Source organism: Schistocerca nitens, chromosome 6, assembly GCF_023898315.1.
Source record: "Schistocerca nitens isolate TAMUIC-IGC-003100 chromosome 6, iqSchNite1.1, whole genome shotgun sequence".
Lineage (NCBI taxonomy): Eukaryota > Metazoa > Arthropoda > Insecta > Orthoptera > Acrididae > Schistocerca > Schistocerca nitens.
In genome coordinates, this window is record NC_064619.1 from 556,293,396 (window position 1) to 556,365,484 (window position 72,089).

Sequence of the window (72,089 nt, forward strand, 5' to 3'; positions counted from 1 at the left end):
GTGGAAAGACTCATTTTCTGGCTTTAAAGTTGATCCAAAGGACAGACATACTAGCACTCCGACGACAGACACTAACTGCCGCACAAATGCAAACGAGAGACAGACCAGCAACTGGTGACGCGAGACTGACCCAGACTCACTCCGCCTGACCGACTGACTAAACTCGGCGAGACTGACAGACTGCCCTGGCTGACCAACTGCCTCCGACTGACTGACCGACGAGCTGATAGCGCCCCTTAAATGCACGTGAGCAGGCAACATTTCCTTTTTCACACCAGAGGGAGACACCAAAGCTGCGATTGCCACAGCGGCGCCACTGCCAGAAACGGGGAGCGACTGCTTTACACTACGCGCTGCGGCGCGCTTTTCAAAACAGCAATTTTTACTACCGCTCAGCTCACATACTGTCACATAGGACAACACTAGACGCAATTCCTCATCAGTAACATTACCACATCCAAAATATCATACCGACCCCGTGAACATGCGGCACCATACCAGAAAAAAAGAAGAAGATAGGAGGAGAAGGAGATAAACAATATCTTTCACAGGGAAAACTATTTTTAATAGTGGACGAAACTTCGTTACATATTTGAGACGGTCTCTTTTTCAAAATTACGACAGCTGTGAAACCTTAAACACATGTACACTGATGGAAAAAGAAATCCCTACATCAAGAAATAACTAAGGTAAAGTGATGACGTTTCTGCAATACATTTGTCTAAGTAAAATATTTAAGTGATTAATTGCGGGAGATTACAGGTTAATATGCACGCGAGAGAAGTTATTGCAAATGTAAAATGCTGGTATGTTAATAACCGGTGTTACCACCAGAATGTTGAATGCAAGCATGCAGACGTGCAAGCGTTGTGTCGTACGAGTGTTGGACGTCAACTTGTGGAATGGTGTTCCATACTTGTGAAACTTGGTTGGTCAATACAGGGAAAGTTATTGTTGATTGTGGAAAACACTGGAGTTGACGTCTGAAGATGTTAGGTGCGTGCTCCATTAGGAACAGATCTGGTGGTCGACCAGGCCAAGTGAACATGTCGACACTCTGTAGAGCATGTTGGGTCACAACTGCGCTGTGTGGACGAGCGTTATCCTCTTGGAAAACATCCACTCGAACCGTGTTTGTGAGTGGCAGTGCAGTAGGTCGAATCACCAGAATGACGTACAAATTGGCAGTCCGGGTGTGTGGGGTAGTCACGAGAACGCTCTTACAGTGATTCCAAATCGCACCCGAGATCAGAACACCAAGTGTAGGTCCGTTGTGTCTACACCACAGACAAGTTGCCGGCCAGGGTGGCCGAGCGGTTCTAGGCGCTATAGTCTCGAACCGCGCGACCGCTACGGTCGTAGGTTCGAATCCTGCCTCGGGCATGGATGTGTGTGATGTCCTTAGGCTAGTTAGGTTTAAGTAGTTCTAAGTTCTAGGGGACTGATGACCTCGGGAGTTAAGTCCCATAGTGCTCAGAACCATTTGAACCACAGACAAGTTGCTTGCAGGCGCTCACCTGACCTCTTCCTAACCAACGCATGGCCATCACTGTCACCGAGGCAGAACCACCTTACATCAGAAAACACAACTGACCTCCACTCCACCCTCCAATCAGCACTCGCTTGACACCACTGAAGTCGGAAACGGCAGTGGTTTTGGGTCAGTGAAGCGCACTCTACACGGAGTCTGGTTCGGAGCTGTCCTTAAGGTAATTTGTAACAGTACGTTATTTCAGTGTGGTGCCAGCTGCCGCTCAAACTGCTAGTGCAGATGCAGTACGGTGCGCCAGAGCCATACGCCAAACACTATTGTCTTCCCTCTCGGTAGTGCCACGTGGCTGTCCGGAGACCAGTCTTCTTGCCATCCTACATTTCCGTTATCACTGCTGCCAGCAATCATGTATAGTGGCAAAATTCCTGCCAATATTTCTGCAATATCGTGGACGCAACATTCAGCTTCTCGAAGCCCTCTTACATGACCAAACTCAGTGAGCTGCTGAAACGGCGCCTTCGTCATCTTAAAGGCTTTCTAGACCAACATCGGCTCAGTACGTCTACTCTCAAAGGTAACTAATGCTCACGATCCTTACAGCGTGTATTTAAGGCAAACCTGATGAGCATCCTCAGTGGCACAACAAGAGTGCAACTGGGGCGAAATCTGAATAGACGTCTTCTTTCAGATGTAGAAATACGCCTACCAACTTTCGTTTGTCTCGCACAAGTCACTTTTTCCTGCTGAGATTTGTTTCCGTCACGATTCAACGGGCAAAGTCAGTTTTAATACGAGGGCTATTCCGAAAGTAAGGTCCGATAGGTCGCGAAATGGAAACCACGGTAAAAATCAAAAATGTTTTATTTGCAACAGTTAGATACACCTTGCAGCTACTTATCTCCATAGTCGCCGACCCGACTTAGACGTGTATCGTAGCGTTGTACCAACTTTCCCATACCCTCGCTATAGAAGGCAGCCGCCAGTGCTCTCCGCCAATTCTCTACGCTGGCCTACGGCTCGTTGTCTTGTGCCGAAATGTTGTCTTCATAACCAGCGGTTCATGTGACCTGAGCTGAAACTCAGAGGGAGACAATTACGGGCTGTATTGTGGGTAATCTCACATTTCCATTTGAAAACGATGCAGGAGCATCTTCATTGCCCCTGCAGAATGCGGCTGAGAATTGTCTTGAAGACGAAACAGCACGACAGTTATGTAATGTTAGTTGCATAGCTTCAGGGGAAATTTCTCACCAGGCCCCCGTACTTGGCGGCAGACACTATTTTCTAGACATCTTTACGCACTCACTGCGAGCTCAGAAATGAGAAGAGCGACGTGATGCTAACTGGGGTTATACTAGAGACACTACCCAACACATCTGTGCAAAGCTTTATCGGATTTTCATAGTCGTTTCCATTTCGTGACCGATCGGACCTTACTTTCGGAATAGCCCTCGTAATTATGGGTAATACCCCGCATCGGTATAAAATTCACTACTGGACATTAAAATTGCTACACCATGAAGATGATGTGTTACAGACGAGCAATTTAACCGATAGGAAGAAGATACTGACATATGATAATGATTAGCTTTTCAGAGCATTCACACAAGGTTGGCGCCGGTGGCGACACCTACAACGTGCTGACATGAGGAAAGTTTCCAACCCATTTCTCATACACATACAGCAGTTGACCGCCGTTGCCTGGTGAAACGTTGTTGTGATCCTCGTGTAAGGAGGAGAAATGCGTACCATCACGTTTCCGACTTCGATAAAGGTCGGATTGTAGCCGATCGCCATTGCGATTTATCGTATAGCGACATTGCTGCTCGCGTTGGTCGAGATCGAATGACTGTTAGCAGAATATGGAATCGGTGGGTTCAGGAGGGTAATACGGAACGCCGCGCTGGATCCTAACAGCCTCGTGTCACTAGCAGTCGAGATGACAGGCATCTTATCCGCACGGCTGTAACGGATCGTGCAGCCAAGTCTCGATCCCTGAGTCAACAGATGATGACGTTTGCAAGATAACAACCATCTGCACGAACAGTTCGCCGGCGTTCGCAGCAGCATGGACTATCAGCTCGGAGACCATGGCTGCGGTCACCCTTGACGCTGCATCACAGACAGGAGCGCCTGCGATTGTGTACGCAGCGACGAACCTGGGTGGACGAATGGTAAAACGTCATTTTTTCGGCTGAATCCAGCTTCTTTTTACAGTGGTCGCACCCATGTTTGGCGACATCGTGGTGAACGCACATTGGAAGCGTGTATTCGTCATCGCCACACTGGCGTATCAGCCGGCGTGATGGTATTGGGTGCCATTGGTTACACGTCCGGTCACCTCTTGCTCGCATTGACGGCAGTTTGAAGAGTGGACGTTACATTTCAGACCCGTGGCTGTACCCTTTATTCGATCCCTGCGAAATCCTAAATTTTAGCAGGATAATGCACGACCACATGTTGCTGGTCCTGTACGGCCTTTCTTGATACAGAAAATGTTCGACTGCTGCCCTGGCCAGCACATTCTCCAGATCTCTCACCAATTGAAAGCTTCTGGTCAATGGTGGCCGAGCAACTGGCTCGTCACAATACGCCAGTCGCTAATCTTGATAAACTGTGGTATCGTGTTGAAGCTGCATGGCCTACTCTCATACCTGTACACGCCATCCAAGCTCTGTTTGATTCAATGCCCAGGCCTATCAAGGACGTTATTACGGTCAGAGGTGGTTGTTCTGGGGACTGATTTCTCAGGATCTATGCACCCAAATTGCGTGAAAATGTAATCACAAGTGAATTCTAGTATAATACATTTGTCCAATGAATATCCGTTTATCATCTGCATTTCTTCTTGGTGTAGCAATTTCAATGGCCAGTAGTGTACTAAAATAACTAAACCACCGACGTTACGCTAGTCTTTGCAGCAATTCTCTTCAGGGCGACCAACTGGCGACTTGTCAGTCGCCTTGAAACGTACCGCCGTAAAGACCATACAAACGTAGATGGTTTAGTTGTTTTAGTGACGACGCAGGCTAATATTCAGAACGGTTTTATTCAAAATGTGCACATATAGTTTACAATCTACAGCTAGAAAACTGCAGAATGTGCGTTTAAACTGCAGACGCCCACTACGGTACCGTGCGTAGTGTTGCCAGGCCGCTGTCTCGACGTATTGGCAATCCATTCCCGTCACCGGCTGTTGCCGGCAGTTGGGAAACTGCTGTTCGGATAACAAAAGGCCCGTCTGCGACACGCAAGCGCTCGTTCTCCTACCCTGCCTGAAGCACGCAGCTGTCGGCGTGCTAAACGTTTCTCCACCGGCGGGTCGCCGCGTCCCGGGGCTCATTATTTTTGTATCGCGCGTCAGGATATCGCCCGGTGAGATATTATGCAGGCGCGACCGACCACGCGAGCTGCTCCTGAGGGCCGTGGGCGTAGGCGAGCATTTCATTCCGCCGCCGCCGGCCGGCCTGCGAGGGGGGAAAATCACTGGCCGCACGCAATGTGGCGCTCATGTTTATATCAAGATTAGCGCTCCGCCGCGTCGTTAAAATTGTATCAGCGGCAGTTTCCCCTCCTTTCGTCCTGCCGCCGCTACCGTTCCACTTTTTTGGTGCTATATGGGACGGAACAAAAACAATGGCCGTGGAAGACACAGCTCGTAAATGTGAAAGCCACCATGCACTTGCCAACGTGTGTGTGTGTGTGTGTGTGTGTGTGTGTGTGTGTGTGTGTGTGTGTGTGTGAGTGTGTGCGTGTGTGCGTGTCTGTGTCTGTGTCTGTGTGCGTAGGTGTAGGTGTGGGTGCTGGCTGCTGGAAGGGCGGTTAGCTCTCTGAAAAAGAGGGAGAGAAAGAGAAAGAGAGATAGAGAGGAGATGAGAGGGAATGAGAGAGGAAGTGGGCAAAGGCAGGGAGTGGGAGGGAGGGACAGAGGAACAGCAGAAAGAGAGAGTAAACATAGTATGAGCCTGATGGAAGGGCGAAGACGTGGCAAAAATCGTTCTTGTTGTATGACCTCCGTGCCGTCTGTCCATGGAGAGACTCCGTGTTCGATTCTTCGTCACTGCCTCAGATGAGGATCTCATTGGAACCATACGCAGATAAGTCACTGCCGTAGTACGTCAACTTAAAAGGAAGAAGTCGCCGTAGTTGATTTTAGATCTGTGTTGGGCAGTGAGGAGCTGTAAGAAAGCGCGAAGGTATGGGTAGATATATCCTGAGCTGGTGAAGTTTGGTACACCGACATTGTTGGAGATTCTAAGGAGGCTGTTTGGAAGATTATTAAATAGGTGAGTTGCTCCATCGTAGTGGAAAACGTGTTACATCAGACTGGTGAATAAGAAAGTGTCACGCAGTGATTCAAATAATTATAGGGAATCGGCAGTCATCCCTTTCACTGGACGACTGTACTAGAAAGCACTGAAAGACTTGATTGAGAAAGAAACAAGTCACAAGCAGCAAGATGAGTGAGCAGGATTTCGAGCAGGAAGATCGGTAATGGACAACAACTTCACAATGAAACTAAAATGTCAAAAACGCATAAAGGTTGGACTGGCATTGAAGAACCTAGAGAAAACATACTAAAATGTATCCACCAATAAACCGGGGAAAAGGTGAAAGACATGAAGTCAGTTGAGAGACTGCTAAGAGCTGTTATGAAATCACGTGAAAATAACGTAACGAGAGTAAGGATTGGCAATAGTTGGACAGAAGAATTCGAGGTGAATAAGGGTCTGTGGCAGGGATGTGGGCCATTACCGACTCTCTTTAAACTATATTCAGGAGCAATCCTGCAGATTCGGGGTTGAAAATGCCAGGTCATGCGAGTGAGAGTTGAGGACAGCAAGATATTTATCCTGTATTTTGCAGACGACCAGATTACTAGCAGAAGATGAAAATGATCTCAGTTACGTAATAAGAAAACTTAAAGAGGAGTACAATAAGGCTGACCTGAAGATGAACATTAAGAAGTCTCAGTACTTGGCTGTTGGGACAAAAAAGTAAATAATTTGAAGGTAGATGGAGAAGTAATTCTAGTTGTGGCCAAAGCAACATATCTTGTGGTATTATTTAATAAACAGGACACAACCAATGCTGAAAACACTAGTAGGGTTAACAAGGAAAATCTTTAACAAGGGAAATGAATTCTGTTCTGTGAAACAAAAAGATAAGAAGAAGAACGAAGAAGCGAGTGTAGTTTTGTATGGAACAGAAGCCTGGGACGTTAGCAAAATAGTAATAAACTGCTTACAACTGAGATGAGTTACTTAAGATGAAGCTCAAGCTGTACTAAGATGGACTGAATAAGGTACAACTTAATCCCACAAAGGATGAAATAAATGGGTATGTCTGTGATGTCATCCAACAGAAAGAGCTAATGTGTTTTACGCATGTGTGTAGGATGAATGAAAGCAAGATACCATGTAGTACAGTACTACGATTGACACCATTCTAGGACGGAAAAGAGGTCGCCCACGGCGCAACCGGCAAAATGACGTATAGGAGGCAATATAAGCAAGGAATACGAAATCGAGAAAAGTTAAGACAGAAGAAGATGGCAACTGAGGGCGGAGAAGCGGCGCCTGCCGTAGATAATCTTCAAGAAGAAGGAGTTAGGCAGTGAAGTGCGCGGAACGAAAAAAAGGATGAGAGAGTGATGTTTAGTACCTTCTGGGTCGCGAGATCGTGAGACCCGAAGTAGTAGCTTAGTTAAACACAGACCGCAGAATGAAACGGGCTTCGTCGCATAACTGATCGAAGTAGCACTCCTTGATGCGACTGAGAAAAATACAGGAAAATGAAAGAAGGTTGTCAAACGCGAATTCTTCTCTAACAGGCTTATCTAGCTATTCTCGGGTGAAAACTTCTATTACTAATTAAGTTTTTCGTTTCTACATTACTTTTATGCGTGCTTCTACAGGCATGTGTCCGATTTTTAGCGCTCTGCGTTGCAGTTGAAAGATTGTAACTCTAATTTGCTTTGCTGAATAGCGTAAGATTGTGACTTGAATTTGGTATGCTGAAATCGGGTGCTAATTAGACCATGAAAGCGGTTTAAAACTGTGAGCTGTCTTGGGAGGTTAACCGTGCGTTTACTGGGCCACTGTTTCATCAGATATTTAGTCTAGGTTTACCACATTACCAATCAGACTATCATTGATTATAATCTTTTACAGTCATACAACAACCGGTAATATATCTATATATATATAAAAAAAAGGGAGAATTTAAATAAAAAGAAAGAAATCAGTTTATATTTGCAAATTTATTTTAAAGATTGTTCATTGAAATTTCAGCATAATATACGTGAGTTACTACTTAGCTGGTGCCTTGTAAAAATGTGAGATTGTAATCTTACGGAACACATAAAATATGGAGCCAAGATTGGGAGACTGGGTACAACACTGCATTCATAAAACAACACACAAACAACATTGAAACACATGCAACAGAAAGTTAACCACAACCAATAGATTCAAATTTTCAGTTAAAGAAATTACTTTCGTAGCACAATCCTGTCCGTCTTGTAATTACCCTTCACGTGGTCAACTTGGTTTACAGAAAGCGTATAACTCCGCAATAATTTAGATAATAAAAATAAATTAGATCAAAAAGCAAATTACAAAACAAAAACCTCGAACTGGTTACTAACGTCTTACTATTAACCTGATGGGTCAAACAGTTATATAAGCACGTGGTACTGGTCTCACAAAGTACACGCCACGTGGGTTGAACATAAAGAAAAGTTGGTATATTCAAAATCTTTTCAAGACGATACGTTATAATCACACAAGCATTTGCATATAAGATTGATCTTACTTAGAGTTACTGACCAACACGTGGTTCCACTTTACTCACAAAGTAGTAACAAAGCAACTACCGCCAAATAATCTGAACTGGACACGAGAATCACACTCCGCTGCAATTAAAGATAACCTTAGCTATTTTAAAGCTAACCCGAAATAAAAATGATTAAATTCTCAGTTAACCTCAACTTAACAAATCCATTGTCCTATGGATTTAACAGACACGCGCTTGGCCGGAGATCTTACCACTTCAGACGCTCGCTACCGCCAGACTGCTACTGCTGGACTGCCCTGCGCTACTACTGGACTCCGACTTCTTACTCTCCAGCTGCCCGACTCCCACTGAACTACTCAGCGTGCTCCCGAGAGTCGCTCACAAAAACAAACGGAAGGCGCCAGAGGGGCAGCTTCCTATACCAACATGACAGGGGACGGACCGGACCATACTAAGAATGGAAACCTCTCTGCTTTTAGGAAGCGTAGTTACCTGTTTCAACGTTGGTCCTACTGTTCTCTAGCAGACAGCCTTGTCTGCTACCCTCAAGCATGCAGCTACAAACACATTTGATCATTCATCCTCTCACACAGAAGGGAAGGGGGATGACAGTATCTTATCATACACAGTATATAAAAGAAAGCGGATGTAGGTTCCGTATGAGACTGTGTGACATGAATTACATATAAGAATTACATATAAACTGTGCTTTAAAGTGTAGTAGTGTGAGAGATCGTTCTTGTTTACGTGTAAAAGTAACACGTTCCACTACTCAGTCTCCTCCCAGATAGTCAGAAACGCCACAGTAAATTTAGAAGAGGAATTTATTCCTTAAAAGACAACAAATTTGAGAAATTAAACATGAAAGGAATCCAACAGAGACCTTTCACAGTGACATAAATATTTTCTCGTTTTACATTTTTTCATATATCTACATTCACCATGTGCACTTTGTGTATTTTGTTTTGATCTGGCTGAGTATGCATGCGCTTTGTTTGTGTCTGTGACTGTGGCAGGCCCCCTTCGTCTCTCTCTCTCTCTCTCTCTCTCTCTCTCTATCTCTCTGTGCGTGTGTGTATAAAGTTAATTATTACGCTGTTTACCTGTTTAAATTGTTCATTACTACAATGGAGCGGTTGTTCTGCCTTCTGTAAAACATAAACTGCTAACTGTGGAGTTAGCATGTCATAAGCAGTGGCCACCTCTCAAATAACGGAGCCTGGAAGCGAAACGTATGTTCACCAATATCCCCTCCACCTGCTTAATTTCAAAGGGCCTGTATTCCTTCTCATTGGTTCTGGATAAATCCGTCAAAAAATTTTCTTCACATTTCAAAAACTGTCTAAAACTTTTCTTTCGTGAGTGAGGTTCATCACCTTCCTGAGTGCCTACGTACACTGAGTTAACGAAAAAGTATAAGGAAAAACCAACGTTTAACTTCTTGTCGACGACAGGGTCATTAGCTAAGGAGCTTAAACTCGGATTGGGGAAGAACGGAGAAGGAAATCAACCCTGTCCTTTCCATCCATATTCAGAGATAATGTAAGTTAGAGTATCAGTACAAGGAGCGAGTCAATGGATTAAGCGATTTAAACGTCTGGTATTTGAATTAATTAAAATTTCACATAATATTGTAAAATTATTTTGCTGGTTTGGAATGGATACTGAGTCAGGCCGTGTTCATAAATTGCGATTGTTGTTTATAGTTTTGTAATTATTTTATTTTGTACGTATATGTCCCGCTACGCTCTAAGAGGAATAATTGGTACTCTAAATTTATTCGTCCTCCAGGAATTAGCGTCTGTAAAAAGACGAAAGTAAGTAAAGTACCCATTACTGTGTCAAACAAATTAATTTATTCACATCTTAAGATTTTTTATGAAATTTTTCAAAAGATAGCTCAATATGTAGTGATACTTTGTAATAGCTACATGTGAAGTTAGTCCTTACCTCTTGCATGTGTGTGCTGCATTGTCTGCATACCTCCTTGTGCTCCTTGCTGGAAGATATTTTTCAGTTGCATGTAAATGCACATCATCATCCGTACTAAAGGGTGTGTATCTGTAGTAATATTGAATGATAACAACACACTTACTGTTTCGTCAACTGCTCACCATCCGAAAGATATAAAATTCATCACAAGTTTTACTAGATATTGTACAACTCAGCTACATCCTACCCTGCATCCATAGCAGACTACTCAGCTGTAATGGGAGCTGCAGACTGGTTTGATCAGCGATGGGTCACATACGCCTTTGGCAGTCGGTCACTCAAATGAGTACATCATCTTTCTCATTTTCTTTTGGACATTGCAATAGTAAACAGTTTCATAATGTGCCACTGTAATACGGAGGGAAATGTGAAAACTTTCTTTTCATCTTTCAACTAGGAGAAATATAAAGAGAAGAAACGTGAGTTTGTGGACTTGTCCGATTCATATCCAATCAAAATAAATCCAACAAATTTACGGGACCAAATAAAACAAATGAAGCCCACGCCTGCTACAGTAGTACAAGTTTATATGCCAACTAGCTCTGCAGATGACGAAGAAATTGAAGAAATGTATGATGAGATAAAAGAAATTATTCAGGTAGGGAAGGGAGACGAAAATTTAATAGTAATGGGTGACTGGAATTCGGTAGTAGGAAAAGGGAGAGAAGGAAACGTAGTAGGTGAATACGGATTGGGGGGAAGAAATGAAGGAGGAAGCCGTCTGGTAGAATTTTGCACAGAGCATAACTTAATCATAGCTAACACTTGGTTCAAGAATCATAAAAGAAGGTTGTACACATGGAAGAAGCCTGGAGATAATGACAGGTTTCAGATAGATTATATAATGGTAAGACAAAGATTTAGGAACCTGGTTTTAAATTGTAAGACATTTCCAGGGGCAGATGTGGACTCTGACCACAATCTATTGGTTATGAACTGTAGATTAAAACTGAAGAAAGTGCAAAAAGGTTGGAATTTAAGGAGATGGTACCTGAATAAACTGACTAAATCAGAGGTTGTACAGAGTTTCAGGGAGAGAATAAGGGAACAATTGACAGGAATGGGGGAAACAAATACAGTAGAAGAAGAATGGGTAGCTTTGAGGGATGAAGTAGTGAAGGCAGCGGAGGATCAAGTAGGTAAAAAGACGAGGGCTAGTAGAAATCCTTGTTTAACAGAACAAATATTGAATTTAATTGATGAAAGCAGAAAATATAAAAACGCAGTAAATGAAGCAGGCAAAAAGGAATACAAAAGTCTCAAAAACGAGATCGACAGGAAGTGCAAAATGGCTAAGCAGGGATGGATAGAGGACAAATGTAAGGATGTAGAGGCTTATCTCACTAGGGATAAGATAGATATTGCCTACAGAAAAATTAAAGAGACCTTTGGAGAAAAGAGAACCACTTGTATGAATATCAAGAGCTCAGATGGAAACCCAGTTCTAAGCAAAGAAGGGAAAGCAGAAAGGTGGAAGGAGTATATAGAGGGCCTATACAAGAGCGATGTACTTGAGGACAATATTATGGAAATGGAAGAGGATGTAGATGAAGATGAAATCGGAGATATGATACTGCGTGAAGAGTTTGACAGAGCACTGAAATATCTGAGTCGAAACAAGGCCCCTGGAGTAGACAACATTCCATTAGAACTACTGACAGCCTTAAGAGAGCCAGTCCTGACAAAACTCTACCATCTGGTGAGCAAGATGTATGAGACAGGCGAAATACCCTCAGACTTCAAGAAGAATATAATAATTCCAATCCCAAAGAAAGCAGGTGTTGACAGATGTGAAAATTACCGAACTATCAGTTTAATAAGCCACAGCTGCAAAATACTAACACGAATTCTTTACAGACGAATGGAAAAACTAGTAGAAGCCGACCTCGGGAAGATCAGTTTGGTTTCCGTAGAAATATTGGAACACGTGAGGCAAAACTGACCCTACGACTTATCTTAGAAAATAGATTTATGAAAGGAAAACATACCTTTCTAGCATTTGTAGATTTAGAGAAAGCTTTTGACAATGTTGACTGGAATACTCTCTTTCAAATTCTGAAGGTGGCAGGGGTAAAATACATGGAGCGAAATGCTATTTAGAACTTGTACAGAAACCAGATGGCAGTTATAAGAGTCGAGAGGCATGAATGGGAAGCAGTGGTTGGGAAGGGAGTGAGACAGGGTTGTAGCCTGTACCCGATGTTATTCAATCTGTATATTGAGCAAGCAGTGAAGGAAACAAAAGAAAAATTCGGAGTAGGTATTAAAATCCATGGAGAAGAAATAAGAACTCTGAGGTTCGCCGATGACATTGTAATTCTGTCAGAGACAGCAAAGGACTTGGAAGAGCAGTTGAACGGAATGGATAGTGTCTTGAAAGGAGTATATAAGATGAACATCAACAAAAGCAAAACGAGGATCATGGAATGTAGTCGAATTAAGTCGGGTGATGCTGAGGGAATTAGATTAGGAAATGAGACACTTACGGTAGTAAAGGAGTTTTGCTATTTGGGGAACAAAATAACTGATGATGGTCGAAGTAGAGAGGATATAAAATGTAGACTGGCAATGGCAAGGAAAGCGTTTCTGAAGAACAGAAATTTGTTAGCATCGAGTATAGATTTAAGTGTCAGGAAATCGTTTCTGAAAGTATTTGTTTGGAGTGTACCCATGTATGGAAGTGAAACATGGACAATAAATAGCTTGGACAAGAAGAGAATAGAAGCTTTCGAAATGTGGTGCTACAGAAGAATGCTGAAGATTAGATGGGTAGATAACATAAATAATGAGGAGGTATTGAATAGGATTGGGGAGAAGAGGAGTTTGTGGCACAACGTGACTAGAAGAAGGGTTCGGTTGGTAGGACACATTCTGAGACATCAAGGGATCACTAATTTAGTATTGGAGGGCAGCGTGGAAGGTAAGAATCGTAGAGGGGGACCAAGAGATTACTACACTAAACAGATTCAGAAGGATGTAGGTTGCAGTAGGTACTAAATGGTACAAATGGCTCTGAGCACTATGGGACTTATCATCTGTGGTCATCAGTCCCCTAGAATTTAGAACTACTTAAACCTAACTAACATAAAGACATCACACACATCCATGCCCGAGGCATGATTCGAACCTGCGACCGTAGCAGTCGCGCTGTTCCGGACTGAGCGCCTAGAACCACTCAGCCACCGCGGCCGGCGCAGTAGGTACTGGGAGATGAAGAAGCTTGCACAGGACAGAGTAGCATGGAGAGCTGCATCAAACCAGTCTCAGGACTGAAGACCACAACAAGAACAACATGCCAATATTTAGGCACAAATATTAATACAAGGCACAAGTAGAAATTTTTTACGTACACCGACCTTCGGGCTGTGGTACAGCAACGATGCCACGGCCTAGGTGCAAGTTCTTAAGTTGGCACTACGACAGTCCCTCTAACCGGTGCTGTGGAGGTCTACGAGATCCGCTATAGATTCTGCCCGTTTGATCAAGAGCAGACGGCCAGGACACTTCGCTTCAGCGTCGCGCCTACGTACTAAGTTATGTATGCCTCTGTAAATATTCATGCACCAGTAAACCACTTTTACGCACTCGCAGTACCGACGTGTTTTACCTCACCTTCTCATACTCGCTTCCTTCATTCGGCCAAAATTTCAGTTTTCAGGAGCAGACCCTCAAACCGCCTTCCAGGCGGGATAGAAAACGGGCAAAACCACTAAACGAATTTAAAAGTGTTTTGACAAGAAATATGTGCACAGTTATATGTTTCCAACAAAAGATGTAGAAAAGATAATACCTTTACCAAACTTACCTATGCCACACAGGAAAAAAAAAATGTAAAGCCACTAAACCACAAGGCACACAATGTGCAACTGAAAGAACTAAGAAATATTTTACCCATTATGCGTCACACAATGAGCCTGCTGGCACAAGACAGGTGACGCCCTTAACGCTAGATTGCAGCACCAGACAAAAATGGGGCTTCCACTCCCCCGTGAACTCAGGAAAATCGATTTATATGTGGGTCACATAAGACGGTTACTCGGTTACAAAAGGAGTACTCTCAAATGACGGCACGCGAAAGTCATCAGCAATTCGTGCGCCTGCAAAAAAAGATCGATGTGCGAAGTATACAGTTACCACCGTCATACCTTAGTAAAAGATCATGCTAAGAACCTAAGAAAAATTCTGGTCTTACGTAAAACCACTGAGCGAGCCGAAGATTTCGGTGTAGTCACTCGTTAACCAGTCTGCAGTCGCAGTAGAACACAGGAAAAGGAAACCTGAAGTTTTAAATTTCGCGTTTAATAAATCATTCAGTCAAGAGGACAGTACAAACATACCGTCTTTTGATCGTCGTATGGAGGACGTAACAGAGAAGCAACTGGGGGAATTGGAAACTAATTAGACGCCGAGCCCGGATGGAATTCCAGTTCGGTTTTACAGAGGATACTGTAACTTGCCTTGCATGTATCTGCGAATCTCTCGTCTAGTGAAAAGTCCCAGGCGACTTGAAAAAAACGCACGTGACTCCTTATGTGGCAAGGGTAAAAGAAAAATTATGTATTGTTTTCTAGCTCTACCTCTCTAAATAGGGTAATATGATGTTTAAATTATGATCTCATTACCACATGTGGATATTATCTGACATAATGTTATTACACAATGCAACGGGAATGTGTCGTCGTTGAGTGACTGTAGGAGGACATAACATAGACAAAATTTGTAGTTGGTGTGATGCAAATGTAGAAAAATTTAGTTTAATGCAGGTAAGTAGAAAAATAACCCCGTAATGTTGTAATACGATCTCTTTGTCTTGTCACTTGACGTTACTGTTTCATCGAGCTGTACGGTAAGACTGAGCTATGCAACTTACTCAAATTTTACGACGATGTGTCCTACAGATTGGCGACTGTACACAGAAAAAAATATAATCTTTCACACCCCATGACCTGAGGTTGGCTAATAACTTCAGCCGAAACTAGTAATTAATAAAAATGATAAATTGCGATTTTGACTAATAAAGGACTTTTCCTGGAACTAATAACAGTAAACAATTACAATCGCGTATGTACAACTTCATTATGTCAAGGAACAACAGACATGCAAAATTGCAGACTATTATTCTTAACATCGGTTTGCTGCAGAGCTCTTGAACATTATTCTTAGTTCGAATATAGTAAATTTCCTTGAGACTGAGAAGTTTCTTACCACATATTGGCATGTATTTAGAAAGCACCGCTCACGACAAATTCAGCTTGCATTTTTCTCGCACGATAGACTGCGAACCATCGGTGAAGGGTACCGGGCTGGTTCCATATTTCTAGAGTTCCGGAAATTGTTTGACACGGTGCCCCAGTCTAGACTGTCAAAGAAGGTACGAGAAAAGGGGGTAGGTTCTCGGATATGTGAGTGTGTCGAAGACTTCTTAACCAGTAGGACTCAGTACGCCATACTAGAACGCGACGTTGCATCAGAAACAAAGAGTATCATCAGCACTGCCCCAGGGAGGTGCTATAGTACCGTTCTTATGTTCTATATACATAAATGACTTTATGGAAAGGTCGAGTACCAATCTGCTGATTTTCGCTCATGACGCAATGGTGCAACGAGAATGTGTCGTCGTTGAGTGACTGTAGGAGGATATAACATGACAAAATTTGTAGTTGGTGTGATTCAAATGTAGAAAAATTTAGTTTAATGCAGGTAAGTAGAAAAATAACCCCGTAATGTTGTAATACAACGTTATTAGTGTGCTGATTGATACAATCACGTCGATTAAACGTCCAAGTGTAGCGTTGTAAAACTATATGAAATGGAATGCGCACTTAAGGACGGTAGTAGAGAAGGTGAATGGTTGACTTAGGTTTATTAGGTGAATTGTGAGAAAGGGAGTTCATCCGTAAAGGAGATCGCCTATGGAATACTAATGCGACTCATTCCTGAGAATTGACGAAGTGTTTGGAATCCTCATCCCATCTGGTTAAAGACAGACACCGAGGGAACTCAGATGCGGGGGCTATATTTGTTACCGGTAGATTCGATTGAGGAACTTTAGAGAACCGGCATTTGAAGCTGACTGCATAACAATGCTACTGGCGCCAACATTCAATTCTCGTAAGGATCAAAAAAATAATATGAGAAACTAGGGCTCGTATGAAGGCTTATACACTACTGGCCATTAAAATTGCTACACCAAGAAGAAATGCAGACGATAACTGGGTATTCATTGGACAAATATATTATATTAGAACTGTCATGTGATTACATTTTCACGCAATTTGGGTGCATAGATCCTGAGGAATCAGTACCTAGAACAACCCCCTCTGGCCGTAATAACGGCCTTGATACGCCTGGGCATTGAGTCAAACAGAGTTTGGATGGCGCGTACAGGTACAGCTGCCCATGCAGCTTCAACACGATACCACAGTTAATCAAGAGTAGTGACTGGCGTTTTGTGACGAGCAAGTTGCTCGGCCACCATTGGCCAGACGTTTTCGATTGGTGAGAGATCTGGAGAATGTGCTGGCCAGGGCAGCAGTAGAACATTTTCTGTATCCAGAAATACCCGTACAGGACCTGCAAAATGCGGTCGTGCATTATCCTGCTGAAATGTAGGGTTTCGCAGGGATCGAGTGAAGGGTAGAGCCACGGGTCGTAACACATCTGAAATGTAACATCGACTATTCAAAGAGCCGTCAGTGCGAACAAGAGGTGACCTAGACGTGTAACCAATGGCACCCCGTACCATCACGCCGGGTGATGCTCCAGTATGGCGATGACGAATACACGCTTCCAATGTGCGTTCACCGCGATGTCCCCAAACACGGATGCGACCATCATGATGCTCTAAACAGAACTTGGATTGATCCGAAAAAATTACGTTTTGCAATTCGTGCACCCAGGTTCGTCGTTGAGTACATCATCGTAGGCGCCCCTGTCTGTGATACAGCGTCAAGGGTAACCGCAGCCATGGTCTCCGAGCTGATAGTCCATGCTGCTGCAAACGTCGTCGAGCTGTTCGTGCAGATGGTTGTTGTCTTGCAAACGTCCCCTTCTGTTGACTCAGGGATCGAGACGTGGCTGCACGATCCGTTACAGCCATGCGGATAAGATGCCTGTCATGTCGACTGCTAGTGATACGAGGCCGTTTCGATCCAGCACGGCGTTCCGTGTTACCCTCCTGAACCCAGCGATTCCATATTCTGCTAACAGACATTGGATCACGACCAATGCCAGCAGCAATGTCCCGATACGATAAACCGCAATCGCGATAGGCTACAATTCGTCCTTTATCAAAGTCTGAAACGTGATGGTACGCATTTGTCCTCGTTACACGGGGCATCACAACAACGTTTCACCAGGCAACGCCGTTCAATTGCTGTTTGTGTATGAGATATCGGTTGGAAACTTTCCTTAAGTCAGCACGTTGTAGGTGTCGCCACCGGCGCCAAACTTGTGTCAATCCACAGAAATGCTAATCATTTACATATCACAGCATCTTCTTCCTGTCGGTTAAATTTCGTCTCTGTAGCACGTCATCTTCGTGGTGTAGCAATTTTAATGGCCAGTAGTGTATATAGTCATTTTTTCCTCGCATTTTTTGTGAGCGGCGCAGGAAAGAAAATGACTTTTGGTGTCACAAGGTATCCGCCCCCATGAAGCATGCGGTGGCTAGCAGACTGTGTAGGTAAATGGAGATTAAGTTAGTGATAACGTGATCCCTAGAATGGCAAAGAAAACTATTGTTACCCAAATATTGGACAAAGAAGTCACAGCAAGTGACAGAAAGAAGGAAGGCAGAAAATAGAAAAGTAATTTGGGCTGTAACAACCAGTCAACAATGAATTCGTTGTAGACTGCACGAGGTTACATTCGACAATGGATGCAAAATTTTATCGACTGTGTCCCCTTCAAAGGAATTACGCCGACGTCAGAGAACGTGCCACCGCTCTCAGTTTGTCAAGGAAAGTCAGAGCGTGAAAGCAAAGTCCTGCACGCCTCAGCGACGTCAGAGGAACCGTATTACCACGTAACCGAGTTCTAACGCGGCAGAATGAGCAGACTCTTGGAAACGGGTTGACATCTCTTTCCTGTATTTCAGTCGTCACTCATTTTACTGGTTTTAGGCTGGCTTCCATTTCCCCTGGCTGGCGTTATTCTTTAATCTCTACGTAGCTACCATATCAAAGAGTCTCTGTAAACATTTTTGCGTATTCCAGTCTTGCTCTGTCTCTATTATCATTTCCCTGTACTGTTCCCTCCAGCTCTGAATGCTGCAGCATATGTCCCACTAATCTATTTTTTCTCCTGGTAATTATTTTCTGTATGCTTTAGTCCCCTTCTCTTCTTCTAAGCGCTTCTTCATTTCCGTGTTTATCTGTCCACTTAATTCTTGACATTCTTTGACAGCACCACTTCCCAAATGTCTGCAGGTTCTTTATCCCTGATTTCCAAAAGTCCAGATAACTTCCGTACAACGCTGTGCTCCAGACAAAATTTCAGGGCTTTTCCCTCAGTTTCATGTGAATACCTGATACCAGCAGAACTCTTCTATCGAAGAAATTTTTATTCACCTATGCCATTCTGTTTCTGATATACGGTGTGTTAAGCGTAACTTATTTCTACAAAGAAAGGAAGGAACGAAGATTAACTTTTAAAGAGTTGTCAGAAACGGAGCACAGGCTCCGATCGTTAAATAAGGAAGGGGAAAAATCGAACGTGCCCTTTCAAAGGAACCATCCTCATATTTGCCTGAGGAGATTTAGGGACAGCAAGCAAAATGTAAATCAGGATGGCATGATGCGTCTTCTGTGCTAACCACTGTGACAACTCGCTCAGTAGCTCCAAGAGGCGAGAGTACTGGAGAAATTAGAAGAAAAGATCCTTTAACGATATGTCCAGAAACAGTACCTGTTGACGTAAGAGCCGTTGAAGATCCATAGTTCACAGTATACATTTTATTTACGGGTGATACAGGAGGTAAATTACTGTAGTACGCACGTGTGGTCAGATACAAATCCTCGACCAATCAAGAAAACGAGGCATCAGGGTCGCTTCACTGTCAATGTACAGGCAAGAATTGTCGGTGACAGACTCATAGGGCCATACACTGTACCAAACTGATTAACTAACGTTGTGTATCACCGATATCTACGCGATAAATTGCCAGGGCTATTAGAGAACGTTGCCCTTGAAGAGAGCCAGCGTCTGTGATTTATACAAGGCGGGGCACCACCCCATTTTCTATAGATCGTGAGACGGTAGCTCACCGCAATGTTTCGTGGACGTTGGATTGGTCGAGGAGGCCCGGTAAGGTGAACTTCCCATTCATCGGACCTGAATCAGTGGGATTTCTGTCTATGAAAACATTTAAAGACTTTGATGTGTGTATAACCTGAAAAAAATGAGCAAATGACACAGGAGAGTGTGAGAGATCCATGTGACACAACTATACTCGAAAGTGAGCGTGATTCACTGCGGATGGCTGAAGGATGTGTCAGGATGTGTGGTAACCACATGCAGCGCTGCTTATAGTTTCTGCTTCCACGTAATAGACATATGAGAATAAGAGAAGAGAGTAGCCCGTATCTCAACAGGCGTGGGTTTCTGGACGTATCATCGTAGGAGCACATGAGACACTTTTTGTTTCTTTTTTTCAGACGTCCCTGTATTCCTTACTTCGTCCATCCTCTGTAAACTCGATTCTTATATAGGATAATTGTTTTACTTCTGCCACTAATATGTTCTTCACAAATTTGTGTTGCTTGAAAACATTCTCTACTTTCTGCTACTATTCATCATCTCTGTGTTCACTCTCTTTATCCTTAAACAATGTTCCGTGCTAAGTATGTTGTTCGGTCCTTTCAGTACGTCTCCTAATTCTTCCTCACATTCAACGGGAACGGCAATGTCGTCTCCGAACCTTTATGTTGTTATCTGCCTCCCTTGAACTTTTATGTATCTTTAGAAATCCTGTTTCACTTCTTTTTAGTCGTTTCGAAGCATAAGCTGCAGTCCTGCCTTAAACCCTTCGTATCACCAATTTGTCCTTCTTGGCCTTTCACTTTCACTATTCCCACTTCGTTTTTTATAATCGTTTTAGATTGTTGACCAGAATTTGTACCTTACTCAGCTACTACATCTCACTGATTAGCGTAGATGACTGCTATGTGGAGGGCCCGGAGTCGACTCCTGGTGCTGCTTTTCCTTGGTGAAATGAATGGTACGTGATACATTCTGACTCGTGAGATCAAGTGAAGAGCAACTTGGTTGAGGAGTAGCGGCTCCACGATCTGGAAACTCAAGGAAGAGCAGCTAGTATGGTGGCATGGCAGAGGATGACGCGGCTGCTGGTCGATATCTCTTACGCCTGCAAGACCCGGTTGAGGAACTCGCTTTATTTGCACTTTAACCTCAGTATTCTGAACAGTGGGGACTTTTTAAACATTACATTGTCTAAGGCTTTCTCTATATGCATAAATGTGAGGACAATATCCTAATTTTACCTCAATCTGCTTGCCCATTTATTAAAATATTCCGGTCTATTGTGCCCTGGTCGGATGAATTTCATGTTGAAACCCAAAGTTTCGTCCCCATCTAAGGAGGACATCATCAACTGTTGATGCAGCTTTTTAGACGGTCAGATGCACATCCTAGTTCGTAACTGACAGAGCCAGGGTGTGCACTGTACCTTCGAAAAAGCTAGAACCCCTCCTTGACAATGTCCTTCGCAGACAGGGACGAAACGTTAGGTTTCAACAAGGTATTCACCTGACCACAACATAACTGAACGGAATATTTTAATGAGTTTGATATTTCCGGCTGTGAAAGTTCAGATTTTTCAGTCTCCCCTCTATTGTCTTGCGCAATGTCAGAAACCTTTCTCTGGAGCATTTTCCCTTCCTGAAATCAGAGTCATTTTGCTTCAGTTTTCCTTCTTACTCTCGTAAATATCATTCTGGTCAGTAGTTTACAAGCGTGACTGGTCAGATTAACCGTCCCAAATTTTCATCTAATTTATCCGCAAGTGTCAGATTTCGTATAATGCTTTTCTGGACACCTGACAGTAAGTGGTTGACATATAGTGACATTTGTACTCGTATAAGGCACGTTGATACGTCAGTGATGCGTGCATGGTGAACGTAGACACGACGAGCAATGGTTATTGATTCACGCATTAGGACGACCGCTTAACGACGTAGGGCAAAGCGCTGGTTCGCTGCCGGTGGACTGCGACGTGTATATTTCGATTGCTGGGGTTTTGATTGCTAGCACGCATGCCCACTGTCCATGAAATAAAAACGTTAGAGTACGCAATCGGCACGCGAACCACGTTTCTGCCGTGCAGGGGCCGTATTAGACGCTATCGTGGCAGCCAGGTTGCACAATTTTTGGAAACATTCCGGAAAATTACAACTATGTGCTAGACCGGTAATCGAACACTGAAACGTCACCTTGGGCGAGAAATGCTCTTCCCAGTTGAGCTATCCAGGCAAGCCTTGTGATCCGCTCTCACATCTTCACTTCTGGCGGTAATTCCTCCTACTTTCCAAGCCTAATACAATCTTTTCTACATACATTTATGGACTACCATTCGAGTAAAAGACGATATTTCGGATGAATGGCTCCCACGAAGCCTAGAGAGCATATTCTGTAGGTGTATTGTCCACGAAAAGTAAGCTTCTGGCTTCGGATCCCGCTCCTGCACACAGTTTTAATCTTCTTGGAAGATTCTGAGAAGCACACACTCTACTTCAGAGTGACAAACTGAGTCCGGAAACAATCCCTCAGATTGTGGCTAAGCCTTTCCTCCGCAGTATCCATCCTACCAGAAATGCTATGTCAGTAAGGTATTCAAGAGCGCTTTTGTGAAGTTCGGAATGTAGGAAGGAGGCAGAAACAGTAGCAGAGCTGTGGGAGCAGGTATTGAGTGAGTAACACCTACCTATCCCCTCACCAAAAGGCAACATTCAAGCATACAGCTTTGCTCTTTGACCTTTAGTACACAAAACCTTCTGTATGTCATGCTGCGATGAAAGTGTCATTTTTACAAATATTACTAGCACATTGTTAAAATGAGGATGAAATACATTTATTGTCAGCTGAGCTGATCAAGAACAGGTACTTGACGTTGATATATTTATCTGGCATCACTTTACTTCTTCGCAACTGTTCTGCGAGATTACCACGCGGAGAAGTATGGGCACAGTCGTGTTTGACGTCATCACAGTTTTAGGGCTTTAACCAGATAATATTTTGGTTATTGGTTGATCGGACCGTTGGAGTGCCTACCAGCTACATAAAACGATATTGACATTGAACACACCAAATTTACAAATGTCTCTCTCTCACTCTCGCTCGCACACACTCACACACACACACACACACACACACATTGAAATGGGATGGAAACATCCCCTAGGCTGTGGCTAAGCCATGTCTCCGCAGTATCGTTTCTTTCAGGAGTGCTAGTTCTGCAAGATTCGCAGGAGAGCTTCTGTAAAGTTTGGAAGGTAGGAGGCGAGGTACTAGCGGAAGTGAAGCTGTGAGGACGGGGCGTGAGTCGTGCTTGGGTACCTCAGTTGGTAGAGCACTTGCCCGTGAAAGGCAAAGGTCCCGAGTTCGAGTCTCGGTCCGGCGCACAGTTTTAATCTGCCAGGAAGTTTCAAAACAGTTATTGCAGTCTTGAAGAAAAAAAGTGCATTTCCTTTTAGAAATGCTTCTACGGCTCCATCCTTGTTAGATACTTTTCATTGATTACTAACTTTAATGTAGCTTCACCTTGCATGATTTAATATTAACTGACAAATTAAGTGTATGGTAGCTTAGATTATATTTATGTTCTAGTATCGCATATACATAATTACCGTCTTTTCCAAGACGTAATGTTTACTTACCAACTTCATTATAGAATACATGTACCATAATATGCCAGCACCAAAGTATAATTTGATATTACTTTGGAATAGAAATAAAGCTGAAGTCTCCTAGAAAGCAGATTTATGGAATGTCACAGGTCTATTTATTATACCACTGGAAATATGTGCGCTCTGAATTACCATGAGAGAATATGAAGTACAATTTTAATTTTATTTTACTAGTTTCTGGTAGAGACCATTTCACCAGATACAATTATTTATCTTAATGATACAAACAGGACAGTGTTCTCACTTCACTATAAAATGTAAAACCTAATTGGAGAATTTCGACTAGTAGACTGGTACCACTTGTGCATTCAGGTTCTCCCAGTAAGGTGACGTCAAGGCCATAGAACTGAAAGGAGATTGTGTTGGAAATTGGGTTTTGTAGCAAAAAAGTGGGGAATAATATTGTGTCTGATATCCTGAAATAAACCAAACTGATTTCAGAATAAAGCATGTTGCATTACTTACTGAAAGCCCCATGTATCTTAGTCTTATTGCACTATTACAACAAAAGCCCCAAAATTCTAATGTAGAACCAGTTTATATATAAGTAATGAAACAAAAGAAAAGATCGTCAATCTTTAAATAAAATGGAACACTTACAGCACTCATTACGATGTTATTCTTTATATAGTTACCAGTTTCGGTGCTTCAGGCCTTGACTGATGCTAAACAAGATTAACTCCCATCGTATACAGGATTCATGAGTGGGCGTAATTTATGAACTGGTTTTCGCATACTGCCTGTAACAACGATGTTGTGTCTCCAACCATCAACTACTAAGTTGTTAGTTGACGATTGGAGACAAGCTGCTTGTTGGCTGGAGACACAACATCGCTGTTATAGGTAATCTCCAAAGAACAGCTCATAGACGTTGACTACTGATGAATCGTGTATAAGACTGGAATTAACCTCCTCAGCGAGAGCTACAGCCTGAAGATGGTACACTGAAGAACCGAAACTGATAGACATAACATGAATAGCATCTTATGGACGGCTGCAGGGATTCCATTTTATTGCATAACTTAACAGCCGAAGTCCCTTAGCCTCCAATCGGAAGTATGGACATACAAAAACTCAATGACAAATACATTTGACAATGGACTTATTCTGGCACCTAAGAGCTTCTCTTTGAGAATAACGACCATTAATTTTTAAAATATTGTGAATTATAATTGATTTGGATGAGTGCATACGGCATTTGCTCTGTAACTCTTTTGTTTCGTCCACAGAATCAAAAACTCTCAGGAGCAGTCACCAGAAGACCCACTATGATTTAAATCCAAAGTTCTGAAAGTGGAAACACATGGGTGCTAGTCTGAACCCCATTTACACTGTCGCTGAATAACTATAGAAACTGAGCAAATTTCGTCTCTCATGAGCGCGCTATCGACGGGAAGTTAAACTCTGATCTTTCTTCCTCCCGCTTCAAAATCAGGAAGAAAGTCAATCTTCAAATGAACCCCACAGCGTCTAATGTCCTGATGACAGTACACAGTTAAGACACTTGTAAGAAGACGGGGAATGTAGCAAATGTTTGTGACTGCTTTTGGCTCCTGAAAGTTGTGGGATGATTCAGCAAATATCTAGGAAGAGTAGCTGTCAGAAAATGATTTTATAGATGCGATGACGAAGGCTTTATGGGAGTTAATTATGACTGACCCCTCCAGCAACAGCTGGCTCCACATAATCGCGCATATACAAGGTGACAGTTATTGTACAATATGAAATAAAATCGTCGTAACTTCTCAACGGCTTGCGTTAGGACGTTCAAACTGTGTGGTTGGCCACGCTGTATGATGGGAATTAGTATGCGCTGTATTGCTTGTTTTAGCGGCAAAGCCCACTCTCATTTGGATAGGTTCGTCAGTAATCAAAATTGGCCTGTTTAGGAGATTGAGAATCTGCATTTCGCAATCGAGAAGCCCCTTCACCCTCAACGGATGACTGTGTGGTGTGCAATGTCCAGTCACGGAATAGACGGTACGATATTTCTTGATGGCATGGTGCCTACCGAAAGGTACGTGAATGTTTTGGAAGTTGATTTCCTCCCTACTATCCGAAGTGATCCTGATTTCGACAATATGTGGTTCATACAAGATGGAGCTCGACCCCATCGAAGCAGGAGGGTGATGGCCTGGAGGAATACTGAGGGGACCACGTTCTGGATTTGGTGTATCCAGAGGACACAGGCATGGGCCTCTATTGGCCGCCACATTCTCCGGATCTGAAAGCAGGCGACTCCTTTTTCTGGGGATATATTAAAGACAATTTGTACAGCAATAATTCCAAAACGATTGCTGACCTGAAAACAGCCATTCAAGAGATCACTGACGTTCCGACACTTCAGTGGGTCATGCAGAATTTCGCTATTCATCTGCGTCACATTATCGCCAATGGTGACAGGCGTATCAGACATGTCGTAACCTAAATCCGAATATCCGAAGTGATGTTTACATGTTAAATAAAGTGTGTGCACACCGTAGTTTATAACTAATTTACATTTTTTCGTATAGTTCAATAATTGTCGCCCTGTATCACAGCAGAATCTTACCAGTACGAGGGGGTTTTTGCAAAGTGCTCCTAATTAAAAGCTGCTATAGCTTCTTGGAATACTCCAGAAATGAAAAAAGGTCTTCTATAAACAAAGTGAAATGCAGTGTACATTCACTATGTCTAGCTACGTGAACTGATTCTGGCGCTTGGGATAGACAGAAAACATACGCAGCGTTTTTTTACTGAATGGTGACCAACAACTCGGCATGAGACAGCCATCAGTTATTTTACATTTGGGTAACTCTTGAATAATACGTAATGTGACACAGAACTTGTAAGTCAACTAGTAGCAACATAATGGTGTTCTCCTACAGACAGCTTTGAATTTTAGTTGACTACAAGTGTTAACAGTGATTCTTTCCCTACATAACATCTTCTGTTATGGTTAGCCTGTAACTAATCAATTGCCACGTTACATCACATATCAGTGTTATAGGTCCAGATATTCCTTCAAGCTATGACCCCTAGTTACATGGATATTAGATTCTGCTTGTAATGAAAGTAAGTAGATCATTCCAACTTTTCTTACGTTTTTGCTAGCAGTAGGGAAAAGCTGGTTCTGATGCGTTTCGTTTGTGCAGGCTGCATATATTCAGGGGTAAGCTTATATTCAGATGCAAACCTATTATTATGCTAATTGATTTTTGACCAAATAGGGGTTAATTTATGACCCCCAGGGTAATAAGTCTTCTGAGAAACCCCTCACCCTTCCCACTCCCACTCCTCCTCCTCCTCCTCTCCAGCCCCTTTGGGAAATCATTAAAACTCCCTCCTCCCCAAGCCAACGCAAGCACAGTTCTGATATCAAATCAATTGACTAATTAATTAAATTGATCAATTAATTACACCTCCTGGGAAACACCACAGACCTCCCATCCCCCACTTACCCCCTCTATATATAGAAAAAACTAGCTGGTAAACTGTTCAGTCTGTGTGGAACTGTTGCTGTGGAAGGTGCAAGTATTACAAACAACTAAAGGTGCCCATCATATAATTACACTGCTGTAGATTGGAAACAATGTCTTCTGGGAAAATTTTCATCTTGCATGCAGCGATCGACTGAGCTTGTGCACAATGCCACCACCAGAGAATGTTCATCCCCAACCATCAACCTGTCTCCCCATCGTTAATCACACTTCATTACAAAATTTCAGGCATTGGAATACTGTATAACAATTTGCAGGGATATTGTTTATTTAAACAATTTGCTTTGATGGCTTCCACACAGTTCAGTTATTTCTAAAATCACAATACAGCTCGAAATTAATTATATCACATAATCTTATCTTGCTGCAAAAACTTCCAATACCACTCAAAGTTAGAAACACATAAATAGTGACTAGATAGGAGGCTCCCTGCACCTACAAGTCAAAATAAATTAAAGGCGTTTATTTTTCTTTTATTTTCCTCACTTTTCGAAGGACAGTTCTACAATGGAAAACTCACAACGGTGTCTAAGTACAGACAGTCTAAAAATTCATGACATATTTCGAAACCCACAACAGAATCTGAAAGACAAAACACAGACACACAGCAGATCAGATGTCTAAATGATTCTCCTAGAAATCGAAGCACTGTCCTACAGGCGGGAAAAATGGCTGGAATTTTCGGTGAATTTTCAATGTTCTACAACTGGAGATGCTCTAAAACCAAAATGGTGGGCTGGAGACAGCTTCCCACGTGTCCCATCCAGATATGGCTGGTCTACCTGGACTTCTCTCTGAACACTCGAACAAAGAAGACATCATGTGACTCTCTGCCACCACAGAACTTTCTATAGATGTCCTTGTCTTGTTCTAACAAGTCTATAAAGACTCCTATCCTCCCCCCCCCCCTCCCCTGCAAAGGATGTCTTGTGAACCTCTGACGTCATGGAACTCCCTGTGAATTGAACATCAGGATTGGGTCTTACTGTTTTTACCCACCAAACTGCTACTGCTGATGAGGGAGCACTGTCCTCCACTATGGACAATTTACTAGTATTTTGGAGAAAAACTATTTTTGTACAGTCATATTACACTGACAGTTGAACTCTGCAGAATGGTCTACAGGTCATTAAATACGGATACTGTTACCAAAGATACTTTGCCAAATACCACTGCTCTCCTGCTGTCGAGGAAAGCTTGAATTTTTTGGCATGAAACCGATTTCCAACCAATCCAAGCCACGATGAACCATTTTACCACCATACTACACTCCTGGAAATTGAAATAAGAACACCGTGAATTCATTGTCCCAGGAAGGGGAAACTTTATTGACACATACCTGGGGTCAGATACATCACATGATCACAGTGACAGAACCACAGGCTCATAGACACAGGCAACAGAGCATGCACAATGTCTGCACTAGTACAGTGTATATCCACCTTTCGCAGCAATGCAGGCTGCTATTCTCCCATGGAGACGATCGTAGAGATGCTGGATGTAGTCCTGTGGAACGGCTTGCCATGCCATTTCCACCTGGCGCCTCAGTTGGACCAGCGTTCGTGCTGGACGTGCAGACCGCGTGAGACGACGCTTCATCCAGTCCCAAACATGCTCAATGGGGGACAGATCCGGAGATCTTGCTGGCCAGGGTAGTTGACTTACACCTTCTAGAGCACGTTGGGTGGCACGGGATACATGCGGACGTGCATTGTCCTGTTGGAACAGCAAGTTCCCTTGCCGGTCTAGGAATGGTAAAACGATGGGTTCGATGACGGTTTGGATGTACCGTGCACTATTCAGTGTCCCCTCGACGATCACCAGTGGTGTACGGCCAGTGTAGGAGATCGCTCCCCACACCATGATGCCGGGTGTTGGCCCTGTGTGCCTCGGTCGTATGCAGTCCTGATTGTGGCGCTCACCTGCACGGCGCCAAACACGCATACGGCCATCATTGGCACCAAGGCAGAAGCGACTCTCATCGCTGAAGACGACACGTCTCCATTCGTCCCTCCATTCACGCCTGTCGCGACGCCACTGGAGGCGGGCTGCACGATGTTGGGGCGTGAGCGGAAGACGGCCTAACGGTGTGCGGGACCGTAGCCCAGCTTCATGGAGACGGTTGCGAATGGTCCTCGCCGATACCCCAGGAGCAACAGTGTCCCTAATTTGCTGGGAAGTGGCGGTGCGGTCCCCTACGGCACTGCGTAGGATCCTACGGTCTTGGCGTGCATCCGTGCGTCGCTGCGGTCCGGTCCCAGGTCGACGGGCACGTGCACCTTCCACCGACCACTGGCGACAACATCGATGTACTGTGGAGACCTCACGCCCCACGTGTTGAGCAATTCGGCGGTACGTCCACCCGGCCTCCCGTATGCCCACTATACGCCCTCGCTCAAAGTCCGTCAACTGCACATACGGTTCACGTCCACGCTGTCGCGGCATGCTACCAGTGTTAAAGACTGCGATGGAGCTCCGTATGCCACGGCAAACTGGCTGACACTGACGGCGGCGGTGCACAAATGCTGCGCAGCTAGCGCCATTCGACGGCCAACACCGCGGTTCCTGGTGTGTCCGCTGTGCCGTGCGTGTGATCATTGCTTGTACAGCCCTCTCGCAGTGTCCGGAGCAAGTATGGTGGGTCTGACACACCGGTGTCAATGTGTTCTTTTTTTCCATTTCCAGGAGTGTATATCGCTATATCGCCATAGAAAACACATCTCATATTGTGCACCATACAAAATCATTACTTCCGCTTCTGCATCTAGCAGTCGTCTACGAGGCACTCCTACATATACTGTGAAAACACACAGATCCCAAAAACCGAAGAAATCTCAGTGCTAGATATCCCCCATGAGGTCGGTCGGTCATCTACCATGGGCAACGGTCACGGGGCAACTGCACCAGCACACCCAATCCTGATACACGAACAGAGTGCCATTTCAGGTAGAGACCACTCTGTCAACTGGTGTACAAAGGCTGGGCTGGTTCCTCCGGCACGGTCTCCGGTAACTGTAGAGTTTTCGGCCAGCCTGCTTGCTGCTGTGGTTTCTGAAACGAGTTGCGACCATATGCAGACTCTGAGAATACAAGAGTATTTACTTTCTGAGGTCTGTCGGAGAGAAATGGATCATCAGTCACCAATTAATTTACCATGAGACTTTTATACTGAAATCATCGCGTAGCATGTGAAAATTTCGAGATTTTCATGTGTTTTCACATGGTTTGCCCGAATATCATACCATTTACGTTACTGTTCTCGGTATCAATCACATAACAATATGCTGCGGAGCGCTTGCACAGTACAATTCTGAAGAGAAAGAGTGGAAATCATATATCTAGAGAGTTTAAACTCTAGCGAGGTGATTATGTGGGACATGCTGCAAACCATTACCTAGAAACTTATCTCATCTTCAAATATATTCACCCAAAAACTCAAAAGTAGGGGAACTGGTAGTTACACTCGTATTTTTAACGAATACTGATGTTAGTGATAGCACATGTTCCAGATCATACTTGTACTTTACAAAGCAACCAAGGTTTTAATACCCGTAATCGAATGTGCTTCTCGACGTGTAAAGTACCAGAAAATGTATCTTCCACCTGTGTTTCATTATTTAGACGCAATCAACACATCACAGTCGATGTTCTCACAACCAAATAAAGACAGAAATGTGTAGAATGGGAGTACAAGCAGTCAACCAGTCAATGTACATGGGGGGCTTGGGGATAATTTTCCAGTGCAAAGACTTGCCATACTGAATCTTCTCAAAATTCCACATAAAAATTGGAGAATACTCGCAACACACACGATCGCGAAGGCTGCCAACACATACTGAGTCTTAGTTCGCTATTCACCAGCCCAGAGGGTGACACCGTTATATCTACTGCATGCCTGTACCCCACCTGTCTAGTTCAGGAGGCTCAGCGGCGGAAAGCGCTTTACGCTGGCTACCTCCGCCATGCGCCAAGGCAGAATCGTCATAGGAAACTAGCCCATATTTAGCAATGTAATTGCAATTAAATATTACGTCCATAGCGCCAAGCTGGTGACATTTGGCAATGAGCGAAGTCTCTAAAACATCTCCTCCTGACGGCTGTAGCTCTGTAAATATCAATTTCCCACGTAAATCAATATTCTTCTTAGAACCGAACACAATTATCGACGTAAACTATTTCATACCCCCTTAAGGGTATCGATGCATTGGTATCACATTTCCTACGTCAAATCTATACCCCCTCATAACCTGACATTTTTTTTTTTTTTTTTTTTTTTTTTTTTTTGCGGATGTCAAAACACAGACCACACTAACTATACAATCCAATACATACACATTTCAGATAAGTAGAGTGATTATCATTTATATGTAACCAACGTCCGAAAAAAGTTATGGTATGTCCTGACACACACCAACTAGGCGTCTCGATTCTCTTATTTCTAATAAATTATTAAACAGTTAGGTCTTCCAGCCAATCACATTCGAGAACAGACTGAAGGAATTTTCAGTCAGCACTTCCGGAAGGTGCTGTATCCCCCCAAGATTCTCTCAAACAAGTGATGTAAAGCACAGGCGTCCTGCATTATGCGATACTCAACAGCGCTCCTGGGGACGAAAGGGTTCGAGAAATATCACCGATGGGGGTTGGTGTACTGAATAAACATTGCAGTCGATATAGCGACAAAGAAAAAGCGACGATCTGATTAGAGGAGCCGATGAGACGACGTTCGTGCATATCCATGGTGTTAAACCTATGTTGCCTGTCCTGTTTGTACACTACAGCAGATCGAGTTGAACCTTTGCATTCGAGTTTACGAAATTAATCTATCACCCCATGAATCGAACATATTCCTCAATTCGTTGAAATCATAATTACCCACTTCAAATCAATTCTCCCCCTCCGGTTGGATATAAATAATTTTTTACAGGTTTACTATTCTGGTGACGTGTCAGAACACAGTCCACACTACCGTTACATTCCAGCAGCGTAACATTCCGTACAAGCAGTGTGATTATGATATTTAACTGTCTAGCGTCTGAAAAATTATGGTATGTCCACACTCACACCAGGTGGGCATCGTGCCGCACGGCCTGCCATAGCTTCCCAGTAGGCAAACCCTCCTGCCACATCACGTATTTGTCAACGAATAAAGGGGTGTAATTACAAATTAAAACATGTGACGTCTTTTACCTTACGTACCTCCTTGCACAATAGTAGACATATGCCAAATCAGGAGGGACTGACAAACTTAATGTCGTAAAAGTAACCTAGAAGGCTCCAACTAACTTCTATGAAAACATCACCTCCGGCCATCAGATGTCTCATCCCCGTTTGGTGTCTCGTCACCTCTACGAAATTATTTAACATATAGGTCTTCCAGCCAATCAGAATTTACAACAGGCTGTAGGCATTCTGCTCTTTCCATGTTGCAAATAAATGGATCGGTCTCCAGATTTCATCATGAGTGCAGCATCATCGTACATTGAAGTAATAGTGACTATGTTGGAGTCTGGTAAAACTGTGTACCCTGTCTACAATACTGTTGTCGATGACAGATGAACAAACTGCTCAGGTTGTAGCTCTATAAAAATCATTTTTGTGATATATTTCTCAATTTTACGTATGTCCCATTAGCATGGTAATCTATTTCTGTGTCACTGCTAAACCACCGCCTCGACTTCTTTGCGAGTGCAATAAACATGTGGACAAATCGTGAAACACGCTACAAAGCCATCATAACATGATTCAAATACTATTTTGTAGCGTGGGAAATAGCTAGTAGCAGAGAGGATATGCAAAAACTAAGTTTCTTAGCCTAAACACTTTACAAATTTGGTAACATTTTATAACGATTGACGATCCCTCTCTGTCGATGGGAGTTACAATGTATTCTCGCATTCTTGGAATAACGTCAGGGACTGAGGGACCTCACCATCTGTTCCATACTAGTCTTACTCACATAACCCATTCAATTTCATATGATCTCTTTAGATGCATACATGCTGAGGAGGTTAGCTCCCCTCATTTCTGTATAGCAGATATGAGTCTGATATTTTTTGGAGTGTTGTGGTGATGATTAAAAATAAAAAGAAGAAGAAGAAATGTGTATTTTAGGCATGATAGAGCTCCAGACAGAAGAAGTTTGAAACATTTTATGTAAATCACTCGTCCTATCAGTTCTGTAGTATTGTTGTAGTGTTTGGATTCCATACCAACAAGGTGCTGGAAAGAGAGAAATGACTGTAGAAAATACACAGTCCTAAGGCTACATGGTTCTACACTTAAACTTCCTATATTGATAAAACTCAGTAGTTACTGATATATTAGTCGCATGGAATTCCATGCTGTTAATATTGCAACGCAGGGAATATATTTCCGGCACCTGACATATTAACCCTACAAGTGTTCTATCCCATACACTATGGTCACAAACATTAAAATGATAAAAACTACTGCCTTCTACACCAAAGAAAAACATTAATTCTGTATGATATATGCACAATATATATTTACAGAGGTGCATAGCACCCACTGTTCATCTAGAATTACAGTTAAAAATTAAGTCTCATAAAACGACCGCCGGCAGTGGAAAATGCATCTACTGGGGAAATAGACAAATGCATAGCAGCGTTGATTACATGTGGAATTACAGACCATGCTACACTAACTCCAAGGACAGGACAATTGTCAAGCATATGTATAGACAAGGATCGCAGGGCCTGTCAGTGACTTAGAACAAAAGCAGTTATGCAACTGACAACTCGATTTATGTCCAAGATGTGGCAGGGAAGTAGTGTAATTTGTGTGTGTATCTTTGTTCATATAAAGAAGGCTGGCGAAATAGGTTTTCCATACTTGTGGTAGGCATAACTCGTCACACATGCGTTGTAAGTCGTCTGCTGAGTATGATGTGATGAGGTTTCCTGTTAATTACTGCAGGTAGATAGCACTCTAAGTCACATACTGAACACACAGTTGCACATGAGTCAAACGCAGTTTATACCACACAACTAAAACATCTATTGAGAACAATGGAAAGAATGTTCAAACGTGCGATAAGTGACCTGCCACAACACATTTTTGTCTCTAGAAAGCATCATTAATCTACCATTGAATCATACCACATTACAACCCCCCTCAACCGATCATACCATCCACTTCTTATCATCATTCAACGCAGATCTGTGTCAATTTAGAGGCCCTTCGTTCGTTTTTCTAGGAAAGCATCCTAGACAAAGGTCAACTTGCAGGTACTGCTATTACATCAGTAGACATGCAACAGCATGTTTTCAAAAACCACGCAGCAACTGTTCTCTAAGATATTTGTTAGCTGACACCTCACAGTTGTGATTGGTAGAGAGTACAGAGAAGCACATTATAAATACTGTTTGTCAGAATTTAGAACACTTGACCAGTCTTGCTCAGGGTCAAACACTTGAGCCATTCAGTAGTTGCATAGTACACTCCGCAGCCTGGTACTACAATGCTTTTTATCTAAGGACGACGACAAGTTGATCGAAGTTACATGCCCAGATACTTTATAAAAATCTATTAGGCGGTTGTTGGTAACTCTGGGGTCGCACCTGGGCTTGTGGTCCAGCATATATAAAATTAATACTCTACATTTGGTGATCACCCACATCAAACAATCTATTCCAGCCGTCTTATCATGGTCTACGAAAACTTACTGTTTCCATGATTTGCAGCGTTCCATGTCAAGTTTCCCCCATATTTCTCTTGCTGTCACACACTCGTTCCTATGTACAAGAATTTTCCTGCACCAAGTAGATGTATAGTTACTCCCTCAGTGCCCCTCAGGGCACACAGAGTACAGGCGTGCAGCTGACCTAACTGGGCAGCCCTCTGAGCTGGGAAATAGCGAAGTAATATTCAATATGTGTTGGGCAGCCTTCGCAATCGCATGTGTTGTGAGAATTCTCTAATTTTCATGTCGAAGTTTGAGAAGATTCAATACGGAAAGTGGTTGCATTGGACAGTTATTCCCCCATATGCAAGTTGACCGGTTGACTGCCTGTTCTACCATTCTACATATTTCCGTCTTTATTTGGTTGCGAGAACATCGAATGTGATGTGTTGATTGCATCGACACGGCGAAACACACGTGGAAGAGGCATTTTATGGTTTTCTAGACACTGAGAAGCACGTACGATTATGGGTATTAAAGTCTTAGTTGACTTTGTTAAGTTCAAAGACGATCTGGAATATGTTATTGCATTATCATCAGTATTCGTTGAAAAAATACGAATGTAACTACTATTTCCCCTATTTTCGAGATTTCCTGTAAAAATCTTTGCAGATGAGGTAAGTTTCTAGTTACTTAATGGCTTACAGCAAGCCCCACAATATGACATCGCTGCGGTTTTGGCTCACTTTCTCTTCGGAACTGTACTGTGTAAGTGCTCCGTAGCGTACTGCTTTGTGGTTGATATCGTGAACAGTCAAGTAAACGATATGATATTCTGGCAGACCATGTGAAAATACATGAAATTCAGGTAATTTTCATATGCTACTCGATGATTTAAGCAACTGTCCTTTTTTGCGATTAAAATTGAATATTACAGCTGATACCGGTAAATTAAATAGCAGTGTTGAAGCATTTCCTTCTACAGAGCTCAGAAATAAATATTCTTCTAATCCCTCACTCTGAAGATGGTCGCAACTCGTTGCATAAACCACGGCAGCAAGCAGGTCCAATGACAAACTGTACTGTTGGTGGACTCCTTTGTGCCAGAGGAACCAGTGCAGCCTTTGTACTTCAGTTCAGAGTATGGCCACTGTCTGCAGAGGGCGTATGGATAACGCATCAGGCTAGCATGTGTGCATGCCTCATGACCATTGGCCATTGGCCATGGTGAATGTCCGACCAACATCAAGGGGGATATCTAGTACTGAGACTATGTGCGGTGCATGTGGTTCTGATTTTGGGATATGTCTTTTCACAATATATGTAGGAGTGCCTGGCGGTCGACAGCCATATGCAGGATCAAAAGTGATGATTTTGTGTGGTGCTCAATATGAATTGCGTTTACTACAGCGATATTGCGATATAGCATGGTGCTACAGTTGTTTGTGGTGATGTAGCGTGGTTGAAGATCAGTCTCACGCCGAAAAATCCAAGCTTTTCTCGACTGTAACAGAGCAGTGAAATTGATTAAGTGTCTTTTGCAATAGTCTCTATATTTTATTATCTGTAGGCCACTTTTGTAGGGTTTAACTGTCAGTGCAATGTGACTGTTGTATGTTTCCTTTTTCGATTTGTACAATAATAGTTTTATTTTGAAATTCTCATAATTTGCCCATCTGTATAAAGTGGTGGGGAAAACTCCCATAACAGAAGTCCCGTTTTGGCAGGTAAATACAGCAAGAACCAGTCAAAGTGCTCCATTCACCAGGAGCTCCATGATGTCAGAGGGTACAAGACATCCTATGTGTGTGTGTGGGGGGGGGGGGGGGGGGGTGGCATAGGAGTCTCTACAGAGTTGTTAGAACAAGACGAAGACAGACAAGGCATATAAGGAAAATTCTGTGATGTCAGAGAGTCACATGATGTCTTCTTTGTTCCAGTGTTCAGAGACAAGTCCAGGCACACCAGCTACTTCTGGTCTGGACACGTGGGATGCTGTCCTCGACCCACCATTGTGGCTTTAGAGCATCTCCAGACCAGCAGTTGTAGGACATCGAAAATGCACCGAAAATCCCACCCACTTTTCTCGTCTGTAGAACAGTGCTTCGAGTTCTAGAAGAATCATTTAGACATCCGATCTGCTGTGTGTCTGTATCTTGTTTTTCACAGTCTGTTGTAGGTTTCGAAATATGTCATGAATTTTTAGACATGTAATTGTTTGGTTTTCCTGTCTGTACTTAGACACCTTTGTAGGTTTCCCATTGCATAACTATCCTTTGAAAAGTGAGGAAAATAAAAAATAAACGCCTTAAAACCCTGCCTGGAGCAGTAAATGTGGTGTCACCGCCAGACACCACACTTGCTAGGTGGTAGCTTTTAAATCGGCCGCGGTCCGGTAGTATACGTCGGACCCACGTGTCGCCACTGTCAGTGATAGCAGACCGAGCGCCACCACACGGCAGGTCTAGAGAGACGTACTAGCACTCGCCCCAGTTATACAGCCGACTTTGCTAGCGAAGCGACTCTGACCAATACGCTCTCATTTGCCGAGACGATAGTTAGCATAGCCTTCAGCTACGTCATTGGCTACAACCTAGCAAGGCGCCATTACCAGTGTATAGTGAAATGGAGATTATATCTGTACAAGAGCGATGTACACCTATTATGGATTAAAGTTAAGTATTAGAAGATTTTCGTACTTTACTGCAATTCTCAAGACATTGTCCTGTTCCAGACCTCACGCCAATCTGCGTGAGCTTAACGCGTGCCTTTCGGCTACCTCCGAGTGGCGTGGCTGTCTTGCTACGCCACTACAGTAAATATAAACTAAGTCTACTCTCAGCTTCTTTTATTTGTACTTGTAAGTAAAGGGAGCCTCGTATGTAGAGTCACTATTTATTTTGTGTCCGCCTGCTACATGTTTCGAATTCTGGAATTTTTTTTTTCCAGCAGGACCACATCGGTCATGTGATATCATCAATTTCGAGCTGTATTGTGATTTGAAAAATAAATAAAGTGTGTGAAATCCATCCCTGCAAATTATATACACAACCAATATGTCATATTGCCTTGGCTCCAGCAAACAATATCCCAACAAATTCTTATACATTATTCCAATGCCAAAATTGTTTGATGCAGTGTGATTGACGATATATTGGGCTTCTACCTGCATGTCAAGGTGAGGACACATGCGAAAGTTTACCAATAAGACAACATCTCCAATCTGCAGCAGGGTAATTACACATTTAGCACATTTAGTAGCAGGACATGGTAATACTTGCACCTTCCACACCGACAGCTCTGCAGTGACTGAGCAATTTACTTATCAGCTTTTTTCTGTGTATAAAGGGGAAAGTGGGGGAGGGCTGAGGTATTTCCCAGGAGGGGGGCTAAATAATTGATCATATTAATTAATTAGTCAATAATCTGATATCAAAAGTGTGCTTGTATCGGTGAGGGGGTGGAGGAGTTTCGGGAATTTCTCAGAGGGGTGGTGGATGGAGGGGGGGGGCAGTCTGGGTTTCTCAGTAGGACCGATTATCTCTGTGGGGTCATAAATCAACACTCATTGAGTCAAAAATCAATGAGCATAAAAATATGTTTGCCCCTGAAAATATACTTGCCTCTGAATGTATGCAACCTGCACTTATTATACTTGATATATTATCATGGATTGTGGAAGGATGTAAATGAATTGTTTCAGTACGTTTGGAATTTAGGTTTTTTTGTTACATTTTTATATGTGCTACGCTACAGTTTTAGGTTTAACGTACACTATTTTTGCTATGGAGTATGAAGCTAAGCATAGAGAGTGGACATACGGCTATCAGCTTAGCATTTCCAAACAGCAATTTTTTATATTAATATCTGAAATATTTGATGTTTCAGTTATAGCTTGTTTGTTTACTATTTTAATTTCATACCGTTTACTAAATAGTGGCTTTAATTTGGTGTGGGTTATTTCATTTTGTTTTTTGTTACTGAATTGGGGCTTTTTCCTTTTATTCTGTTATATGGCGATGACTGTATGACCAAACATGTTAAATAATTGAAATTAAATAATTGAACAGTGTGACATAGACGGGAATTGGAATAAAAGATTGTAGAGATTTCTAGGTAATACAGGGCGATTCCAAAGGGATATAGCGATTACAAACTGTTATAACTACAATGATGGAAAAAAATCTCAACGCAGGGAAGGAAAATTGTTAGGCGTGATTTCTACATCTAAAAGATAATGTATATTAAAATTTTGCGCCAGTCACATAAGAGTGGCACTAGTAGCGCTACTGTGAGGATGCAAATCAGATTTGCTTCAAGTATATGCTGTAACGTTCGTGAACTTTGAGAGTGGACGTGGAAGGCGACAAAGTCACTGACTTTGAACGAGATCGTGAAAAGAGCTACGAGAAGCGGTATGTTCCTTCTGAATTGTTGCAGAAAGACTTGGCAGGAATGCAGTCACTCTGCATGATAGCTGGCGCCGGTGGTGACGAGAATCTGCGGTCGCAGGAAAACCGTGCTCCGGATGGCCTGGTGGCACTATCGAGAGGAAAGACCATCGCGTTCGGTGTATGGTTCTGGCGCATCGTTCTCCATCTGCAGCAGCAATTTCACAGAGACACAATGAACTCTCTTTTTTTTTTTTTTTACTCGTGTCCAGAACATAACATACATATGTAGCAGATAGACAGCAATTTACAACCAATATAAGTACATGAATAAATCCATATGACATCAGTTTACGAACAGTATAAGTACATGATTGAATTCCATATGACATCCAAAATTCCGCCGTTTGAACTGCTGTATCATTGGCGATAACCAGATCGTCCATCGGGGTTGGGGCTGGGAGATTTCTACAGTTGAGCAGGTGTTGTTGATCTTGCTGTTCGCCACATTCGCATAGTTCATCTCCTGCAGAGAAACCCCATTTCTTCAAATTGACCTTGCATCGGGATACACCAGTTCTCAACCTGTTGCGGACCTTCCATGTTTTATATGGGAGGTGACATCCTTTAGCGAGCTCTTCTTTAGGGTTGTTCCAGTGCGGCCGGCTGCGGTGGCCGAGCGGTTCTAGGCGCTTCAGTCCGGAATCGCGTGACTGCTACGGTCGCAGGTTCGAATCCTGCCTCAGGCATGGATGTGTGTGATGTCCTTAGGTTAGTTAGGTTTAAGTAGTTGTAAGTTCTAGGGGACTGATGACCTCAGATGTTAAGTCCCATAGTGCTCAGAGCCATTTGAACCATTTGTTCCAGTGCCTCTCTGATGGTGAGTTACGCCAAAGCTGTATTCGACGATTTTCAGGTGACGTTAAAAGGGGTTCTGTTCAAGGGAGGAAACTCTTTCTTGATCTTAATCTTGGATGTTGGTATTCACATCCGAACAAGGGTGTCTTGGATCTGTCTCCTCTTTCCGCTTCTCTTTTTCTGCTGCTGTTCTTCTGACATGTGGAGGTGCTATGCCCATGCGATGATATAGTTTATTAATAGGAGTTGCCCGAAAGCAGTCAGTGACAATACGTACTGTTTCGTATTGTTTTATTAAGGGCAATGTCTACTTGTTTGGCGTGGTTGGAGTTCTACCACACGGGTGCTGCATATTCAGCAGCGGAGAAGCATAAGGACAATGCAGATGTGCGAAGAACATCTGGTTGTGCGCCCCAATTGTCACCTATCAGTTTCCGAATGATGTTTTGTTCCTAACAGATACTTTCATTTTTGTGCTCGTGCTGACTGGGTGTTGTGTGATGTCCTTAGGTTAGTTAGGTTTAAGTAGTTCTAAGTTCTACAGGACTGATGACCATAGATGTTAAGTCCCATAGTGCTCAGAGCCTTTTGAACAATTTTCATTTTTGTGTCCTTGCAGTGGACTTTGAAAGTGAGGGAACGGTCTAGCTTTACTCCCAGGTATTTTGGGGTATCGCAGTTGGTCAGTTGTTGTCCTATCCACGTTATGTTTATGTTCCTTCTAGCCTCTCTGTTCCGTAAATGGAAAGCACACACTTGTGTTTTAGAGGGATTTGGTTTCAGGTTACTTCAAGGACAGCTCCAAACCAGACTCCCTGTAGCGTGCAGTCCACCGACGACAATCCACCACCGTTAACGACTTCAGTGATGTCAAGCGAGAGTTTCTTGAAGGATACAGTGGAGGTCAGTTGTTCTTTCTGATGAAAGACGGTTATACCTTGGTACCTGCTGCTGTGGCCTTCTCCACCAGACATCACGGCGCCTAGAGTATCAGCAACCAAAGTGACAGCCTCCAGCCGAGGGTTGCCCGCTTCGCAGGCACACCGAAGCACTACACAACCGACAGGCAATATTGATGAACGGTCACAACAACAACAACAACACGACAGCAAAGACACCAGTGGCCACCAGGGGGCCACTACCGGCCCACATAAACATAAGGAAGAGGTCGCTGCAGATCCCGGAACTATTTCCACATGTCAAACCACGTGATGGAAAATAGTTGCGAGGTACTCATCCGCCGAAGCGCTATAACGGCCGGCGCTCGGCCGCACATCGTCAGTTCATTGACCGCCAGCAGACGTGGATAGCTGCCGCCCCGGCAGCCCGGCTTGGATCTTCTCGCTGATCTCTGGATTAGGCTTGATACATCGGAGAAGTCTCTAGCAGAGACTAGTAGAAAATTATTTGTTGTTTTCTATATTATTCTTGTATGTAGTCGTGATTCGAAGACGGATCACTGTTTTGTGTTGGTGTCGTTATACTTGGAGAATTTGTTTTGGTTAATTGAACAGTCCAATAAATTATTTTCGGACTTTGATCGTTAGTTTCTTCTGCTTACGCAGACATATCACCTGTAATGGTCGTCTGTTGGTTAGGAGGAGGCTAGTTGAGGGGCTGAAACCAATCCATCTGCCCCATCTGCCTACTAAACACCTTATACCTATGCCTGGAGTTATGCGCTTGGATACGATTTCATATGACAGCCGGAGCTGTCTCGTGCTTCAGTCTGATGTTTCGACCTGATGAGATGCCATTCTTGAGCAGCATTGCATGGGCTATTTTCCAGCAAAACAACTCTCGCCCACATCCAGTTGTTGTAACTCAGCAGGGTCCACAGAGGGTCAACAAGTTGCATTAGCATGCTTCAGTCACCAGATCTCTCTTCGATAGAGTACATATGGGACATAATCGGACGAAAACAGCAGCGTCATATACAAACACCATTAACCATCTGTGTACTGTTCGACCAAGTGCAACAGGCACGGAAGTCCATCCCACAAATTGACATCCGGCACCTGTACAACACAATGCATGCAAGTTTGCATGCTTTCATTCAGCATTGTGGTAACTACACATGTTATTAATATACCAGCATTTCACATTTAAATGACTTATCCCACGCTTACATTAACCTATGATCTTTGAATGCTAATAACTTAAATACATTACTTAGATAAAAGTGTTCACGAAATTTCATTACTGTACATTATTTAATGGTATTGAGACATTTTTCCATTAGTGTATTTAACGTATAGCGCGATGCTTTGATAAGAATTACAGGGAATGTAAATGAACGTTTAAAAAAATTCCATAGTTTCGGGAGAGCATGTAATCGGAGGTCGGCGTATTTAACTCTTCTCAACCGTAGGATCTCTCGCACGGGACATTCGGACGATGTGTTTTTCCATTGGCCACCAAGGTCTCTGGCTGTGAAACTCATGTACGAAAATGATTCCAGAACTGAAACTAAGCATATCTAATGCACTCAAATCGGTGACGCCACATTTGCTTAGTGTGAAACGGATTCTCAGAAAGATGTCCTTGTGGGCAAGGGGAGTTATGTAGATCACCTATAAAGTGTGTGAATTGTTTTGTGACTCCTTCAACATTTTATTAAAAACTTTTTATCCATTTATCACTATGCGTCAAATAGTTAGTCATTTGCAATCGCTGTACTCATTTTGTATTAGCTTTTCTGTAGTTCGTGATTCACATCAACAGCAACAAAATTCATGTGTTGTTGTAGTTCTATGTAGGCACAATTATTGACATAGTATGCGAGTACTGCGGAACAGAAATACTTAAACTTACTGGCAGATCAGAACCGTGTGCCAAACCTCGGACTTGGGACCTTTGGCTTTCGCAGAAAAGCACCCCACCGTTTAAGCTTTCAAAACGTGACTCCCAATGTGCCCTTACAGTTTCACTTCAGCCAGTATCTCCTCTTCTACCTCTAAGGGCAGGCCGTGGGGCCTGTTTGGGTAGCTTACAGCCGGTAGGACGCTTTCCTGCGAATGCCAACGGCCCTTCGTTCGAGTACCTGTTTGGTACACACTTTTAATCTACAAGAAGTTTTCAACCAGCGTACACTCCGCTGCAGAGTGTAAATTCATTCGGTAATCGAAATACTGTCTACCACAAAACTAACAGATGGTAGCCCAAAGAGAACGTGGCGATTCGAATTCTTAAGTCCCAAAAATTTATGGGGCACCATGTAGAAAAGAAGTATGCTAGAGATCCAAAACAAAGTGCCGAAGCTGGAGTTTTTATGCGTCCGGGTGCGGGCAGTTATGATTAAGATTGGTATGTTAGGATTGCTGAGAACTCATGTAAATGTAGTAATTTACTGTAACTTTTTTTATTTTTTTCTCTTGTATTAATGATTGTGTTAAATGTAAGGGATGCTCCACTGCTGCAATATATCTAATGGTTTGTTTTTGTCTTTAGTTACCAGGTGGCAGATGACGGTCTGTCTACGAGTATATGACCAAAATATATGACAAAAACTAGTAGCAACTTGATAAATTGTTTTCCAGCAGCAGACGGTGTCACTACAGAGGGTGGTTCACAATCCCTTAGCCGTTAGGGGTTGTGGAGAGCACTTAGTAGTTCGGAAATGTACCTTTTCGATATAAAGTAAATTTGAATATTGGATCACTTTCAGTCTCACGCGTTTCGGTACGCGTACAGCGGAGGCAATGATCTCTGACGTATGTGTTCTACAGGAGCCCATAACATGGGCACTGTTTCGAGAACTCATCATCCGGTTCTCTTGTACATGATGAAGGACGCGCTATCGAAATTCGAGGATGTCGCGTGTTTGTGAAGTACCACAGTCAACCCTCCCGGTTGCGGAAGCGCCAGTTTCTCGCAGGTGTTGTTGTAGCGGGATGTAAATGTAATGTGATGTCATAATTACAACAGGGACTGACGCTGGCGGTCCCTTCTCAGTGTGTGTACCGTGAAGCGGGAGATTCATAACATCTTCAAACTTATTTTATATCCCAGTGGTATATTTCCGGACAAGGGTTCCTAATCGAACATTTATCCATGAAGCCCCTTCTGGAACCGAAAGAGCCCTGTCATAGGAATTGTGATGCACCCTCAATGAACATGTCTTTCATGAAAATTTGTATCAAGTTGTAAGTTCGTAAAACTGAAAATGCGATATTCCAAGTGCCATAATGCCAAAACAGAGACACGTCGTAACCTCCCAACAGATTATTTCCGTAACCTCGGAATAAAAATGTGTCTAACCTCTCAATAAAAATGTGACTCATGTATAACCTTTCAATAATTAACTGACTGTGAATCCAAACTGGTACGTCTAGACGTCAGCAATGCTGCGTCATTGCCCTGAAAAGTCATTCTGAATAACTGAAGATGAAGTCGCCGGATAACGCGTATATATCTGCTCCTATAAGAAATTTTTCTGGCACAGCCCAGTGCAATGCTGGCCACTAGAGTTTGTTATGTATGAAAAACAACTGATTTTATTTACGATAATTAGCCTGACTATGGATAGGAGCAATTAGTAAAAACTCTATCGGTAGGAGAAATTAGTAAAAACTTTAAATTTAGATGAGTGACTGTCAAAAGTTATCTTTATAAGAAAGAATATTATTGAAAAATTATTGAAAAATATTTACATGTGACTTTGATATAACAATAGTACTAAATGCTTTGTTGCAAATTACATATGCGAGCGGCAATAAATAATAATAATTGTTGCTTTTACATTATACTACATCGCTCAGGCACCGCCATCGTTCTCCATGATCGGCCTTCGTAATTCCATACAGGACACAAGTGCTCTCTGTATGCTATACAACTCGACAACTGCTCTATAAGAGCGACCTGACCACACCGCCCTACTGCGAGCTTCTACTCCTACTGCTGCTGCCGACACTGCTCTTTGGTCTGCGATTCTATTGTAGCATACATATCGCAGGCAGCGCGTGAGCAATCCATCGAAGTTACATCTGCACGAGTACGCTAGCAATAAATTCCTTAGTCATGGACCTCTTACAACGTATTATACGGACTAGAAGTGTATCTGCCACTGCAATGGAACAGCTGGTCATACATGAGCGGATTTTCGCGACGGGCCAGAACCGCAGGCTTGTTCTGCGGATATCTCTGGTGGATCTGGCCCGCGATCCGAGGTCTATTGTTTCCCACTAATGTGCAGTCCCTGCCCATCGGACTTAGCTGCTCGATCTGCCCGCGTCTGGTCCGTTCGTGTGTGGGGCAAATCGATGCGTTTTCGTTATTTATCCGCGGACCCAGGACAGGGCAGAGGCCACGGGTGACGGATTTCAGGAGTTGCGACTGCGTCTCACCACAAGCACTTTGTACAGTACGACGTTTTAGTTATTGCTGTATATTTAGGAACTTGAAAGTGCTTTTCATCTTCTAAAGACAGTATAGACGACGCAAGGAAGAAAACTTTGGTATTCGATAGCCGTTTGAGCGTTTGTAAAGTATAGTAACTCGTAATACCTCTTAAATAATGGACCTAATACATTGTGAGGAATAGTCTATAATAATGAGCATACTGCAAGCAACATTTTGTTGACGCTCACTATAGTGTTGCTTTATACATCTCATCCCCTCCTCTTTTCAAGCCCCTTTCAAGAGACCTGCAGCATTTAGAGATTATTTCAGAATTTACTGAAGGTAGTTTAAATATGTCTTTGCTACTTCAATAAAATGCGTATTGTTGTCACCAAATGCGTTTCAGTTTGTTGAAATAAAGCATCATCAGTAGTATGTAACGAAATATATTTACAATCTGGCTTGCTTTGTGCATCTAAAAACAGTTTTTAAAAAAGATATTGACGTTACTTACTATATATTAAGTCCGACTTTCGCTCACACCAGGAAACGCTATCTCCTTCCATGTTTCTGGATATTTTGTCCTTCGGGAATACTGTTCATTTTTATAGCACTTTCGTCCACAGTTGGAGTACTGTCTGAAAATGTTTCCACCATCTCTTTGCACGCAATATTTTGTACATTTTTGTGTAAGGTCCAAGTATCAGTTTTCAAAAACAAGATATTTCACGATATAGTCGCATAAGTTTTCCAGTTTTGTCATTGGTCCACCCCCCTTTTCTATACTTGTATTTACTGTACTCACTGTAAACTGTCCTTACTTTAAACTGAAAACAACTCATTCGTCGGTGGCGAATTTCAGGTATCACCTACATTTCTCTTGTCGCCGTGTTAAAATTTGCTTCTTTTGTCAGAACAAAGTGGAGTTTACACAGTCTCCTCACTGATATCCTAATAAAGTGTAAATGCAACAGAATCCAGAGACAGTGGTTAATTAAACGAGGTATTGAGGTTAAAAGCTTGTGAGAAAGCACACTCCCGCTGTAAATATAAAAGTGCAATTTCTTCACTTTTCTTGTTGCAAAGCCACACAAATTCTTATTTCACAAGCTACCGATGAGTCTTAAAATATTACAACATCCCATTGCAAAAGTCGGCAGTTAGTCGTAGATAAGAAAGTTCTGCTCGTTTACCATATGGTAAAATACTCTTCTCCCTGTGTGCTGTCATTCGCCAAAATCTCGTTTCGGTACCCCAAACCGTTTCTGAGATACGAGGGGTATTATGAGTATTTTATTCTTGATACGTAACATCATTTTTCTCGAAATCGGTGATAGTCCTAAGTCTAAAGAAATATTCGATATGTTAACTGAATTTCATACGCAGCAATATATTGTCTATTATGCAACAAACTCAAATTTTTTATCATGTCGTGCAGTGTTACTTCTACGCAAAATATCACAATGACTAAAAGCGAATTGATAGGAACTTCCTCATGAAGCTGTCATAAGAAGCTATAAGTGACGTACAAACCAATTTTTTTGCCGAACAATTTCTTTAAAATCGTTTGAGAAAGACTGTAGAGTAGCCGACGCGAGCGCGCCGTTCTGCAGGAGCAGCAGGACACCCACCGGCTCGCCGAGAACTCACGGACTTGGCTGAGAGGCAGGATCGGCAGTTCGGAGAAGTGCAGCTTAAGGTCTGAAATCCGTGACTCCGCTAACGCACGGGCAGGGAACTGCAGGTACTCTAGAATCCGCGTGAAATATCCATGGGGCGCGGAAGTCCGTTTGTACACTACTGGCCATTAAAATTGCTACACCAAGAAGAAATGCAGATGATAAAAGGGTATTCATTGGACAAATATATTATAGTAGAACTGACATGTCATTACATTTTCACGCAATTTGGGTGCATAGATCCTGAGAAATCAGTACCCAGAACAAGCACCTCTGGCCGTAATAACGGCATTGATACGCCTGGGCATTGAGTCAAACAAAGCTTGGATAGCATGTACAGGTACAGCTGCCCATGCAGCTCGAACACGATACCACAGTTCATCAAGAGTAGTGACTGGCGTATTGTGACGAGCCAGTTGCTCGGCCACCATTGATCAGACGTTTTCAATTGCTGAGAGGTCTGGAGAATGTACTGGCCAGGGCAGCAGTCGAACATTTTCTGTATCCAGAAAGGCCCGTACAGGAGCTGCAACATGCGGTCGTGCATTATCCTGCTGAAATGTAGGGTTTCGCAGGGATCGAATGAAGAGTAGAGCCACGGGTCGTGACAAATCTGAAATGTAGCGTCCACTGTTCAAAGTGCCGTCAATGCGAACAAGACGTGACCGAGACGTGTAACCAATGCCTTCCCATACCATTACGACGGGTGATACGCCAGTATGGCGATGACGGATGCACGCTTCCAATGTGCGTTCTCCGCGATGTCGCCAAATGCGGATGCAATCATCATGATGCTGTAAACAGGACCTGGATTCATCCGAAAAAATGACGTTTTGCCATTTGTGCATCCAGGTTCGTCGTTGAGTACACCATCGCAGGCGCTCCTGTCTGTGATGCAGGGTAACCGCAACCATGGTCTCCGAACTGATAGTCCATGCTGCTGCAAACGTTGTCGAACTGTTCGTGCAGATGGTTGTTGTCTTGCAAACGTCCTCATCTGTTGACTCAGGGATCGAGACGTGGCTGCACGATCCGTTACAGCCATGCACATAAGATGCCTGTTATCTGGACTGCTAGTGATAAAGAGGCCGTTCGGATCCAGCAGGTCGTTCCGTATTACCCTCCTGAACCCACTGCTTCATATTCTGCAAACCCTCATTGGATCTCGACCAACGCGAGTAGCAATGTCGCGATACGATAAACCGCAATCGCGATAGGCTACAATCTGACCTTAAAGTCGGAAACGTGATGGTAAGCATTTCTCCTCCTAACACGAGGCATCACAACAACGTTTCACCAGGCAACACCTGTCAACTGCTGTATGTGTACGAGAAATCGGTTGGAAACTTTCCTCATGTCAGCACGTTGTAGGTGTCGCCACCAGCACCAACCTTGTGTGAATGCTCTGAGAAGCTAATCATTTGCATATCACAGCATCTTATTCCTGTCGGTTAAATTTCGCGACTGTAGCACGTCATCTTGGTGGTGTAGCAATCTTAATGGACAGTAGTGTATATGGCCAGATAATATTCAACTAGAAATAAGGAAAAAAATCACATCATTTTATAGATATTTTCCTGATTGTTCCTAAGAGACCAAACTTCTGAGGTCATCAGTCCCTAGACTTACACACTGCTTAATCTAACTTAAAGTGTCTTACGCTAAGAACAACACACACGCGTATGCGCGAGGGAGGACTCGAGGACTCGAAAATCCGACTGGAAGGGGGGGGGGGGGAGCCGCGCGCACCGTGGCACGGCGCCTCGGACAGCGCGGCTACCCCGCACGGCCTTGTACTGTCCGTAACTGATACATGTGAAGTTACTCTCTAAACGTGAACTCAGTAGGTTTTGACATTTAGATGCTTGACTATTGTAATCACCTGCTAAGTACATACATTCACAATTGAGTTTCTTGAGATTTGGATCATGACTTTCATGAGTACCGCCTGAATCTAGATTAGGTGGCCACTGTCATTTCATGTAACACAATGCCGCTAAAATATCAAGTATAAACGGTCTTCAAACCGTACAAATGTAAGACCATCATATGGTATTCTTTTTGTACAAAGTTAACAGCACAAAAAAAAGTAAACAACTGAGTACGTTTGTTTCAGGTGACCTGACGACACTGAACGAGAACGCGTCGCAAGACACAAAGGTAATAAATTTAGTGTGTAAGGTGTTTTGCTGTGACCGGAATGTTTGCGGAACAACTTTAGGCGTACCGAGCGGTCAACACCACCTGTTATAAGGTTAACACCGAAAACTGAGGGAGCTATGTATTCTGTGGTGGGACTACCTGTACTGGACTAGGCTAACTGAGGAAACCTTCGTAAAAAGGCAAATCCCAAGGAAGCAACACTGATATTCAGTAGTTATGTATTACTTTCTTTGGCCGTAAGTGCCCGTACATGTAGAACGTAGGTGGTGGGAAGGTAATACATAAAGAAATTCAAGTCCCAGTCACTTGTTCGGTTCTTAGTGGGGCCAGATCTGACTGTTGCTGCTTCTTATTTGCCGGAGTGGGGGCTGCGTGCTTGAATGCGTTTGTTCAACGTTCCGAAACCTAGATGACTGTTAAGTTATGAATTTGCAGGAGTATAAACTCGAAACCACATATTTAACAGCAGGCCTAATATAACAGCGACACTGGAAACATCGACATGACCAACACTAACCAAGCGTTTAGAGTAACATCTCCAACCACTCCGACGGGATACTTGCAGAGATGAAATTGTACTCGGAGAGATCCACAGAAAGAGCATTTACATTTGTGTTGTTTGTTGATCCATATAAGATAGCAAGTGTTGTTTCATCTCTCAGTTTTTCCTACGTGATTGCTGGTGGCTGTTGTCACAATACGAGATAGCTTTTCTGACGTTTACTAAAGGAGAGAGTAACAACTCCATGAAAGCTGCAGTGTGACGGTTTTTCAGGCTCTCCAGTCTAACTTCTTAGGGTACTGCTCAAGTTTCTTCTAGTAAGGCTTTAATATTAAACTGCTTTATAATTTAACCCGTGAATTCAGAATACCCTACTAACCCGTTTTTTAGTGTCAAGAAACAATATCCCTGTGTATAGAATCTGACCCATGTGTAAATAATCGTAGTCTGACTTTTTTTTTAAATTTGCTAGTGACGAGTACTTCTCGAAGCGCAGGGAAATAATTAAAGAGGATTTGACAGGGGTAAACTACGATAAGACCGAAGCCATAATCCTGACAACAGATATTTAGCTTTCTAACTGTACGTGTGTACGAAACTACACCTTATAGACATAATTCACCCCAAGAATATCTCTTTACTCTCTGTAGCCCAAAACAACTAGCAAACCGAAAAGACCTGAACTAGCGTGACGGTAGAATTTTATCTGGAAGTCTCTGTCTCCTCAAGCATGTATCTTGAAGTTCCTCATTAGCACGAACATAACGTACCGACATAGCTGAAAATATCGTTTAAAATAAAAAGGTTTACTTCATATCTGCTTTAAATGTAAATAAAGCGAATGTACTGCTTTGGCAAATGTAGTTCTTAAGTGAAAACATTTAGAGATAAGGAACACTTTGAAAGTTATGATGAATCAAGGCCAGGGAAGCAAAAAATTAGTTTGTAAGAATCCCGAATTATAAGCACACTTAACACGTTTTACAGGAACGGAATGCTAGATCTCATCTATCACACACAAATCGCATTCGACGAACCACGTATCTTTACATGATCATCTATGTATAACAGACAAAGAAAACCATCATTTATTAGCGTTAATCTCCTGTGACTGGACGAGCGATGAGATAAACACTTGAATGCTGGGGAGACAGAATAAAAATAGCATGTTGATTCCCAAATGTTCCAGCGATGTTGTGAACTCGAACAAAGACCTAACACTCTGCACATTAAATACGACTGCAAAGTATCTTGCAGAAACAACTCTAATGTTATATAATATGAAAATCATATTACGTGCAATTACGCAAATGCAGTGCGAGGAAGCAAGCAAGCAACTATATCACAAATAATCCAGAAAGAAATTGTTCTGCCGTGCCCATTTCACAAGACGAAAAGATGAGCATGTCCCCACAACAGCCAGCGGAAGAACAGTGTGTCAAGCCTTTCTATTTGCTAGGTCACGTCAAAGTTTAGACGACTTGCTAAGACATATCTTACAGTTTCCACTCAGCTACAAATTACCGCAGCGAACAGGTAGATGGCTACAGGTTTTCTGAGACAGACAAGTGCCTACCTGTGCACGTTAATCAAAAGTGTCCGACAGGAGATAACTTTAAAGATTATTTTGACACTCATGAGCTATTTGAATTGGAGGCATGCCTATATAGTGTACTTGTAACCTTTCGCTGGAGTATCTTGACGTATACAATGACTGCTTTAGATTAACTTGTTCCCCATGTTCAGAACATCCATTGGTGGTCTACCTGTACACATGCTAATCATTCTGCCCTGTGACATGTGACAAACAGAGGTCATTGTGAGGGGCGGTGTTTCTGTGTCCCTGCCAGCAGCACTTTCCGTTTATTCGAGGTACATATGGCACACTACTGGCACGATGATAACTGGTTATCATTGAACGAACTTGGAGACCGGAACGCCTCATGCCTTTGCTGCACCTTTTGACACGATACTGTATCATCATGTCAGCCCCTCCAAGAGACCTGTCGGTGCTGTGATGCGAAGCAAGTCCTCGTTTCCTGTTGCTATCGACGTCGTCCTCTTGTTCTTGGGCCTCGACACCTAGTTACTGAGGCATCTTGCGATACGTACCTATGACGATGTTTCGCTGAGTTAGTCACAAGAGCCATCCGGAACCATGGCGCAATACCTCTCTTTCCATACGCAGATCCAGTCCACGATACTGTCGTCCGTTTACAATTCTGAAAAAAGTTCTTAACAGTACATTTCATGGTTTAACATACATGTACAGTATGTTCCGATTCTCCTTATTCAAATCCAGCGTAAACTGCAACGTTCATTGGCTGCTTATTAAATTAATTACTGTTCTCTAACATTAACCCAGTCTACAGGCATCTGGTTGACTGTGAACTCGTGTTTAGGCGTTTTTCCGCCTACAATAGATACAGATTGCACAGTGCAGAGTCTGAACCACAACCGAAATCGAGACACTGAGTTTAGTGTGTCATACATTACGGTATACCTGTACGTGCTGGAGTATCCACTCCGTGGTAATGTGATCTTCTTGTTCAATGCATTGCTATTTTCCCCACGGGATTTCTCTCGTTCTTCCTGTACACATTACTACATCGAATCATCACGTAACAAAGTAACAAAATAATCCAGAAGGAGACGAGATACTGGTGGGATTAAAGCTGTTAGGACGGGTCGTGAGTCGTGCTTGGGTAGCTCAGTTGGTAGAGCACTTGCTCGTGAAAGGCAAATGTCCCGAGTTCGAGTCTCGGTCCGGCACGCAGTTTTAATCTGCCAGGAAGTTTCATAACAAAATAATGTTTAAAAATTCTGTGTTCTTATTACAGCCCCTTAACAAATCGTCTTTAAAATGGCTCTGAGCACTATGGGACTTAACATTTGAGGTCATCAGTCCCCTAGACTTAGAACAACTTAAACCTAACTAACCTAAGGACATCACACACATCCATGCCCGAGGCAGGATTCGAACCTGCGAAAGTAGCGGTCGCGCGGTTCCAGACTGTAGCGCCTAGAACCGCTCGGCCACTCCAGCCGGCAAATCGTCTTCAAACATCAAATGGCTCCACTCATTTCTTATACTCAGCACTTCTCATCGGGTGGCTTCTAGGAGTACTGTGCTACATCATACGGAATTTTTTCTTTGTAGCCAAAGCTCAGCTTAAGTTATCCCAGAAAATACACCCCTAAAACTATGCTCACATATAAACCAAATACGGTACTGCCACACATAATACGTTGACCGGTAGCTTTACTTCCTCGCTTTACTTAAGAGGTATCACAGACTGAATCCTCCTTGCAATGCTATGTTTCCTTGTTGAAGCTTAATGACACGGTACGCAGCTCAGATGGTTCCTCTTTAATGAAAGTAGAACCCAGCGACAGTGCGACATTGGCAGTAGTTCCCCTCCATCACTGAGTTCCATTCAGCGCTGAGAAAGAACAGTTTTCACATTAAGTTTTCTGTTACCCTCAAAACGTATCATATCGCAAGTATCATCCTAATCTTCAAGCACACTTCGCTGAAAAAAAAAAAAAAAAAAAAATCTGTTCCACTTCATTATCCACAATATCTGCAACATAATTAACGTCATATATGGGCTCCCGAACATCCTCAGTAAGACCTACAACAAAGTTACTGTCTGTAGCTACACTCTGGACGACACAAAAATCATTGGCAGACGCACTTTCAGTGCCCATTCATAGATACACTTGGTCGAGGCTCCACGGTCTGTAGGCATCACCCATTATCTCTCATTGGAGTAGATAATACTGCACCTAAATCAATGTCACACATGTTACTATTTCTTTCAGTATATCACACATTAATTTCGCGTGGCGCTATACCTAAAGCAGACTCCGAATTTTCAGATGATTGTAGAGCTGCTGATCCCACGTTGCCTCGGTTATCTTGTAGAACGTTACCAGTTTCCGCATCACTAAAACTCACACTAGAACCTTATTTCTTCTTTGTCCTTCCACGCAGGTACGACCCTTTTTTAACTTCTTAAACCTCTCCTTAGGCCTAGCATTGTTTCTCAAATGACCAATAGTCAGTTCCCTGCCTCTGTCCATCCTCTCGTCGTGTATTTCTGCCTCCAGTCAATTACATGTATGTGGGTTTAACTAAGGCAACAGTATTTGCACGCATTGTGGGCGTAGATACATTGGAAATACGGCTGTTCCCTACCATAGCCTTAAATTCCTTAGGCATAGCTCTCTTACTCTCAACTCAGGTAACTGAACTGCTAAAATGTGCAACGCATCCTCAAGGGTGGTATCAACTTAAACACTGTTGACCCTCTGCCAGTTTAATGAAAAACACCAACCGTCGAGAGACCGAAATAGAATGATGACGAGGATCCTTAAATGTAGAGTTAACGTAACACTTCCCACTGCAACTTCATTCCTTCTCCTGGACTGGCAGTGACTACTTCTGTCACCACCTGCAGCCATCGTGGCGTACGACCACTACGGTGACAGGTAGGGCTGGGAGGCAATGCGGTCAGGATGTCTTGCAGCTCACCACACAGGCTATGGTGCAGCGAACGCATGAGGCATTCCATTTCCAAGATCGTGCAGGCTCTCGGATATCCAGTTATCATCGTGACAATAGCGTACCGTACATACCTCGAATCCCTCGAGTCCAGGGAAATTGCTGCTGGCACCGACATGCCGTTGGCAACAACGTGCTGAAAACTGGAGTGGCCGTTGGGTACTGCCTACTGTATCAGCAGGTGAGTATATAGCAAATGACCCGCTAAACTGGTGGGCAGACATACCGTGCAGACCCACGTTCTCATTACGGAACACAGAATCACACATTGACCTCTGCTTGCCGCATGTCACAGGGCACGCAGATTAACATGGACAGAGTTAAACCATCAATGCATACTCTAAGCACGGGGAAAAAATTAAACTAGTCATTGTCCATATCAGGATACTACAACGCCGGCCGAAGTGGCCGTGCGGTTAAAGGCGCTGCAGTCTGGAACCGCAAGACCGCTACGGTCGCAGGTTCGAATCCTGCCTCGGGCGTGGATGTTTGTGATGTCCTTAGGTTAGGTTTAACTAGTTCTAAGTTCTAGGGGACTAATGACCTCAGCAGTTGAGTCCCATAGTGCTCAGAGCCATTTGAACCATTTGATACTACAACGAAAGATTACCTGTACGCAATAACAGGCACGTCTCCAATTCAAATTCCTCATAAGTATCAAAATAATCTTGAAAGTCATCTTCCGTGTGACACAGTGTGGTAGCAGGTGTCGGACAGTGAGCCGCGATGGAAACAGTACAGGTTGCATAATCTATTTATTTCATAACAAGTACAGCAGCGAAGGCAGTTCTTGGAAGGCAGTCGATGCCCTCTGCGATGTAGTTGCCCGCGGCCAGTGGGGCACGCTGGTGTGAGCAGCGGCGCGTCCGAAGGACGGCGTGCTGCAGATTCCTTCAGGCGATGATGGCAATCGTAGACTAGCAGAGAGCCAGCTGCACTGAATCAGCAGTAGAGCCAGGTAACGCATAATGGACGGAAAGCGTGTGGCCGAGGCAGCTGCCCAGAACCCAGTACTCAGCCCGTGGCAAGCGGGATCAAACCGTGGCTCCCAGCATGAGTGACTATGGTGGCTCGTGGCCATACAGGACGATGCGAGACAGCAACAGCGTGTGCGTGAACAGAGAAACTGCTTGTTCTCTCGGGCGGTGATGGTTGTGGAGTTAATTGGCCGAGGCTAGAACCCCGGTCTACCAAGAGGACGACAAGCAGCAGTCACGCAGCATCCAAACCACCAGTGGAAAGGTTCGAAATGTACAGCTTCGAGGCCAAGCACAGACAGGGCCTGTAGTTACTGAAGACAGTGTTCAGCAGAAGCAGTTTGCTTCATCTCATCTTGCCGACTGACATTGATCTCTCCTCGGCCAGCGGCTGACGATGATTGCCGAACAAGTAGGGTGTCTCAGGAAGTTCAAATGGCTCGGAGGACTATCGTGCTTGACGTCTGAGGTCATCAGTCCCCTAGAACTTAGAATTACTTGAACCTAACAAACCTAAGGACATCACAAACATCCATGCCCGAGGCAGGCTTCGAACCTGCGACCGTAGCGGTCGCGCGGTTCCAGATTGAAGCGCCTAGAACCGCTCGGCCACAGCGGCCGGCGTCTCAGGAGGAAAAATCTTCATGTGGTCTTATGCTCCATTCCGAATGGTTTTCGTGTTGAACATGTTTAGTGTATGTTCTTATTTATTGTCTGTATTATTCTGTATATTGTCAGGTTTGTACATGTACACAACATTTCACATTGCAACATGCGTTTTACAAAGTATTCAAAGTATTAATTGAACAATGCATATTTTTAACAGTTTCAACTCTAAGCATTGTCGTACTACCCAAAAACCAAATGCGTACTAAATAGGTTCTGTCTCGGAAGCAGTTCGGAGTGGGGCTTTTTACTTCAGACTTTCTACTTCACACAAGCGTTCCTGTCATACCCATGAATACTGAACATTCCCCCTGGGATACACTGTGCGCAAGCCTATTGCCCAGTGTCTTTGAAAGACCAGTACTCCTGACCGCTAAGGCGCAACAGGCTGCAGGTGCTGAGCGTAATCGTTGAGCAGTAATCACATCATTACCCCCGCTGTCTCTTCATGTCAGCGCTTCAACAAGCAATGTTGGTGCTGTTATGTGTAGCAACTCCTCCTCCTCACAACCTCTGTGCCCCGTTTTCTGCAGTGTCAGCTCCCTGAATATTTGTTCTTGCGCCAGGGCACCGTTACTGAGGCAACTTGGCGTAGCCTCCTTATGACGTTGTTTTGCTGAGTCATTCGCGGGAGCCATCCACTATGGCAGGTGGAATCGTCGCACAAGTGAGAATAGACAAGAAAAACGCTCCTCTAGATTTTATAGTGGTTAAAGTCTATTTCCTACAGAGCGTGGAACAGTTCGATATAATTTTTGGTACATAAAAATAGCCTGGGAGAGCCTTCCATGGCAAAACTATCTGGTCAGCAAGATGTATGAGACAGGCGAAATACCCTCAGACTTCACGAAGAATATAATAATTCCAATCCCAAAGAAAGCAGGTGCTGGCAGGTGTGAAAATTACCGAACTATCAGTTTAATAAATAACTGGTTGCAAAATACTAACACAAATTCTTTACAGACGAATGGAAAATCTGGTAGAAGCCGACCTCGACGAATATCAGTTTGGATTCCGCTGAAATGTTGGAACACGTGAGGCAATACTGACCCTACGACTTATCTTAGAAAATAGATTAAGGAAAGGCAAACCTACGTTTCTAGTATTTCTAGACATAGAGAAAGATTTTGACAACGTTGACTGCAATACTCTCTTTCAAATTCTGGAGGTGACAGAGGTAAACTATAAGGATCGAAAGGCTGTTTACAATTTGTACAGAAACCAAACGGCAGTTATAAGAGTCGAGGGGGCACGAAAGGGACGGGGTTGTAGACTGTCTCAGATTTTATTCACTCTGTATATTGATCAAGCAGTAAAGGAAACAAAAGAAAAATGTGGAGCAGGAATTAAAAGCCATGGAGAAGAAATAAAAACTGTGAGGTTTGTCGACAACGTCAAAGGACCTGGAAGAGCAGCTGAACGGAATGGACCGTGTCTTTAAAGGAAGATAAAAGATCATCAACAAAAGCCAAACGAATGGAATGTATTCGAATTAAATCAGGTGATGCTGAGGGAATTAGATTAGGAAATGAGACAAAGTAGTAAATGAATTTTGCTATTTGGGAAGAAAAATAACTGATGATGGTCGAAGTAGGGAGGATATAAAATGCAGACCGGCTATGGCAAGGCAAGCGTTTCTGAAGAAGAGAAATTTACTAACGTCGTGTATAAATTTTAGTATCTTTTCTGAAAGTATGGAGTGTATCCATGTATGGAAATGAAACAGGGACGATAAATCGTTAAGACAAGAAGAGAATAGAAGCTTTGGAAATTAGGTGCCACAGAAGAATGCTGAAGATAAGATGGGTAGATCACGTAACTAACTAGGAGGTACTGAATAGAATTCTGGAGAAGAGGAATTTGTGGCACAACTTGACTAGAAAAAAGAATCTGTTGATAGGACAAGTTCCGGGGCATCAAGGGATCACCAATTTTGTATTGGAGGGAAGTGTGAAGGGTAAAAGTCGTAGAGGAGACCAAGAGATGGATATACTAAGCAGTATCAGAAGGATGTAGGTTGCAGTAGTTATTCGGAGATGAAGAGGCTTGCGCAGTATAGAGCAGTATGGGGAGCTGCATCAAATGAATCTCTGGACCGAAGACCAAAACAACAATAATAAAAATAGCTTTGTCCTACAACATGACTTTTTTGTTGCCATTTCGCAGGAAACGTGAAAATTGTTTCACTTTGTATAGGTCAACCGAAAGTTAAAGGAAGATATATTGGAGTTTAAGATCAGTTCATGTTTAAATTCACCTGGGAAGAAATCTGCTGTGGCTGCTCAAAGGAATCATCATGGTACTTGATTGAACTACTGTTGCGCCTCTGCCTTAGCATCCGTAACCTGTCGCCAAGAGAACAGAAATCTGTCACAGATTCTGATGCAAGAAGGTGAAGAGAGACCGCCCAGACATGACAGAAATCTGCCTCGCGGCACTTACGCGACTCCTATTGCCACACCAGCCTGCTGCCTGTAGCTTTCGTGGCCTGGAATAGAGTCGAAACAGCAAATAGTGCGGGCGAGACTGTTGCAGTGGTGACATTGATTACAGCGCGTCCGACCTGGTACCGCACCACTTCTTTGGCCTGTTTGAGGAAGAATGACATCTTGCCACAAAAGGGTGTGGCTATGCACTATGCAGCCTCTGCAACTCGGTGAGGTCTCGCTGACAGTAGTCAACCTGTTGTGTAACACTTACTTACTTCTACTAGACGCTGTCACTGCCACCTGCGAGCCTACAGGAACCTCATGCTGCTGACCGAGCGAGGTGGCGCAGTGGTTAGACACTGGACTCGCATTCAGGAGGACGACGGTTCAATCCCGCGTCCGGCCATCCTGATTTAGGTTTTCCGTGATTTCCCTAAATCACTCCAGGCAAATGCCGGGATGGTTCCCTCTCAAAGGGCACGGCCGACTTCCTTCCCCATCCTTCTCTAATCCGATGAGACCGATGACCACGCTGTCTGGTCTCCTTCCCCAAACAACCAACCAACTAACCTCATGCTGCTGAACTAGTGCCTTCCGACTGGGAGTTATCTGCAGGCTAACCCAGGGGTCGATGGGCCTTTGCACCCCGTGCTGGGGTCGTTATTGCGTCTCTACCACCCTGAGACACGCATCAGCACCTTTTGGAATCTGTTGGAAAAGTTGGAAAGTTGTGGTAACGTCTTATGGGACCAAACTGTTTAGGTCATCGGTCCCTAAGCTTACACACTACTTAACCTAACTTAAACTTACTTACGCTAAGGACGACACATACAACCATGCCCGAGGCAGAATCTGTCGTTGTTGCGTGCTAGTCTCCTGCCATGGCCTGATCGACTCTACAGGGGCAAAGGTGCTAGCCACGCAACTCAGTTCACTCCTGCTGCCTGCTTTGAATGGATACTCCGCGCACAGGCCGTCTCATGAAACCGTATGTTGAGCTAAGCACACATCATCGTCCAAGGCCAAACTTCGTCCCTGGGTGCTAACCGCAGGAAGACAACTTTTCGACTGATATGCTGTACGCCTGTTATTTAAACTACAGCCTGTTATTTAAACTACAGTTTTATATCGCTTTTATGACTTTGATAGTTATCCATCTGGCTCTACGTATCTACTCTCCCGCCAAACAACCCGCCTTGTCATCACTATTTGCAACCAAGTACGGCTTAAACGTCCACAAATTGTGTAACTTATTCTAAAAATAGCCACCAATAAACTGTATGTTTTATGTTATTGTTGTTGCGTGTTGTTGTGGTGTTCAGCCTGAAGACTGATTTGGTGGAGCTCCCAAAGGTACTCCATCCTCTCCAAGTCTCATCATCTCCACAATAACTACTGCAATCTACATCATTCTGAATTTGCTTACCATATCTATCTCTTGGTCTCCATCTCGGAGTTACCCTCCTCCTTCCCCACTTCGTGATCTTTGATGTCTCAGAATGTTACTTTTGAATACATTGTGGGAGTGAAGAGTGATCAATGTTGTTAGAAATATTTACTATCAAAACAGTCTTGATCACACTTTATTTATTCCAGAATTATTCAAGACTGTTTTTGATAGTAAATATTTGTCTCAGAATGTGTTTTATCAAACTATTCCTTCATCTAACCAGGTGGTGCCACAAATTTCTTTTCTCATCAGTTCTATTCAGCTCACCCTTATAGTTGCGTGATCTACCCATCTAATCTTCAGCAGTCTTTAGTAGCACCACATTTCAAAAGCTTCTATTCTCTTCTTGTCTAAATCATTCGTCGTCCACTTTTCATATGCATACTTAGCTACACTCCAGACAAATACCTTCAGAAAACACTTATTACAAATCCATATTCGATGTCAACAAATTTCTCTTCGTTAGAAACTTTTTTCTCGCCATTGTCAGTCTACATTTTATTATCCTCTCTACTTCGGCCGTCATTAGTTATTATGTTGTCCAAATAGGAAAACAGGTCACCGCTTTGTGTCTCATCTCCTAATCTAATTCCTTCAGCATCAACTGATTTAATTCAACTATATTCCATTATCCTTAGCTTGCTTTTGTTGGTGTTCATGTTATATCCTCCTTCCAAGATACTGTCCATTCCGTTTAATTGGTCTTGTAAGTCGTTTGCTGTCTCTGACAGACTTACGATGTCTTTGAAAACCTCAACGTTTGTATTTCTCCTCTCTGACTTTTAATTCCTACTCCAAATTTCTCTTTCGTTCCCTTTATTGCTTGCTCAATAATCAGATTAAATAATGTGGTGTCACCGCCAGACACCACACTTGCTAGGTGGTAGCTTAAATCGGCCGCGGTCCATTAGTACATGTCGGACCCGCGTGTCGCCACTGTCAGGATCACAGACCGAGCGCCACCACAAGGCAGGTCTCGAGAGACTGACTAGCACTCGCCCCAGTTGTAAGGACGACATTGCTAGCGACTACACGTACGAAGCCTTTCTCTCATTTGCCGAGAGACAGTTAGAATAGCCTTCAGCTAAGTTAATGGCTACGACCTAGCAAGGCGCCATTTGTACCATTGCATGTATCTCAAGATAGTCTCACTTGTATCATCAAGAATGCTGTATACCAAAGGACGATATAAAAGTTAAGTGTTCTAGTAGCTACGTTCTTTTCTTTATCACATTCATTACGAATCCTGTTCCAGACTTCGCGCCAGTCGGCGTGTGTGTACGTGTGCCCTATCGGCTACCCGTCACTGTGGACTGGCTGCCTTGTCAGTCCACTACAAATAACATCCTGTCTCACTCACTTCTCAAACACTGCTTTCTCATAACTCCCATATGGTTTCTGTACAAGTTTTAAATAGTCTTTCGTTCCCTGTATTTCACATCTGCTACCTCCACAATTTCAAAGAGAGTATTCCAGTTCACATTCCATATGTCTACAAATGCTGTGAAAGTATGTCTGCCTTTCCTTAAACTATCCTATAAGAAAATCGTAGTTTCTATATTTCTTCGAAATCCAAACTGGTCTTCCCCTAGGTTGGCTTCTACCAGTTTTTCCATTCGTCTGTAAAGAATTTGTGTTAGTATTTTGCAACCGTGATTTATTAAACTGATAGTTCGGTAATTTTCAGACCTATCAGGACTTGCTTTCTTTGTAATTGCAATTGTTACATTCTTCTTGGAGTCAGAGCGTATTTCGCCTGTCTGATATATCTTGTAAGTAGGCTGTTTATGTTTTCTTATTGGCAACGTTACGTAGCGCACTGTATGAAAATCACTGGCTGTGCTGCGTGCAGTCGGTGGCTAGCTTGCATTGTTGTCTGCCATTGTAGTGTTGGGCAGCGGCAGCTGGATGTGAACAGCGCGTAGCGTTGCGCAGTTGGAGGTGAGCCGCCAGCAGTGGTGGATGTGAGGAGAGAGATGGCGGAGTTTTGAAATTTGTCATGTACTGCTATATATATTATGACTATTAAGGTAAATACATTGTTTGTTCTCTATTAAAATCTTTCATTTGCTAACTATGCCTATCAGTAGTTAGTGCCTTCAGTAGTTTGAATCTTTTATTTAGCTGGCAGTAGTGGCGCTCGCTTTATTGCAGTAGCTTGAGTAACCAAGATTTTTGTGAGGTAAGTGATTTGTGAAACGTATAGATTAATGTTATAGTCAGGGCCATTCTTTTGTAGGGATTTTTTTAAAGTCAGATTGCGTTGCGCTAAAAATATTGTGTGTCAGTTTAAGCCCAGTCACGTGCATAATATTACAAAAGGGGACGTTTCAATCTTACACACCAGACTGAATAATTTTGTCATGGCAGGCTCTCCAAAAGTTATCAGTAATTCTGACTACCAGGCCCTTATTTCGACTTAGGTCTTTCACTGCTCTGTCAAAACCTTCTCGCAGTATCATATCTTTCATCTCATCATCATCTACGTCCTCTTCCCTTCCTATAATATTGCTTTGAAGTTCGTCTCCCTTGTATAGGCCCTCTATATACTCTTTCACCTTCCAGCTTTCCCTTATTCGGTTAGGACTGGTTTTCCACCTGAGCTCTTGATATTCGCACAATTGCTTCTCTCCAAAGGCCTCTTTAATTTTCCCGTAGGTTTATCTATCTTCCACCACTTTAATTTTCCTGTTGGCCGTATCTATCTTCCCCATAGTGAAATATACTTCTAAATCTTTACATTTGTCCTCTAGCCATTCCTGTTTGACCATTTAGCATTTCCTGTCAATCTATTATTTAGGCGTTTGTATTCCGTTTCACGTGCTTCTTTTGCTGCATTAAAATTTTCTCCTTCCATCAATTAAAATCAGTATCTTTTGTGTCATCCAAGGATTTCTGCTAGATCTTATCTTTTTACCCATTTGATCTTCTGCTGCTTTCTTTATTTCATTTCACAAAAATACCCAGCCTTCCTTTCCCCCATATCCTAATCATCGGTTGCTTAATTCTCTCTGAAAATCTGAATAGCCTCTGTTTCTTTCAGCTTATCGAGGACAGATTTCCTTTATTTCCTTCCTTTTTGCAGTTTCTTCAGATTTAATCTATATCTCATAATAAATACGTTGTGACCAGAGACTACATCTGCCCCTGGAATTGTCTTAGAACTAAAATCTGATTCCTGATTCCGAAATTTCTGTTTTATCATTATACGATCAATCTGAAATCTCCAGGTCCGTTCCACGTACACAACTTTTTTTCATTGTTTTTAAACTGTCTGCTATGATTAAATTATGCTCCGTGCACAGTTCTACCAGGCGGCTTCCGCTTTCATTCCTTTCCACCAATCCACATTCACCTACTATTTTCCCTTCTCTTCCTCTTCTGCTATATAATTCCAGTCCCTCGTCACTATTAAACTTTCAAAAAATGGTTCAAATGACTGAGCACTATGGGACTTAACTGCTGAGGTCATCAGTCCCCTAGAACTAAGAACTACTTAAACCTAACTAACCTAAGGACATCACACACATCCATGCCCGAGGCAGGACTCGAACCTGCGACCATAGCGGCCACGCAATTCCAAACTGAAGCGCCTAGAACCGCACGGACACACCGGCCGGCTATTTAACTTTCGTCTCCCATGAACCATGGACCTTGCCGTTGGTGGGGAGGCTTGCGGGCCTCAGCGATACAGATAGCCGTACCGTAGGTACAACCACAACGGAGGGGTATCTGTTGAGAGGCCAGACAAACGTGTGGTTCCTGAAGAGGGGCAGCAGCCTTTTCAGTAGTTGCAGGGGCAACAGTCTGGATGATTGACTGATCTCGCCTTGTAACAATAACCAAAACGGCCTTGCTGTGCTGGTAATGCGAACGGCTGAAAGCAAGGGGAAACTACGGCCGTAATTTTTCCCGAGGGCATGCAGCTTTACTGTATGATTAAATGATGATGGCGTCCTCTTGGGTAAAATATTCCGGAGGTAAAATAGTCCCCCATTCGGATCTCCGGGCGGGGACTACTCAAGAGGATAACGTTATCAGGAGAAAGAAAACTGGCGTTCTACGGATCGGAGCGTGGAATGTCAGGTCCCTTAATCGGGCAGGTAGGTTAGAAAATTTGAAAAGGGAAATGGATAGGTTAAAGTTAGATATAGTGGGAATTAGTGAAGTTCGGTGGCAGGAGGAACAAGACTTCTGGTCACGTGACTACAGGGTTATAAACACAGTCAAATAGGGGTACTGCAGGAGTAGGTTTAATAATGAATAGGAAAATAGGAATGCGGGTAAGCTACTACAAACAGCATAGTAAACGCATTATTGTGGCCAAGATAGATACGAAGCCCACACCTACTACAGTAGTACAAGTTTATATGCCAACTAGCTCTGCAGATGACGAAGAAATTGAAGAAATGTATGAGGAAATAAAAGAAATTATTCAGATAGTGAAGGGAGACGAAAATTTAATAGTCATGGGTGACTGGAATTCGAGTGTAGGAAAAGGGAGAGAAGGAAACGTAGTAGGTGAATATGGATTGGGGCTAAGAAATGAAAGAGGAAGCCGCCTGGTAGAATTTTGCACAGAGCACAACTTGGTTTAAGAATCGTGAAACAAGGTTGTATACATGGAAGAACCCTGGAGATACTAAAAGGTATCAGATTATATAATGGTAAGACAGAGATTTAGGAACCAGGTTTTAAATAGTAAGACATTTCCAGGGGCAGATGTGGACTCTGACCACAATCTATTGGTTATGACCTGTAGATTAAAACTGAAGAAAAGGTGGGAATTTAAGGAGATGGGACCTGGATAAACTGAAAGAACCAGAGGTTGTACAGAGTTTCAGGGAGAGCATAAGGGAACAATTGACAGGAATGGGGGAAAGAAATACAGTAGAAGAAGAATGGGAAGCTTTGAGGGATGAAGTAGTGAAGGCAGCAGAGGATCAAGTAGGTAAAAAGACGAGGGCTAGTAGAAATCCTTGTTTAACAGAAGAAATATTGAATTTAATTGATGAAAGGAGAAAATATAAAAATGCAGTACATGAAGCAGGCAAAAGGGAATACAAACGTCTCAAAAATGAGATCGACAGGAAGTGCAAAATGGCTAAGCAGGGATGGCTAGAGGACAAATGTAAGGATGTAGAGGCTTATCTCACTAGGGGTAAGATAGATACTGCCTACAGGAAAATTAAAGAGACCTTTGGAGATAAGAGAACCACTTGTATGAACATCAAGAGTTCAGATGGAAACCCAGTTCTAAGCAAAGAAGGGAAAGCAGAAAGGTGGAAGGAGTATATAGAGGGTCTATACAAGGGCGATGTACTTGAGGACAATATTATGGAAATGGAAGAGGATGTAGATGAAGATGAAATGGGAGATACGATACTGCGTGAAGAGTTTGACAGAGCACTGAAATATCTGAGTCGAAACAAGGCCCCCGGAGTAGACAACATTCCATTGGAACTACTGACGGCCCTGGGAGAGCCAGTCCTGACAAAACTCTACCATCTGGTGAGCAAGATGTATGAAACAGGCGAAATACCCTCAGACTTCAAGAAGAATATAATAATTCCAATCCCAAAGAAAGCAGGTGTTGACAGATGTGAGAATTACCGAACAATCTGTTTAATAAGCCAGAGCTGCAATATACTAACACGAATTCTTTACAGACGAATGGAAAAACTAGTAGAAGCCGACCTCGGGGAAGATCAGTTTGGATTCCGTAGAAATACTGGAACACGTGAGGCAATACTGACCTTACGACTTATCTTAGAAGAAAGATTAAGGAAAGGCAAACCTATGTTTCTAGCATTTGTGGACTTAGAGAAAGCTTTTGACAATGTTGACTGGAATACTCTCTTTCAAATTCTAAAGGTGGCAGGGGTAAAATACAGGGAGCGAAAGGCTATTTACAATTTGTACAGAAACCAGATGGCAGTTATGAGTCGAGGGGCATGAAAGGGAAGCAGTGGTTGGTAAGGGAGTAAGACAGGGTTGTAGCCTCTCCCCTATGTTATTCAATCTGTATATTGAGCAAGCAGTAAAGGAAACAAAAGAAAAATTCGGAGTAGGTATTAAAATCCATGGAGAAGAAATAAAAACTTTGAGGTTCGCCGATGACATTGTAATTCTGTCAGAGACAGCAAAGGACTTGGAAGAGCAGTTGAACGGAATGGATGGTGTCTTGAAGGGAGGATATAAGATGAACATCAACAAAAGCAAAACGAGGATAATGGAATGTAGTCGAATTAAGTCGGGTGATGCTGAGGGAATTAGATTAGGAAATGAGACACTTAAAGTAGTAAAGGAGTTTTGCTATTTGGGGAGCAAAATAACTGATGATGGTCGAAGTAGAGAGGATATAAAATGTAGACTGGCAATGGCAAGGAAAGCGTTTCTGAAGAAGGGAAATTTGTTAACATCGAGTATAGATTTAAGTGTCAGGAAGTCATTTCTGAAAGTATTTGTATGGAGTGTAGCCATGTATGGAAGTGAAACATGGACGGTAAATAGTTTGGACCAGAAGAGAATAGAAGCTTTCGAAATTTGGTGCTACAGAAGAATGCTGAAGATTAGATGGGTTGATCACATAACTAATGAGGAGGTACTGAATAGGATTGGGGAGAAGAGGAGTTTGTGGCACAACTTGACCAGAAGAAGGGATCGGTTGGTAGGACATGTTCTGAGGCATCAAGGGATCACCAATTTAGTATTGGAGGGCAGCGTGGAGGGTAAAAATCGTAGGGGGAGACCAAGAGATGAATACACTAAGCAGATTCAGAAGGATGTAGGTTGCAGTAGGTACTGGGAGATGAAGAAGCTTGCACAGGATAGAGTAGCATGGAGAGCTGCATCAAACCAGTCTCAGGACTGAATACCACAACAACAACAACAACAACTATCTGAACAATTTATTTTATTTCTTTATTTATATCTTCAATCTCCTCGTCATCTACGGGGCAATCGTCACATAAAGTTCCACTACTGTGGTAAGTGTGGGCTTCGTATATATTTTGGCTACACTAATGCGTTCACTGTGCTGTTCATTATAGCTTACCAGTATCTCTATTTTCTTACACATTATTAAGTTCCTCCTGCCACCGAACTCTACTAATTCCTACTATATTTAACTTCAACGTATCCATTTCTCTTTTTAAACTTTTCCCACCTGCATGGTTAAGGGATCTAACACTCCACGCTCCTATCCGTAGAACACCCGTTTTGTTTCTCCTGACGACGACCTCCTGCTGAGTAGTCCCCGCCCGGATATCTGAATGAGAGACTATCATCATTTAACAATACAATAGAGTTTCATGCTCTCGGGAAAAATTACGGCTGAAGTTTCCCCTTGCTTTCAGCAGTTCGCAATACCTGCACAGATGACCGTTTTGGTTGATGTTAAGAGGTCAGAAGAGTCAGTCATCCAGATTTCTGACCCTGCTGCCTCTCTTCAGGAACCACTCGTTTGTCTGCCATTCAACAGTTACCCTCCATTCTGATCGCACCTACGGTATGGCCATCTACGGGAGAACTATTAAAGTTCCAACCCTCGTATATCGCTGAGGCATGCAAACCACCCCACCGTCGGCAAAGCATTGGTTCGTGGGCCGGGAGGTAGAGGCTAGTAATATATGGCAAAGCATTTAAATACGTTGAAATTGTAATATTTACGTACGCTGCACAAACGCAACCGCATGTCTCGCAACAACAAAAACAGCAGAAAATATAAGTGGTTGTTTTGGTGAAGTCGTAAAAGTCGACATCCGCTCATGTGATTCTAAAACCACTCACTAGATTGAAACGCCAACCTGTCACGTAATCTTAGTCACACTATCTTCCAAGTACAATAGCTCCCCTAATTTTCGTAGGAGCTAAGTCGGTTATACATATTAAAAATGTCAATGTGTTTCGTACTGTAGTGGGAAAGACATTTTCAAAGGCTACTATTCAACGATAGTTGTCATTCGCACGTTTCTGTACCAGTGTAAAAAACAATTGTTATTACGCAACTACTAGGATACTTCGGGAATGAAGAAAATCAATTGGAATTTCAATATATTTTCACGAGGTGGTGCCGCACATCTTTTAAATATTTGAAAAAGTCATTATCACACTGAGCAAGTGGTAAAGTACTTATTTCTATAACCAGTTTCCGCCGTCTGACCATCATCACGTTCTTAAAAGTATTCACAACATTATGTTGGGCGACATATAAAAATCATTACGTCGCATCATAAAGCCATGAATTATACACCTATTACTATGTGATAGCAGGGTATAATTCATAGTTTTATCGCCTGACGACAAGGTTGTTATATTTCGCCTAATGTGATGCTGTGAATACTTTTATGAACCTGATGATGGTCAAAGGACGTACAGAGGTTGCGGGAGCAAAGTATTTTATTAGCAGCTCAAGACGGTAATGTGAGATTTTTCGATTAAGATTTATTTGTGAAAGAAACTGATTCTCTGCTGGTCTATTTCACTGACATGAGAACAAAAAATGCTGCTGACCGCAGGCACTAGATAATACATTTTCGGTTCTCCTACGTACGTTTAACGTGTTCTCTCTACTTCCAGTTTTAAATTTTAAAACGCAGACTTTTTCGTTCACGAGAAGCATGTTTCCAGGTTAACATTTGTAACGAACATCTATAACTGTGAACTCGAGGAATGTATAAATATTTCCGTATAGTAAGCCAAATGCTGATGGATGCGTCGTACATGAGCTTCCTCTAGGACTTCAGTGTAGATTCACCTCAGATTCTTGGACCAATAGTTTTTAAATTATAGCTTTATCAAAGCTATGCTCTTCCTTTTGTAAATACCAACATCGGTCTACGTAGGATAAATAGTTTCGGCTCCTGCCCTTTATAGAAACGTAAGATACGTTGAAGATTATGCACAATGATTGGCGCTTTATACATTGTATACTGTCTCCGTCTCTGAAATCGGTTTCAACTTTGAGCTTTCAGTTGTCTCTAGAAAGAACTGTACACTGTATTTATGATATACAGTGGCTAAAATGGAACACAAACTCATCACACGAAAGCTTTAAATCATTCCGCATCACATCTGGGTATCCTGAATACTCTACAGGACCGATTCTCGGAATGACGAAGTTTATGAGGCTCGCAGCATTTCTTTTTAGCGTTTAGAAGCATCAGCTTCGCCCCTAATTTTTCCCATCAGTTTTCAGTAGTGTCGAACAAGTACTAACATTAATTGCGATGCTAATGGCTAAATCATGTTTGTCCGCATCTCGTGGTCGTGCGGTAGCGTTCTCGCTTCCCACGCCCGGGTTCCCGGGTTCGATTCCCGGCGGGGTCAGGGATTTTCTCTGCCTCGTGATGACTGGGTGTTGTGTGCTGTCCTTTGGTTAATTAGGTTTAAGTAGTTCTAAGTTCTAGGGGACTGATGTCCATAGATGTTAAGTCCCATAGTGCTCAGAGCCATTTGAACCATTTAAATCATGTTTCTTGAGCAGCATGTTATATACAATAACTGGCACAAGTGGAGGCATTGGGAATTTAATTACCGTCTATTTAAAATAGACTGAAGTGTCTCTCGTTCCGTCTGGAGTCTAGCACTAATATATAAAACATAAATTTCCAGATGGAGAAATTATCTGTAAAATGAAAACCAAGAAATGTGGATTTCTACAGTATTAGTTTAGTGAGCTAAGTGATTCTGTCAGCTGCCCACAAGTTATATTAATACGAAACGGTCCATAAATATTCTTTCCAACCTTACAACATCAATATCCACAAGAATTTTTTGGTTAAATTGTGTTCTAAAGTAAACAAGTGTGACTATTTGGTTCATGCAGCAAACTGTATTTATTTATAGCAAGTTGTTAAAACAGACACAGACTGCCAAAAATTGTTATTCCAACGGTTCCAGAAACAAATATAAAACTTTAACTTTTATATCCCTTTTATGTCAATCATGACGCGAAATTGGATTCCAGAGTGCGTATTTCGGCGAACAGTTTGCTGTATATCGAAAAACGCACTTGTCAGGAATTTTGTTTTGTCTGTTTCTGGAACACATCGAAAATAAAATCTACGCCTTGACACCTCGTATATTGTTATGTAACGTTAAATCCTACTTCTGAAACATATCTCCGTCGATTGCTCTTACGTTTCACGTCGATATCATAACCAGTTAAACCTTTTTGGTTGTCTGACAGATTCTAATTTGCTGAAGCACAACAGCATCTTATCTGGTACATAGGCATTTATTTTCTGTCATTTTATTACCATTATTGTTTAGTACAGCTTAAGGCACAGTTTCTTATGTTTCTCGTGGTGTCACATTTATAACTGTGATTAGTAGAATTCCCAAGCTGACAAACTCCTACTGATATGTCAAATCTCAGCACAAGCTGTACACCGCTTAGTTTTCAGCTAGGTAATGATAAGACCATTTGAGTAGCTGACTACTGGGAAGAACATAGTAAGACTTTACATTTTGTTACAATTGACGTTTATCAGATTTTAATATATGGTGTTCTGGACACGGAAACTAAAATAAATAAATAACCTGTGAAGGCTAACGAAGAGTCAACGCTTTTAAGTGTAGTACAACAAGCATTTCCTAGAGAGTTTTGTGACACCCTCCTGCAGCACACACATGTAAAACTGGAGGAGGCTGTACCGTCTCCTGTAGTACATACATGACAAACTCTGGAAGCCCTGAAAACATTCCTTTTTACTAGATGTATACAACTTACCGAAAGCTCAATCAAACCATTCTCCATATAAGCATCTTCTATTGCTACACTGATTGTGCAACAAGGGAGTGAGAGTCAAGAGTAGCAGGTTCCTAAGTCTCACCCAGCCATTCTAATTTAGATTCCCTGTAGCTCACTTGAATCCCTTCGGTCGAACGCCACCCACCGTTTTTCGACTATACCACGGCCGCTTTCGGCTCTCGTTCTCGTTAAACCGAGTGAGCTCTAATGATCTCAACGTCGACGCAACGTTAAGTTAAAATATTCTACACATTTTTCATGCGTGAGAGCTGAGAAGTAAAGGACATCCATAATTAAAGTTCCAGTTTCAAAACGCTGTAGAAACAGAGCTGCTACTCACTAAGACGTCAGATTTGAATAGCATATTATTGACCTGGGCGAAACGCCATAGAATAATAAAAGAAAACGAAAACTTACCAGTAGATGACGCTGTAAGCCCCTTAACGTAAATGGGGTCGGCAGATGACTGATGAATCGCAATACGACACCTGTGGGATAAGTTGTACGTTACACCATCCAATGTGCATGACTGCACTCTTTGGTAGTCAACACTTGTGGTACCGTCAGTTACGTAATCCCGTCCACAGCGGCAAGGTCGTACTACTTCGGATGGGAAAATCGGTTTTTTAATTGTCTTGAGGCAAAAATCCGCGTAAGAAGTAAAAAAACATGGGGTTTTAATTGTCCGTGGGCCAAAAAGCGCATAAAAAGCAAAATGACATAGGTTTATAATTGTGGTGAGACTGGCATAAGACATGTTCAATATGCTGTCCACTGTTTTCTACCACACGTCGAAATCAAGAAACAGGACAGCCACAACAGATCGGTATGTGTCGGGGATCACGTTCAGAATATGTTGTGCAATGTGTGCCTTATGTTATGTTCGTAATTTGAGCACTAAACACTACATTTTTCAGTCAGTCTCACAGCCAGAAATCACACAGATTAAGATCAGTTGTTCTGGACGGCCAGGCATGTCCAACGTTTGCGCAATTAGCCGTGCACTGCATGTTTTCACACCACCGCTTGGCTCCTGCTGCAACGCTATATCCACATTTTCGACTGACGTCCTCCTCTACCAGACAACATTTCAAAAGAATCTGTCTCTTCGAATTTTGCAATCATTTTCCCTAGACCAGACAACATTTCAAAAGAATCTGTCTCTTCGAATTTTGCAATCATTTTCCCTAGACCTTAGGCAGATATCGGACAGATTCCTTTTTTCACATCCTTGAGTGCCTTGAACTTCTGCAGAGCTACTGGCGCACAGTCACCACTCGTGTAAAATAACGTCACCAGCAGCGCACTATCCTTCATCGAGAAAGTAATGTCGGGCGTCTAGGACGCAAACTTAGAAACAGCCCTGTGCTTCGCATCTATTGGTGCGCCTATTCTGACATTTACAGCGTCATCTATTGGTCATTTTTTGTTAATTTTATTTCCTTTTTTCCCATGACGATTTTCTCTTGCCTTAATAATATGCTGTTGAAATCTTACGTCATTTTGAGCAGTGGTTCTCTTTATACAGTGTTTTGAAACTGAAAATTCAACTATTGACACCCTACAGACACTCTGAGACTTAATTTCTTCATCCTTTGCACAAGAGTCAGAAGTCACAGACAGCAGTTCGATACGGTATCTTTCTGAAATACATCCACGCATGTAGAGAGAGGAGAAGGGGAGGCAGAGGGGATGAGATACAGATGTAGGAAGAAAAAGAATAGGGAAGATTAATTCCGAGCACACGGAATAAAGTTGGCTGCCACTGTAAACAAGACCAAAGACGTATTCTGCGTAAAAAGATCTACTATATCTCCTGTAAGCTGTCTAATACAAAAGTGCCACTGAAGGGAATAGTTATGACAAAAATTTTTGAATGTTGTTTGCTTGATAGCGTCAGTTAAATGTGTCGATAGTTCAGCGTCATCTAATAGAGAACATTGTAAGTCCGTTTGAGTCGCACAGTCCATTCGTACACAAGA